We start from the raw sequence: 72,089 nt of genomic DNA, 5'->3' as shown, positions 1-72,089 counted from the left end.
CCTTCCAGATGCTGTACCAGAGGAAGGAGGCTGCACAAAAAAACTAGCAATATGGCCACCACACTCATAATTCTGTTTCTGCCAATGCAGCTTCAGTGTCCTTGAACTGAATCTGATTAGGAAGTATAGCTATATGTAATAAGAAAATAATAATGACTAGTTACAAAAGATCAAGTTTTGCAAGAAGCGTGATCAACACAGTGAAGGATATGACAGGGAAAGCATTTTATCTAGTTTGTAATGGCTGTGAACAGAGAAAGAAGATGTCAAAGGAAGGAAAAGAAAGAAGAGAAAATGAAAGGAAAAAGAAGGGAGGGAGGGTGGGAGGAAGGAAGGAAAAAAAAAGTAGAGAGGAGAAAGAAGAAAAATACAGGATGTAAGTGTCTTGTGCCCTCGAATACATGAGGATTTGTTTTAACACATCCAGGTTTCATGATGTTCCTCCTGAGCTATCATTTATAATAACATAATAAACCAGAAATCTTAACATCAGAGAAGGCATGCTCCCTAAAATACATGGTAAAGGGATTCATTTACTAACTTCTGTGAGAACTGCAGAATGGGAAGAAAGTACAAAAGAAAACATAATGGGTTGAATTTCTAGTCTCCCCCGCCCAAAATTCGAAATTATAGAAGTAGCTTAGGACTTGTATTGGGAAATCCTTGTTTTACTTGTCTTCCATTTCTTCCTTTTTTTTTTTTTTTTAAGAGAGGGAGAGAGTAGGGAGAGGAGCAGAGGGAGAAAGAAAATCTTAAGCAGGCTCCACATGCAGCGTGGAGCCCAACAAAGGGCTCAATGCGGGGCGCGATCTTATGACCCTGAGATCATGACCTGAGCTAAAATCAGGAGTTGGACGTTTAACCGACTGAGCCACCCAGATGCCCCTATTTGTCTTTAATTTCTATTACTTAATCTCTCTTTATCCCTTACAATAATATAATATATGGGCACATAACGTACTCCGTAAGTACTGGCACATAGTAGGTGCCTAAGAAATATCAGCCTCTCCCCCGCTTCCATGCTAGCTCTTTCTCCCAATCCCCTCACGCCCTCTCCTGCCTCTGGATTTAACTTGCAAACATTAATTGTCCAGAAGATGGAATTCAGTTCTGAAGGTGTTCATTCTATGGTTCTTCCTGCCCCTCTGACTCCACCAACATTGACATCAGACAAGAATGCTTGCAAATATTTTTCATAACTAAAATGTTCATTTTTCATTTCAATAGTGCGGCCATTCCACAAATTCTCCTTCAGTTTAATAAGCAAACGAGATTGTGAAGATGTTAGCTACCATTATTGCCCTGACAATATTGTTATTGTTGTCCTGATTATTGTTGTTATTGCTAAGATATTTATTAAATATTTTTTCAAACTATGTCACCCCTGAAAGAATGAACTCCCCAGGTTTACCTCCTTCCATTTGAAGTAATTCTTCCCTTTATTGTTTCTTGTATTTCCTACAGACCTTGTAAAATAATGTTTCTAAAACCAAATTGTTAGGTTAGTTGGCTACTTCAATATTTACATCATTTGAAACTTCAAAGGATGCTGTCTCATTCTTGTCCATCATCATCTTATCATTCTTCCACAGTTTTGGAGAACTTTAAATATTCATTATTAAATTATTTTTACTAATAAGTGTCATGAGGGTGGTGTTCATAACCTTCAAAGATTTTCATGCAGAATAAAATCATTTCTTAGACGCTAACAACAACAATGTGAGGTAGGTATTATGGTCATGAACATGAGAAGAGGAAAAACCACAAGGGGTAAATGACCTGTCCAAGGTCATATGCCAGAATGTGGAGAATTAACTGAGATGCAGATCTTCCCACTCTGCGCCTCGCCTTTTCTACTTCAGGTGTTATTTGCATTCTCATCTCTGTCCATCCTACTTTTAGAAGAAGGAGATTTGCCTTTGCCAGGCCTGAGAGTCATTTCAGTCTTCTTGGTCTGTCTTCAGATGGCACTCCTCTGCCCCCTGTCCACATACAACATCGACCGTTGTCACTATCTTATCAGGGCTTCCTCCCTAATGTAGGTATATAGTTTTTGTGGTACATCTATACGGCAGATATAGACATTTGAGAATTTTATCCAAAAGAGGAAAAGAGAAAGGAAACGTTAGAAGAGGGTACCAAAAGATGAGGAGAAAAATTGCTTACAATAGACTTTACTATTACATCAATGTGCCCTTTTCTTATCCCTCAGGCTACCACGACAGGAAAGAGCGTTCTCAGAGATCAGAGCTAAGTCCCTCAGCCATCACACATACTGAGACCACTCCCGCCAGCCAACCACAGAGGAGGACGGCAGGATTTTCATGGTGATTCCTTTCACATAAGGCACAGGAGGGCAACAGTAAATACAAAGATTAAGATCTATGTGCCAGACAATTTTTACATATTATTTTACTTAATCCTCATAGAAAGAAAGAAAGAGAGAAAGAAAGAAAGAAAGAAAGAAAGAAAGAAAGAAAGAAAGAAAGAAAGAAAGAAAGAAAGAAAGAAAGAAAAAAGAAAGAAAGAAAGAAAGGGGAAGGGAGGAAGGAAAGAAGGAAAAATGTTCTCAAAGTAACTTAAAGCTAGGTACTACTATCATTCAATTTTACAGATGCAAAAAACCAAGACTTTGCAAATTAAACAACTCAGTGAAGGCCACACACCAGAGATGCAGCAGAGTCAGGATTCAAACTCAGACTATCAACGTCCCCCTCTCCCATAAGGAAATGGGACCAAACTGAAACTTCCACTTGGCCATTTCCCTCTGAGGGTGTTGACAAAAGAAAGCATTATGATTGCTATTTGACACTGTCCCTTTCACAAAGCCGTTGTCCCCAGCATCCCCAGACAACCAACCTCATCTTATTCAACTCTCTGTTTAGGGGATTGTAGAAACAGAGGGAGCAACAGTCATACAAGTTCATCGGCCCGCTGACAGCGGTTCTGCTCCAATGAATCACCGGTGGGCAGACTGGAGGAACCGTCTAGGAAAGATTTTCCCCTCTTCTCCCCCCTCCCCCCCCAGTTCTAAGGGATGCACTATTGTGGGCTCTGGGCCCTAAAAGATTTCCAGTATATTACATGTGTCAGTAACATTTGCGGGCTCTTCCTCAGGGTCCAGGACCCCAAATGACTGAGCCAAAAACTGGAATTAATTGACGAGGTCGCTGTTGGTTTTCAGACCCTGTTCGAAGCAGGATCTCTAGGCGGTGTCTGAAAAACACACTGTCTTTGTTGTATCTTCTTTGTGTAGGAAGGGGATGCTTTTCCAGCCGTGTCAATTTCATGCCAGTTTGGTGGGTCTGCAACTTTTTAAAAATTCACTTAAAAAAAAAATTAAGAGCATGTCCAAGAATAACAAATGAGAAATTTATATCTTCAAAATATGTAGATTCGAGATTTGTTTTGGAAAAAAAAATGCACAAAGCTCTACTGAGCATCTGTAACAATGATATATCTACACATTCTATGGCCAGCTATCTTTAGTTTGTTTTTATATCCTGTGGAGTGTGACATCTGTGCAAAAATTATGAACTGACTCATATACATGAGGTGCTTATTCAGAGTTTGAAAAATGGGGCTATTCTTCCACAGTCCAATTATTCATGAAGAAATTAGAGAGAACTTTAAAATCTTGGAATCTTTCTCTTAATTTATTTGTGTGTTGCTCGAGTCAGCCTGATCAAGCAGAAACTATCCGTAACAAGGGTGAAGGTTTTTCTAAGTGGGTTAATTGTATTTATTTTCATGGCCACCGGTCCCTCGTTTGCTTTTTATAAATTACTCAGGGCAAGGGGCTAATCTCTGTGATCGTTCTCAATCTAGACGTAACAGCTCAACCTTTCACTTGAAGTGGATCTTTTCTATTACAACCCTTTTATGAACCACCTGTAAAAGGAAGGAAGGCTATATCCACGTGGAGATATAGATATATGCATATAAAAATTTATAACTATTCCCTAATCACTCAGACGTGTAGGCTAAGCATCACTTATGATTACTACACAGATACTATTATACAAAGAAGTGCATTTATATGGAAAACTAAAGAAAGCTTTTATTATAAGAATAAATGTTCACTGATGCTGAACTCTAGCTATCCCATTAATGCAACAATAAGGAGATTCATTCATCTTTGTCAGTCCATATTTAAGCCCCCTTAAGTGTGTCTTCAAGCAACAAAGAGAAATTAGATGATTCTCTCTCTCCCTTTGCTATCCTGGCAGGAAATTCTATCTCCACTCTCCCCCTTCTGGATTTTCCCTCTACTAAATAAATTTTCAATTAGCATTCCAGCTTTTGAATGGAAAGTTAATCCTTCATTTATGTGAAAATCCTTGCAAATAGCTGTTTGTTCCAACTTTTTGACATCAGTTGTGGTTGGGGTGGGGGGTAGGGTATACAGAGCACAAATCCAGAATAATTGATTTCCATCTTTTGGCCAATTCACCTTTGAAAGTCAAGTCCAGAGTGGGGGCGGGGAGAGATTAGGAAGTTGACAGAGAGGAAGGGAGAGAGAAAATTCATTTTCCTTGAGTACCTACTATGGTCAGGCATTGTACATGATACATTCACGTGTATTATCATAAGGGAAAATTTCCTCCCAGCCTCTTGGGTTTGGGAGGTTGCTTTGTAACATGAAAGCAACAGACAGCTGGAAATTTATAAGCTTGGAGTTGAATTTCCCTTCAGCTTCAGGATCCTCTATATATGAGACTAGACACGTGCATCTCAGAGACAGGGACTGCTCTTCCTAGACCGTGTAGCCCCACGGGCCAGAATCTGTGTTCTCTAGCATCCCAATGAGCAAAAAAACCAAATCTGTAACTTTACAAATGAGATACCTTCTTCTTTGCTCTGTTCAAGAGAGCATATATTTAACAGCACTACTGTCCACAAATTTTAACCCCACCACACATCACTTTACCACTTTAGTTTTGTTTTTATGTTCTCCATATCTGTAGATGGAGCCATGCACTGAGATGACCTAGGAACCCAGTCTAGAGAAGCATGGATGGCCCAAAAGAAAATCTAAAGAGAAGTAGTTGTGCTGGTGTGTCCAGGCAAAGGCATGGATTGATACATAATCAGTATTGGCTAGTTATCTACATTTTCCTGAAGGGGCCTATGGAGCAATTATATAAAAATGCTGAAAAGAAATAAGGCCATGTCAAGAGATATTTTTATAAATTCTAGTGGCTACTTTGATTTTTAAAAAGTGATTTAATCACGTATGCAAATTCAGTCTCTCCCACCAAAAAAAGAACAGTTTCTTGCTCCAAGAGGCACTAAGCTTATATCAACTATATCATGAGAGATCAGTAAAAATGGCTGTGAGATGAATATGAATATGACTTCTGCTTGCTGGAGAATCTCTCAACACAAGACTGCAAGAGTGGGGAACACTGGCTTGTGAAACAACACTCTACTATTTTTGCTTTTTTTTTTCCTTCTGTAAATACCTTATTATAAAAGATTTTTTTCAGGTCTCTAAAAATAAGAAAAAAAAATCAAACCACAGAGAAAAGGCCCTTTAATATTTTGCAAGGCTGACATCATCATTGTTAATAAGGCATTTATTGGGGACCCACTGAGCACAGTGACATTCCAGCTTCCCACTCACACTTCCCACCACGGTCCCCGCTGGACGCCAGCCTCTCTGTGCAGAGTTAAACGTCTCCGATGCAGCCCTCTTGGTTTATTGTTAATTAATTTGAAATCTAGATCCCATCCACATACGACCTAAAATACAAATTGTATGCACTTTGAACATAGTCTTTGAACATTCTTCACTAATTGTTTAAATGACGTGTGGATGTTGTCTCTAGCAGTTGGTTTCACTTTAACCTTTGGACAAATTGAAAACTTTTTTTTTTTTTTCCGTAAAACTCCATTCTTCTTTGTAGTCTTAATTTCGCACCACAGGGACTGTTTAATAAGCAGGTTGCAGGTAGAAAAGAAAGACCTGATGACCCAATATTCTCTGTTTTCCCCAATGATTAGATGCTGAAATTAGTCGAAGAAGAAGAAGGAGGAGGAGGAGGAGGAGGGGAAAAGGAAGAAAACAAAAAGAAAAAGAGAAAAAAAAGGAAGCTGGGTTATGATTGGTTACACATATATAGGAACAATTCCCTGAAGTCGTTAAGGGGGCAATAATGAGAGAAAGTTGTTGCTGAAATTGATTTTAGGCGAAGCCAGTTTCATTTCCCTAAAAAATCTTTTGTATATTTATTTAGTAATTGGTCATGAAATAATGCTTCAGACAGGCGTTTTAGAAAGCATACCTCCTGTTTAATAAATCTGAGACTTTGATAATTATTAATGCACAAACGCTGGCAGCGAGATGCTTTATTCCCCATGTCATAGTACAGCTATTAATGATACTCAAAGGAGTGAAAATTACCATTTCGGAAGTGTCCAAAGCAGTAAACTGGTAAACAAGCCTGCAGTTAGGGCTATGGATGATATGAATCAACAAGGGTGAAAAGATTTGGTTACTCTGTGTATTAGTGTTAATAGGAATAGATTATAGAGGAATATTTGCGATGTGACCTTCTGTGCACTAATTGAAATAGTATTCAGAGTCAGCATTGGCGTAATCAAGTTAAACACGGAATCATAAATCATCATGAAAAGTGCTGTCACAACTTCCCCGTTAATGCCCTGGACTGCTGGGCAGCCTCGTGAAAATATCTGCTACGCCGATCTTTAGGTTAATAGGAACAGAAATGGCATTTAAAGACTATTTGGATCAAATCTGCTCTGAGGTTGAAAGTGTTCCTCTGTTAATTTACTGGTAATTTGAAGTGATGTAGTTAGGGTTAGAAAGAGCACAGCTGAGCCCCTTATAGCAAAACAAAGGGCTGTGGGAGTTTCTTCTAATATTTATTTAATTGCTTTAGGGTACAATGCTAATCAGTTTTAATATACATGTGTAGTTTCCTTTGTTTCTCCGATATAAAGCATTTGGCAAGTTGATCAAATGCGTATCATTAGCCGTCCAGCTTCAGGTGGTGCATTTGACAATGACAACCTCGGTACCCTCGTATTTCTCAGACGGAAAGGTTTTATTGTGCGTACCTGGAAATATTTCTGACAACTGAAACTATGATGTGTCCTGAGAAAGAAGAAGAATTTACTAGCGATATGTTTCTTGTGAACATTTTTTATTGATTGAATAGAATCAAACTAACAGGCTTAAGAAAAACACCGAGGAATTTGTTAAGAAATGATATATACTGTTGCCAATAACACCCAGTGCCTCAGTGCAGAGGAAGGCTGTGCTAATTTAACCAGTTACTCATCAGATCATGTAGACAATAAGATGTATGATGCTAAGACGTAAAGGGCTTGTTTATGATAATTGGCTTCAAATGCCATAAATTAATACAAATTTCAGTAGGCAACTGATGATAGAATCTTTTCGAAAGCGCGATATTTTACTTCAAATCTGAAAACACCGCAAGTCTATCCAACTTTAAATAATGTATTTAAAACTTAGCAGGCAAGTTAGGTGGATAAATGTAGGTCTGCTAGGTAAATAATCCTAAGGGAATGGTTCTTCATTGTCATTCACATGAGTAGGGAGGGAACGGAAGAGAGGGTAACACATCTGTAAATACAGTAGGACATTTAAATTCCCAACAAAAACTTCAAACTTTTCTACCTTTAACAGTACTTGGAAGTTCCTTTTTCAGTCCATACTCTTAGAAGCCAATCCGTTGCTGGCAGTTACACGAGTACCATATATGTTCTCATACGGTTTGCAAGTATCAGAAGTGATTTCTACGGTGAAATGACTAAAACACTGGCCAACAAAATATTTTCCCCACTTTTAACAAACAGAGATCATATTTTCGGAAAATTACTTAACAGAATGTTGAAAGAAGTTTCAATCACCGTGTTTAAATAAGGGGTTAGTCATAGTACCCTAGGTTGATGAGCTCTTTGTATTAATTTCTCTAATAATAAAATGAGTCTGTTGTCGTGATTCAGGGAATTATCCACCCTTTGAAGATGAAGCTTACATCAAGTAAGCAGGGTGAGAAAAGGAAGGAGGAAATTTCACCGGGTGAGAAAAATTTTATCTCCTACCCTTTCTTCCTTTGTTACTAGAGATACGAACACGACATAGATACAGTAGCTGATGTTGGTAAACTCCCAAACCATTTTGGGACACATCCCTAGGAGCACAGAGCTAGATGTGTCCTTAAGGAGTTCGTAGGGGATGCGTGGCGGGAGCAGAACTAGAAGCCACTTCTCCAGACTCCTAAACCTGTGACCTGGCTTCTCTGCGATTGTGCCTCCCACATCTGTCTGGATCCGCAGCTCTGGCAGCGAATGGGAACCAGCGAGGTGGGATGCTAGAGACCGACCGCTGTATGCCGGCGCCCTACGAATCCATACCCGAGCATCAGACAGCACCAGGTACAACCACTTTCACTGTGGATGGCGGTCCCCTACGCAGAAAATCTGAAAGGGGGCGGCAACTAGCGAGGAGGTGTTTCTCATCTTTCTGAGGTATGAGACCAATTAATACATAAGGAAGTCAAATACATGTTTTTAAGACTTTTTTTTCTTACTGACTGCTTTCTGTTGTCTTTGGAAAATGGCACACTCTTCTCAATTTCTGTTTTTTTTTTTCTCGTTAATACTTAGAAGGACCCAGAATTGAGCCTGAGTAATTGAGTAATAAGTGCGACATAAATACGTGTGAAAACTTCAAAGTTACACAGGTTCATTATTTTATGTGTCTACTCAGTGGCCATAATTTTAGGTTTTTAAGATTTTTGTGCATAGATTTCTTGAACGGCAAGATTTTGAGAAGTAGGGGTGTGAATGGAATTCTCATCTAAGCGGAGATGTTCTACTTTGGCGTAACAATTCCACATCTGACACTAATTTTAAAAATCTTTTCTCCCAAATGCCTGCTCACCACCTTGGCTTTATAGGCTGACCCGCCGTCCGTGAGCATGGCTGCGTGTCTCCTCCACTTGAAGAGCCCCATGAGCATAATATAGCCAGTGGGAGTGCAGGACAGAAAAAATATACACTGCTTTGCACACAGCCTGAAAATCAAGGCATAAAAGAGGGAAAATAAATCAGTGCGCCCCATTCGGCCTTTGCATGCATAATTCATCAATAGAAATAAGTATCCAAAATGTTTTACCAGCGAGTGTAGGACAAGTTACTTTATTTTTCATTAATATCTAAATCATAGCTCTATCCCAGACAATTCCAATATAGATTATATGGACTATATAAGCTATATATATAAGATAAATATCAGCAAGTTGTTGATTTTAGGATATTTATTATCTTAGAAGTATAGTCCATCTAGTTTTGAGGTTGATCTATAAAACTGAAAATAATGCAAACCAGTTAGCAAAAAGATTAAACAAAATATTGGTGCCTAAGATTATGAATGGCAATTAACATTTACTGAGTTTCTGCAATATTTTGATCACTGTAGTAAGCACTATCTCATTTAATCTTCCCAGTCATCTGTGAGATTAGAGTTGTTTTCTCTATTTACAGGGGAAGGCACTGAGGTCCAGAGAGATGGAGTAACTAACCCATGAGCACACAGATATTAAATGGTAGGCTCAAGATTTCATCTCACATTTCTTGGATCTAAAATCAATTCCTGGGATGCCTGGGTGGCTCAGTTGGTTAAGCTGCTGTCATGATCCCAGGGTCCTGGGATCGAGTCCCATGTCAGGCTCCTTGCTCAGCGGGGAGCCTGCTTCTCTCTCTGCCTCTGCTTGCCGCTCTGCCTGCTTATGCTCTCTCTCTCTCTCCCTCTCTCTGACAAATAAATAAATAAATAAATAAATAAATAAAATCTTTAAAATCCATTCCTTTGACTACCCCCATGCTACTTCTCTAATCCAGTTAACAAATGGACATTTTTTAAAAAGCCATATACTTGAAAAGAGTTGCATGTATATGTATACCCATGCGAGTAGATCAGTGACTAAAAGGGTAGCAAAATGGTAAGGCCTAAATCTGAGGTCTATTAGCTACTTTCTCCTTTGTTCAGCAAGTTCGGCCAGCCTCTCAAAAACATTTACTACTTTAAAATTCTTTCCTCCAGCCAGAAGGGCTTTTGACATTTTGGGGCCCATGAGATGGTGGGTGGACGGAGTTCTGCCTTCTAGATAGTCTTTTATCTGCCTTAGATTTTCTATTGTAATCCCAGGCATCCAAAGGAATCAAAAGCACTCAGAGATTTGTAATAAATAAATACGGGAGGACAAACATAAGACAGAATGTTGGGAAGGTTTCTTTTCATAGTATGAAGTAGCACTTTCCATTGTTATGAGAGTCCTGAAAACACATTTCACCCTTTGGAAAGTCTCCAGCATAGGAGTGCCTCTCCAGAGTTTGGAGAGAGGGAAAAGAGAAGGGGGTACTTCACCTTCACTGTCTCAGGCTGCGAGCTCCGGGCGAGGTTACTGTTCTGCATATGACCCTCTCACAGGGCCCCCCCCCAGAGACACCAGCACTGCTGAGCCTTACCTGCACCCCCACCAAACCCAGGCTAAAAGAGAAAATTGCAAGTAAAAGGATCCTCAACCACTGAAAGTCAGGTACAATGTTACATGTGTTTTTTAGATCATAGTTTTAAAGATCTGAACATGTCCCACTACAGATAAGAAAGTTATTACGGAATTCACCCTAGGTCCACTTCGTCCCATGGTCTTTGAAAAAAACCTACAGCTAAACCCTAGCTGACATTTCATATAGTATCTGAAGGCCAGCTAAAAAGGTACTGGTATGAATAGCCTGTAAATTGCACGAAAAACCAAAAGACATATATGAGCCATTGCATATTTAACTCAGACGAATTTTATCACAGCTAATTTTTTTAATCCTCAAAAAGTGAACATGCGATTATTCAGCTTATGAAATAAATACATTTATATCAACATTGTCAAGTGCACTGTCTTTCTCCTGGTCTAGTTTTCCAAGATAATTTGTCTCTCTATTTACATTATGAGCTTGCAATGTCTGTACATAAAAAAGCCTCATTGCATTTTTTCACGTTAAATTTTGACATAATGATTATATTCATCTTTTGAGATGTTGTCCTACATGGAGTTCTTAAAGATTTTCAAATTAACTTGTTCAATTCTAAAAGTCCAAGCATGATTCTTTCAGTGGAGAGGCAAAGAAAAGATGCTTGAAAGATGAATTCATAAAATTCTATCCCATGCATGATCCTGCTCGGCAATGAACAGAGCGCTTATAAGAGAAGGATAAATCTAATTTAACATTATAACTCTTTTAATAATAAAAATATATAGATTCAAAACCTCTTCAGTGACCCTGTCTCACACAGTATAATTCCCTAAAACTTCTAAGTCACTCAATGATAAGAGGCTGATCTAAACGCTTCCACTGCATTAATCAAATACCAGGTCTAATTAAAAGAGCCATGCACAAAGCTTTTTCAAAATGTTGCTCAGGTATTGCAATAATTTCTGATCACCCAAGCCTGGAAGACAAATAATTAGAGCTGCCAAAGCATTCTGATGAGTGATGTCAGCATCTCCAAGTGACCTTCCCTCCACTAATTAATTTTCATCTTAAGAAAAGAGACCCTGTTGTTGCACATTATTAATTGAGTTCACTAAAAGATGCGCCTGATTAATTTTTGTTGATAATACTTGTCATTCTAGGCAGCGGCTGTAATCATTCTATTGGGTTTTATTTTTTTAAGTTGATCTAAGTCCTTTGCAATGTGACTGATATATCTGATACAAAATATCATGCATAAGGGCATATCCTATAATGGGTCTGGGCTATTTTTCATGGCAGTTGTTTGCCAAGGTAAAATGAAATGTCAGAGTGGAGTTTTCAGAGCCGTTGGAAACTGTAAAGGAATCATTCGCTTTGCCCTCAGAGCTTAGTGAGGCCACTAATTCTCAAGTTCCCCCAAAAGATAACTGCACCCATCTGGCAGCCTCCTCTTGGTTTTTATGGTGAAATACCCCTTCACTGAAGAAAACGCTGCCATCGCCGTTCAAGAATTCTTCATTGCACTTCTGTTATTATGAAAAGATTTCCTACCACTTCCTTTGTCCTCGAGTGGGAGAGATAGCCTGGTAAGCCCTTCCAGCCTTCTGACCCCGTGTGAGAGGCAGAAACTAAGCCCCGAACTTGGATGGCTGCCCTGTTCATTCATAAAATATTAGGATTAGAAAAAAATAGAGAGACAGCTATATTAAAGTATTTATTTCATTAACCTAAAATTAAACAGGAAATTCACTCACACACCTAATGAATGTAAGCTGTACTCTAATATGGGAACATTCGCATGTCATTGAATTTCAGGACCCTTATTAAAACCATAGTTTGTTTTCAGCAGAACTTTCTAAGTATAGAATTAATTTCTTGGAAAAATATTGTGTTTCAGCTTCTAAGTGAAAATACTTCGTTTGGCATTGGGAAAACGAACTCACAAGCCTTCTTAGATTTTAAAGGGATCCTACAAAGTGAATTTTGATGACTTAGTCTAAGTGAACAAAAAATGTCGTGGATATCTATGCTTAACAATTAAGAGAAAAATGCTTACTGAAATGTCTTTTTCACTTTGCTGAATCTTTAACTCTGTAAAGGATCTTGAGTGTTTTTTGTTGTGGTGGTTGTTGTTTGTTTATTTATTTATTTATTTATTTCAGGGTTTTTTAATTTAATTTTTTTTCAGTGTTCCAAAATACACTGTTTATGCACCATACCCACTGCTCCATGTAATACATGCCCTCCTTAATACCCACCACCAGGCTCACCCAACCTCCCATCCCCTCCAAAACCCTCAGTTTTGAAACAGGCAAGGTTAGGTTTTATTATCCATGCAGTATGCTATCACTTAGAAGTTTAAAGGAATTCGTAAACATAGTACAGAAAGAAAACACAACTATGTCTTTTAAATCTCTTTTGAGGTAGCCTTCTCTACTGTGTTATGATAGCTGCCCTGTTATATTTCCCATCAGGTAAATACAAGATGTCCGCAAGCCATCCCAAATCTAATACTGGATAAAGTAGCCGTATTGCTTAAGTCGAATTCACACCCCTCTGTGAGCAGTCTTTAGTGGAGGGAAATGGCGGCACTGGGTCTCTAATAGTAGAGTTCAGGCTCATTGTTACCCATCAATAAAACCTAAATGTCCACCAAGAACTAGGCACTTAGCATATCTTCAGTGAAACCTGGAAGACCTAAAGCTGAAAAGATTCTATGCTCTTTCATCCCTGAGGAAACACAAATTGAAAACCTTAAGATTTGGGGGTAGAGGAAATTCTTTTGTGAGCTAAAAGATGGAGTCACAATGCAAAAGAAAAAAAGTAAAGAAAAAGAAAAAAAGAATGTGTAGACAACCAAACCTGATGGTTCATTAAGATATTTTCTTGTCACAGTATTTTAAAACAGAAAACAACATTAGACCTTATTTGTCGCACCCAACATTTTACATATAAAGAAACTGATTCCCAGAACATTTTGATTAACTGAATAACAAAAGATACAATCCTTCAGATTAAGGAAAGCAGTAGAAAGAAAGATGATAAACACTAACTTGTATTTAGTTAAAATATCTTTATTTAAAGTCATGAGCAGTGCATTTTCTCATGAAATAAAACGCAGTTGTTCCAGAGATCTGCTGAAATATCTGTGTGGATCACAACATATGTGTTTATCAGTGTTTATCTCTTCTTTATGCTGTGGTGCTAATGGGTCATACGTGTGGATTCTGCTGTACCTTACCCAGGTTCTTGCCTAGGGGGTTAACAGATAGAACAAAGGGAAGGAGCTGAAAGGGAAGAAAAAGAAGAGAGGAAAGGAAAATTAAGGAGAGAGAGAAGGACTCTATTGTTTGGGCACATTTTAATTTTTTTCTTGTGATTCTTCCAGATTTTCACTCTTTAACCTGGAAAAGATTGCCTCCATCTGATAGTTTGTGGCTAAATTCAATGTCTTTCTGCTATGAAATTAAGTTCAAATATTAAACAAGTAGAAAAAATAAAATTGGGCCAGTTTTATGCTATACTATTCCTCATAAATTCACTTCGTGAAACTTCTACAAGGCAGAGTCTTACTGATGGCCAAGCACATCTCAAGAATTGATCATGTGTCTCTAAAATGATGTAAATGGCGCATGGTATGTGATTTTTATCAGTGGGGAAAAAAATAAGTCATTTGCTTTTTAATTTGAAGAAAGCATAATGATCTTGAGGGAGCAAACTTTTGGACTTTAAGGAAGGAAAGACAAATAGGTTCCAGGATACTTTCCTAAGGACAATGAAGAGGAAAATGTAGTATTCTTGCTCTGAATCTAGGTGAGTTTGGCCGAAGGAATACCAAACCTTAGGAGGGGTCCTTCTTTGGGGTGATGTGATTTAAATCAATATGGAAAGATCATCTCTCGCTAATATATCTGACATTAATTTTCTAATCAGATTTCACCTATAGTCTGTCAGCATTCCTTTCAGAAATCATTGATATTTAAAGATTATGAATACATCATAATCTTTTCACTTTCTCTTGTGACTTAATTCCAGTTTTAATAATATTACATTTTCATAATTACATTTAGCCAAACCAAAAATTGGAAAAAGAAGCTCTCCAAACTTGGATTCTGACTTTTAGCTATGTCATCATTCTTGATGTCAAGTGGAGTCTTTGATTTTGTACAAAGAACACTTTATAGGGTAGATGTCATTGACTAATGTTTAGTCCTAAGATGGATACCTATTCAGCTAGTTAACTTTAATTTTCACTACAGTTTTCATGGACTGAGTTGTCCTCAAGCCCATGAATATCTTCCCAGTGACTGAATAAATTTAATCTGTAGTCACAATATGTGTGAACATAGCATCTCCAGACACCTGGAAGCTTTCACATCTTTACTCAATGTGAAAGATTCGTGAGCAGTGGGGCTCAAAGGATTGTGTGCAAGATCTGAGATTAGATTAATTTTGAGAGTCAGGATGGCCAAAACACAACAACAATAAAAAATACCCTGTGAGATACAGAGTCAAACAACCTTTGCTTGGCATCTTCTTTCCCAGAGAAGTTACTTACACTCTCTGAGACTCAATTTCTGTAACATTACATATACATTTTACATCTCCCTCTCAAGATTGAGGAGAAATAGACAAGATAATGAATGCAAAAGCATCCAACCTAGTGCCCGACATGCTGTAGGAACTCAATTAAAGTAATTTTGCACCCAATCTAGGTTTATTAGTCACTCTACTTAATGAAATTTAAGGAAAGATTCTGCACCCTAACTTTCTTAACTTTGTTCTTCACAGTGCTTCCCCCTCTCAAGCAAAGCAAACACAAAGAAACTGAAGTCTCTGGAATCCTACCAGAGCCCAACAAAGTGAGCCTACTGATCAACCTAAGAAGTGCAGCCTCTAAGACTGATCAGTGTTACATGACGTTGGTAGAATCCCAGAGATGTCGGGCAAAGTTCCAAAACCCTTACTCGAGGTCAGATTTGTTAGAGTTTGAAATCACATATCAAGAAATATTTCATATTCGGCAAATATAAGAAAGTTTGCTTCGTTTTGGAGATGCAAAGAGGACAGGGAAAGAAAAGCCATGGGGAGTAAAAGTTAAAGTCACAATCTGACTGTCTCCTCAACCTGATTTGGAAAAAGAGTTTTAAAGCTTAAAAGGCTGGCAAGCAGCATGATGATCTATGATAGTTTAACTTCTTAAATGGAGTTTCACAGACCTCACTAAATTTTGACAAATCTCACATCATTTAATTTTTTAAGAAGTGTATTTGACCCAAGGTTTTTGAAATACCTTTATATTTGACCTAGAAGGCACCTTCAGCTTAGCCTCTTTTAAAGATACTTTTGACAGAAAGTTAGCTTTGGCTAGTAGCCACACGACCATAAGTTTTAACCTTGAGTGTGCTCCAATATCTGGTAGTATTTGAATAAGTGACTTTTAGGTGAAAGTAAGAGGTCAGGAAATAAAGTACCAGAGTTATCAGGATTGATTTTTATTATTTATTTTCCATTAATTGCCTGTGCACTACCCCTTCCCCTCCGATTTAATACTTTCTGAAAATTTCCTTCAGTTGTAGGTCATTAACAGTAATTTTAATGTAGGTCATGTCCTATTATAACAAATTCCAAAGACTTGTCTGGACAAAGTGATGGAGTGGAAAGTGCTTTGGGCTTGGAGTAGGAAAGCCTGCTTTCCAGTCCTGGTTATGCCACTAACTAGTTGAATCAACTATCTTTGCCTTAGATGCAATGATGACCATCAGCTCTCCGATCTCACAGGGTCTTTATAAGGGTTGAAATAAGTTCTTGCCTGTGAAACCATATAGAATGCTGTAAAATATTGCACACATAAATCATTACACTAATTAAATTATGTATTTGATTTATGTTCTTGAAAATTTGAAGATCAAATATTGTTTCCATAAATGACTCTTGGAAATAACTTCATCTTAAATATATAACTGAAATAAAAATATTCGTGTTCATGGAATTTAGGCTATAAAATTGAAGGCTGCAATTCCTAAAATAATTATAGTCTATAACATTAACCCTGTATAATAGTAGGAGCCTCCTAATAGGTCATGCTGCTTCTATCCTTGTCCACTTAGAGTCTATTTTCAACATCTGCTGGAATTATCCTTTCAAATCATGAGTCAGATTGTTTCATTCCTCTTTGCAAATCTGTCTGATGACTCCCTCGTCACTCAGATTAAAAGCTGAAGTGGTTACAAAGGCCAAAAGGACTTACTATGTTTGCCACTGTTAACTCTCTGACCTTCTTTGCTACTGAGTTTCCCCAGAACCACAGTCCCTCCTTGGGATTTTTGTGTTGTCTCTTCCCTCCACCTGGAACATTTTTTCCCCAAATGTGGTTGACTCACTGATGGCACTCAAGTCTGTTCAAATGTCATCTTCCCAATTAGACCTACCCTGACCACTCTATTTAAAACTGGACTCTTTCTCCACATACTCAAAACACTTTTTCTGTTCTAATTTTTCTTGTTTCTATGACACGAATCACCTTCCAACATACTATATAATTTGCATATTTATCATGTTTATTGTTTGCCTCCAGCCACCATAATGTAGCCTCCACTAGGGAAAGGATTTCATTTGTTTTGTTCAGTGATATAACCCATGTACTTCAAACAGTGTCTGGGCAGTAAGTGCTCAAAAAAAATACTCATTGAAAGAATGAATGATGTAATGATGATACCACATAAACCTTCGTTGTTAGGTATGCTTCCCTCTCTGGCCCATTTTTGTGGTAAGCATTTACAGAATATATGCAATCTGAAAAAGAGTGAGAAATGTGGCTATAAAAAGAGAAGGAAACTAGCCAGCTCTTCTAGACACAGAATCCATGACCTTGGAATCTCTTTAATACATTTTTGAACCAATGGTCTTAGCAGGATTTTCTTTGTCCTAAGTCTATAGAACATGACAACATTAATCTCTTAGTAAATTTGCATAAAATTTGCAAATATAATTTCATGATCTGTAAAACCAAAATCAAAGTATAATATAGCAATTTCATTGACTTAATCTTCCAGAATCCTATCAAGAAAGTAATCAGATTTTCTTATCATTATTTCTTCTTTTTTAAATACTTTGTGTTCATCATTCTGCTATTATTATCTAGAGGCTGATTAGTAATTTTCTCCTCTCAATATTTATTTCAATGTTCTAGTTGAAATTAAACTAATTAAATCTAGTACCTAGAATTACTTGACTCTTTCATCTTTTAAACCCATAAGACATTGCTTTTTGATTTATACTTAGAAATCAAAAGTTTCATACTGGTTGTTTAAAACCCAACCTGTATTGGCTCAGTAATTCTACTGCTTACGCATCTTATACAGATGGGCAAGTTAGTGTCTACAATTAGAGTTGAGTCATACCTCCCTTCATTAACACTGTGATTTCAGTGGTGGCAACCACAGGCTACAGTTTACTGTACCTAGTGTCAGTCTTCCTTTCCAATTCACAGCTCTATGCCAAAATTTTGGGTTCTGTCTTCAAATTTCGAATGTGAAGTCAAAGCATTCAGTCTGAGCTGATCATTATATATACTAGTTAGAACAGAGCCAAAGAATCAGAGACAATCTTACCAAGAAGGTCATGATCTACACCATTAGCACAACTGGACCTCTTAATCCCATACAAGAATATGAAATCCATTTGTGCAGTCATCGTGCCATGAATGTTAGAATTTATTAATTCAGTCACCCAGTGGCTTATTTTTAAATACTTTGACGTTTTTGAGGGCATGAGGAGGGTGGTTGGCTGAGCAACAGGAGCGCCACAGGGTTACTAAACACATTTTCTAAGGATTTTCATTTTTCTTACTTGTAATCTAAAACTTGAAATTTCTCCTCTTTCTCTTTCGTCTTCACTAAATGTGACTCCCTCAAATGTAATGCACTCTCTTTGTTTTTTAGGGGAATTGAAATATTTATCAAAATTGAAATGAAAGATAAACCTACATCTACCTCACTAGATGGCGACTATCTGTCATGTGTGAAGAAAACCGGAGTATCAAACCTCCTTAGCCTGTTTGTGTAAACAGAACCTTAAGGATTTCTTTTCTTAAACAGCACAGATTCCACAGTATTTCTTTTTTCTTTTGTTCTGTGTACAGCCCTGGCTGTCTTCTAAAGCTTCAAACAGGATTATACAGCATCATTCTGCAGATTTGTTTCCTAAAATTTCTCCATTCCCCTTCATTAGTCTTTAAAGTTCCATTATTTGCTTCCTTACCAGAATAGATTTCTCTAGAAACATTATATGGATATTATCCAGGTGTGCTAACTCCAGGGTTTTGGCTATTGTCCAGCTTGAACAATTAGTTAAAATTCTCTTTTAGTTTTAACCAGATGTTACAGTCCTCATTTCCTGACCTTAAAGGCGCTTTCGAATTATGTAGAACTTTTAAATACTTGTCCCCTTCTCTTTCGAAGCTATCTGCTCCTTAATGCTAACTTAATATGGTCTGATATTCAGTATGCACATATAATTAATGGCGTTTATACCACATTTGGAAGAAATCAGGCTTAAAAAATACTTTAAATATGAGAAGGCAAGCATTAATTAACAAGGACTTACACATTATATATGTATTTTTTACTTTAAATCTCCTTTTGCCATGGGTTTTAGTTGACATTTTAGTTACTAAAGAGATCAGTACATTTCTAATTTCTTAATATATATATATATTTAAGATTTTATTTATTTATTTGTCAGAGAGAGAGAGGGCACAGGCAGGCAGAGTGGCAGCAGAGGCGGAGGGAGAAGTAGACTCCCTGCGGAGCAAGACCAATGTGGGACTTGATCCCAGGACGCTGGGATTATGACCTGAGCCAAAGGCAGCCGCTTAACCGACTGAGCCACCCAGGCATCCCAAGAGATCGGTACATTTCTAAACTTCAGGTCATTTCATCTATTCCATGAGACCATAATCTTTGTGATGATAAAGCCTCCTAGTCATTTTGCAACTTATCCAGGGCCCAGGCAATGCTGGTTAAGCTGTACGTCCCCAATTTATATTTACCAACTTGTAGTACAATGCACAGTTATGTATTTTCCTATTTGAAAAATCTTGAAAAGCCACTGGCACAGTTGAATCATTTTTTAGCCCGAATAAACAATATTATTCATCCATGATCACAACCATTTAATCTATTTTCTTTTCTCTTAGTCTTTTATTTCCTATATTTAGTTAACTCCTTATAGACCTTAGAGGGGCCAAATTAAGGTAACCTGTCCTCTCTTGTCATTGAACCCTGAAATTACCAAAAGAGTAGCAGCCAGGGACAGAAACAGTTGATGGGGTGAGGAAGATCCTCCCAATTTTCAGGTCTGAACAACCAGGAACAGGATGCTGGGTTGGATGGAGGAAAGAGAGTGAAAGGAACATTTTAAAAGTCCAATCAACTGACCTGGAGAAAATCCTAAAGATGTGTGGTGTGTGCAACAGACATCTGAGAGGAAATACTGACCAGAAACTCTGCTTAACTGTCCCTGTTCCTTGCCTCTAGCAAATATTCAAACCAAATGCTTAGGTCTTTCAAATACAGCCCTTAGGATGGTGGTGTTCTGCGTTTAGATAAAAGTGAGTTCAATATTTCTTTATTATTTTAATGGTATAACAAGAATAGTGTATCACTTTGACATAAAGAGTTCAAAGTTACCATGCAAGCACTCTTTCATTAATCTTTTAAATATATTTGCTGGGTGAGCAGCCAACATCATCCCACCTAAACAGATAAGAAAATAGAGAGCTGGTGATAAGGTGACTGGTTTAAAGCCTCGCAAAAAATCAGGGAACGAGACAGAGCTCAAGATCCCACCGCAGCCCATGCTCCTGAGAAGAGCAGTAAGACGGTGCTCGGGAGTTGCAAATCACTCGATCAAAGGCCCCCGTTCTGGAACATTCCCCATTCTGGAATGTTCAAAACAGAACTCCATAAGTGAAATGTCTGCAAAGTTTGGGAGAAAATTCCACAAGAAATGTTTTTTGTCATATCACCAGTATTTTGAGTTGTGTCTCTCTCAGGGCGTCAGCTCTTAGTTCTCTGGAGAATAATTATCCATTTGTGGTTATGAAGGCCCCTTCCTTCTCCCTGCTTCCTGCCTTTGGGCCATTTCACTGCTCATTAATATTTGCATCAGAGGCTAGATCTGCTGCTTTTCTACGCTGGTGAGTCTAGTAAGCGATCTGGTGGGCAAAGAGACAGAAGCCATGGTATGCTGTGTAAAACTTAGTGATTATCTTAAGGTTTAATCCATCCATATTAGACTAGGTAGTTGAACTCAATAACAAATGATAACGTCGCTCATTTGTCAGGGGAAGGTCCACTCCTTTTTGTCTTTGACTCTGCGTATCCACTTGTCTCTCATTCTATACCTGATGCTTATTATCACAGATAATTGAAATTTGACAAAAGACACAATCATCGGTGTGATGGATTTTGGCAATGTTCACGTTTTTAAACTCTGCATTTCCCACCCCTAGTAAAGAAACCTCGATAAATACAGCTTCCCTGTGTTTAAGGAAGAAATGAAAGGTGTGCTTGTTCCGTGTTCTCTGTGGGTCAGTAGATAAAATCCAGCAATCAGCACCCCGCCACCCCCTCCCCCCAAGGATGCTCCCTGTTTAAACAGCCTGTGCTGTTGGTAGCAGATTAGTAAGAAGTCGTGATTGCCTCATGAATCAGGTGAAGCTGCTCACAGGTGCCACTTCGTTTGATCTTCCCGGCCACTCTGGGAGGTTATATATCTTTTGTGATTATCACTCACAAGGATATCCTTGAAGGAAAATGAGGCCGCCTCACCAGGACCCGACGAAATGAGACAAACAAAAAGGAACAGAGACAGTCGAAGAAGAGGACCACAGAGAGAATTCTTTGAGAGTCTCCGTGAAGAAAACGGAGTGCATTGGTGAACTCCCTTCACAGCCACTCAAAGCCCTATTCCTAGAGCTCTGCTGACCGCATCAAAACAATGCTGCTGCATAAGCAAGGGAATAAACAAAGCAAAGACCCATTAGCTCTGTTTCCATTAGACACACAGAGGGTAAAAAAAAAAAAAAAAAAAAAAATCAATAGCAGGCAAACAGAAGATAAAATTGATAGGAAAGAAATGTTAATTTTAGAGCTTTAAAATGAGGCATTGCAAACAATGGCGTGCAATAAAACCTGAAAAACTATTTTTAAAACTTTCAAAATCATTTACATGGGGAAAAAGAATTCTAGCAGGAACATATACAGCGTATTAAACTTTAGTGCATTTTTAATGACTTGTCTTAAACAAATTATGCATGAGATAGATTACACATCCCTCACCCACTTAACAAAAAGGCATACGCAGGAACAAAAAACAAAACCAGGTGGCTTTTAAAAAGAAATTAAGTGTATGCTTGGTGACTGATTGGGAGAAATGCCAAGTGATGTGAAGGACCTCATAGAATAACGTTCACTTGGAAGAAGTCAGATTGATGGGCTTTTCAGCCCAGACCGTAGGCAGGACAGTACAAACGACAGAGTCTCCAATTTTGGATTCCATCCTGTAAATGCCCTCAGCAGACTGGGTAGGGGAGCAGGAACTCCAGTACAGAAAGTCTTAGATTTCAGTCCCCGCACCTTGATTTGTTAACTGTGCACACTCGGACAGGTACTTTGCCTGCCCCCTTTTCTTCATTTACAGGATGGAGACCATAGTAGTAATGAGCACTGGTTCTCAAACTTGAGGGTGCATTTGGATCTCCTGCAAGAGTTTGTTGAGGGGCACCTGGGTGGCTCAGCGGGTTGAGCCTCTGCCTTCGGCTCGGATCATGATCTCGGGGTCCTGGGGTCGGTCCCCACATTGGGCTCTCTGCTTGGTGGGGAGCCTCCTTCCCGCCTCTCTCTGCCTGCCTCTGCTTACTTGTGATCTCTCTCTCTGTGTCAAATAAATAAATAAAATCTTAAAAAAAAAAAAAGAGTTTGTTGAAACACTAACAGCTAAGCCCCGCCCTTTGAGTTTCTGAGTCAGTGGATCTGGGGGAGAGAAGAAGAATTTGTATTTCTAACAACTAACCAGGGAATTCTGATGCAGCTGGCATGGGAGTCACACTTGAGAACTTCCAATCAAGCCTCGTGGTTCCGTGGTCCACATACCAGCAGGGTCGGCGTCATCCCAGAGCGTACTAGTCATGGACACCCACTGAGACTTTCCTGGCAGAGCTGGCCCATCCTGCTAACAGAACTGGCATTTCACAAGATCTCCAGGTGATTTGTATGTCCATTAAAGTTTGAGAAGCTCTGCTTTAAAGCATTTTCGAAGGTAATGGATCCAATGGAGGAGTGTGCAAATCTGTTATGGGGTGCTTTGAGAAGAGCTCCCCAATCTAAACAACAAAAATCCAGGTTCCTGGCATTGGCATTCCCCCCCCCCCAAGAAGTCCTGTTTCTGAAACTGACAACACACATCACTTGGAAGCATCTGTGCTCATCAGACAAGGGACTTACTCCCACTGCTCGAGGTGCCAGACTGCTGGGTGCCAGACCCATCGAGGAGCAGAGGTGAACAATGCTACAGTATCTTTTCACTATTAACACGAATTCTGCTTCCTTAGAGGATGATCTCTTTGGTCCTTCCTTGTTCTTTTTCCTATCAACCCAAGAAGACTTTCCTGATATTTCCCACAGGGGTGCTTGTTTCCTTTCTGTGAACTTGGTGGTGGTAATGAATTTTGGTCCAAAGCAAAGCAAGCTGCGAATGCCAAGTGCATTTCCATTAAGGGAGTTCCTTTAGGCTAAAGAGTCAGTGGGTTAAGTGTCAATGATCTAATATCAACTCAGCATCACAGCAACCCCTTCATTCAAAGAAGGCTTCCCATTACGTGGAATACAAATCGGAGTGCCAGCTTCACATTTGTGAGATTTATACGACCATTTAGAGAAATTCTTCTTGTAGCTCCTCTGATAACATCACTGGCAATGCAGAGCTGAATGGTTCAAATCAGATTTCATCTCTACCATGTAGTGGTTTAGTGTTGGAGGATGAACTTATAGACGATTAAATTTATAAAAACAAAGACAAATATACAACATAAAACAATTCAAGCTCCAAAAGCCTTATATTAGCTTTTGAAAAAGAATAGCTACCAAAAGAAAAAGGCAATGAAGATTACATCTTTTAAGATTCAATTTGTCTATTCTGCCATATAAGGCCTAACCTTGCTGGAGACTTAGAATTACGACTTTATTTTCGTCCACAACTACGCAAGGCAGCAGATATCATTTCAATGATAAGATTTACAGTGATGATAAGCAATAAGAAAACATTCTGACTTTCAGAACTACCCCTCACAAGTGATATTAATAATGGAACTATTAGGGCAATAATATATATGTTATGTTAACAATGGAAACATGAAAACTCATGGACTTTTTAAGTTTTCATATGTGAGTTCTTTCTTAAAGGTGAAGACATAGTAAAAAACAAAGAAGTAAACCATTAGAACCTAGGAAATGTTTTGGAAGGAATTCTTTTTTCAGCCTTACAGTCTGTCTTCCTTCTTATCAACTTTAAAACAAGAAAAGAGTATTTTTCTCACACCAATGAATCAGAACTCAAAGTACGGTCTCCCTTGCAAGAGAATACCTTCTTCCTCCAATAGTGCTGCCTTTACTAACAAAACATTACTGTCTTTTTTTTTTTCTTGACGCTAGTTTGTTGTGCATTTACATTTCTCTTAGCTTTATAGGATTTAAAGGATTCCTTTTACTTCATTGCAGGTGAGGGAAACCTTCCTGTTATCTCCTTTCACGCTTGCCTTTAAACAAGTCTCATTGCCTAATCCACCACCTACCTACCTGTGGAAAAAGGTGTGATCCTTCCAACGGGTGCTATGTGTAGAACTTAAGCAGCCCAGTCCCCTGATTGGTGCTCTATCTGTTAAGCCCCACATCATAGAATGATTTATCTAAAAGATACCATACAGATTTGAAATATTCTTATTAATGCATTAAACCAAGGCTTTAGGAAGGATGCATTGGTGTCTCTCCCCAAGGAAGTCTTCCAGAAAGAATGCAGGAATGTTAAATGTTGTTGAATTTGTGTTGCCCTAACAACCGAAATCTCCTAGGTCACTTTTTTTTTTTTTTTTTTTTTTTTTTAATATAGTAGCCCAAGTGCATTTTCTCGGGCATCTGGAGACAGGGAAGTTCAGAACTGAGTCTACACCACAACTAGATGGTAACAGCTGTGTGTGTGTGTTTACAGAGTGTAGAACTTATGAAAAAATTTATTTATTTATTTGACAGACAGAGATCACAAGTAGGCAGTGAGGCAGGCAGTGAGAGAGGGGGAAGCAGGCTCCCCGCTGAGCAGAAAGCCCGATGCGGGACTCGATCCCAGGACGAGAGCATGACTTGGTCCAAAAGCAGAGGCATAACCCACGGAGCCACCCAGGCACCCCCAGATGGTACCAGCTTGAGGGCACACTTATCATCATCAGCTGCCAGGCCGTGCCACAGCAGACACTCTCCTTGTCCGAGGGTGGGGAGGAGGAGCAGAACTCGCCGCAGTTGTAACCGCTGTGTATAACCTTCTCCCCAGTCTCGACACCCCTTTGGTCCACAAAGAACAGAGCTGCGTCTTGCTAGTAATGTACAAAACGGACACCAGATGAGACCCTTGTCCGAGCAAACAGAGGTCTTGAGCTCCAGTTCTGTTCACTTTCGCTTCTGTTAACGCGGGTCGGGCTGTTTAGCTTCTTGACGGCAAGTTCTTTGCCAAACCCATCGGTCCTCGCCCGGGAGCTTGGCACAAAGCAGCTGCTTGGTAGATTAAACCCGACGGACTTAGTAAAACTCATTTAGTGTTGAAAATATAAGTACATGAGCGCCCTGCTCTAAAGCTTACTCGTTGAAATCATCCTAGTCTAAGCCTTCCTTTCAAATTTTACAGCAAGTGTTTTTTGAGGAGGTAACAGTCGTGGAGGATACAAAATTCTAAAAAGTTACCAAAGGCCGCCCAGCGAGGAGTACGCCCCCGTCCCGGACAGACAGGCGCTGGGGCTCACGGCGGCGGGAGGGCGAAAGCTGGAAACCGACCTTTCTGTAAAAGCAAGCATTTGCTGGTGGTGGTTGTTTTTTCCGTACCACTGGGAAACCAATGCTTTTTCCTTTGGCACCTTAATCCCCAACTTGTTCTTGGCCTTTTCAGATGTGGAAAATAATTTCTCGCGCAAGAGAAATAAAACCCTGGATGCCAGCCACTGTCTGCGCACAGTGTTGGTAAGACTGGCGGGAGCCAGGGTGAAAGTCGCCCGCCTGTGACCCCGGGGCGCCCCTGGGCTTCCCGCTCATTGGCCCCGGGGGTCTCCTTGCCAGCAGCAGGGTCCACGGCGGCCCTTACCTGCACCATGGACGACTTGGCTGTGACCGAGGTCTGCATCGAAGGGGCCCCGCGTTCCCAAGGTTATTTCTCAAAGACATCCCGCCAGCCAAGCAGTAGGTTTAAGAGAGCGGTGAGTAGTTTGTGACTTTTCCTCATCCGGCTGGTAGAGATAAACCACTCCGAGGAAAAATAAAGATTGAGAATTAAGATCCGCAGAACATTTGTAGGACAGCCATTTCCCGACATGTCAACTCTCCCGCTCTGGTTTTTTGTTTGTTTGGCTTAGCTTTGCCTTGTTTTGCGAGGCGACATGGAATTTTCACTTATATCGATGAGCACAGTAACTTCACTACAGCGCAGAAGAAAAGGTATGTTCTTGTGTGCTGCAGAAACACGAACGAAAAATGCATCTCAGCCCTACAGGAAGACAGTAACCTTATTATCACCCTTTGCAATGTTACCTTACATTCTAGTGACTTTGGAGACATTCTCTAACATTTCTGATATGTTGAGCAAACTTTATAATGATTTTAAGGAAGGAAAACAGAAATGAAAAGAGTTAACATTAAGAAATGCATTGTGGAGACAATAACAAACATCCTAGGAAGAATTATGAAATGTTTCATATTGTGTCTGCCTCTTTGACACCATCCCTAATGCTGGCTTTGACCAGCGATAGCCATAGTGTAGGCATTCGATGAGCATTCAATTGCCTTTGGATATTTTTTAAGAACCCGAGATTTCTCAGGTAATACGTCATGTTAAATTTAAATGAGAGAATACTACAAAAAGATCATCTCGGGCATTGTGAATTTGCAAATCAATTCTACAACTCAGGGTGCTGTTTGTTCTCTGAGCAGTTGGTGCAAAGTGCTTCCTAATTTGAACAATCACCTACTAAAACTTGCAAGCACATGCTTAACACTGATTTTTCCAAAATGCGTGATAACGCATACTGTGTATTAGAAGGTAAGACAGAGCCCTTAATGTTCCCCTAAGGATGTCTCTTTTTCTTCTTTCTCTCCAACAGCAGTGATCTTTGCTTCAGGTTGCCTAGCCTAAAAACGCTTTATAAATTATTTCAACTTCGAGAAAGTGAATCAGATTTAATCCAAAAAGGGAAAAGAGAGATAGTAGCATTTACACATTTCTGGAAGCTGGCAGCAAGATAAATCCAATGTGACAAATCTCTGTGGGCTATTAAGTGGATTTTGTTATGGAAAACACACATAAGGCATGCCTAATGAGAATGTAGGCTGCTGGGTTTTGAGAAATGGGCTATTATTTATGAATTCCAGGTGGTATCCAAAAGAAATACATTTAAGGATTTAAACACTGATCTCTCCAGGACCTGGACTTGGCCCTAGGCATTACTCAAAACTGAAAATATGGCGTATATGTGATCCTATAGATAAACAAACATTTTATAGGACAATCCATAAGTCCTCAAAGTCTCTGGGTTTTTCATTTTACTAAACAAGATCCTAATTTGGGGTTGTCAAAGAGAAAATCTGTACCCATCACGGAAAGCACTCTCTCCTAGGGGTCAGAAATTTGGAATTCAAATCCTGCCCCAGACTCCAATTTCTTTATCTATAAAAGACTATGATAATACCTGCCTTTGCCGCCTTCATAATGTCTTTGTGAGGTTCAATGAGATAATGAACTGGGAAGAGATTGTGAAATGTGAGCACTTTAGACATGTAATGTGTTGTCATTATTAATACCTGGGAAATCACCGTCACCACTCAGGACTTCCTCTATGATGAAATCAACTCATGGCCAGAATCTGGATGTGCAAGCCCCTCCACCAGCAAGCCCCTCTCACCAAAGAGAATTGTCCCATACAATTTCTTTGCAACAAAGTCCACAAGAGCAGAGTTGGCAGGAGCTAATCACATTAATACAGAAGCTCTAGTCTCTTGCACCGGAGTGGGTGCAATATGGGCCCAGATCCTGCTTTGTTCATTTCCGCACCCCATGTGCCCAGCAGAGTTAACTCTCACCGAATACCGTGAATGGAGTGAAATGAATGAGATGCCTGCTATAGGCAGAGGCCTATGTTAGGGATTTTGACAGATATATGAGTCAGAGTTCAAACAAAGAAGCAGAACCACCAGGAAATACATACATACGAAGGGATTTATTACAGGGCTTCGGCTCTGCTCAGTTGTGGGGGCTGGTTAAACAGTACGTGAAGGCTGTGGCTTTTGTGTTGGGTGCTGTGAAGCCTGAAGTCGGCAGGGCAGGTGGTCACGGACATGAAGAGGGGAAACGAGAACAAGATAGAACCGCAGGGGTCATTAGAATCTGCCAAGGTGGGCCAGAACCTGCTTGGGCGCCTCACCGGTCTGAGACCCCGCCTCTGACGATGAGGGTGTCCTACAGGTGAAGCTTCTGTTCTTCATCAGGGAGCTAAACACACACCTGGCCTGTGAGAAGCTGAAGGAGGAGAGCCAGCAGGCCTGGAAGCTGCCCCACGCCAGCCAGGAGAGCCAACAGATCGGTGACAACATTCATGAGTTGCGGCCGCACCCCGTGCCCTGTGCAGATTGCCCAACTCCAAGAACTGTGGCTGCAGTTTCACTCACATCTTCCAAATGTCACTCCAGATGTCTCTCATGGTCCTTAAACTCTGTGGAGAAGAGAATTCTGGGGAACAAGGTTAGCTGCCTGGCACTTGTGTGCTCATCGGAATCTTACACTCTGGAGAATGATTAGTTTCCCTGTTTCATCGATGAACTCTTTATAATCCCTTATGTAAAGTCCTTGGGATTTCAAGTGCACCCCCTCCAGGCCTGTGGTCCAGGCCATTTTCCTACGCTGATACCCACAGAGCAGCCAGAGCATTAACACCTGTCCTCAGCTGGCTTGGAACATTCCTCAGGGCCACCCTGAGGAAAACTTAACAGCATCTAGAAAGAGCTTCTTTCAGTTTCCCCATCCTCAACAGCAGCATAGATAACAGAGCTGATGCTTCTTCACACCGTCCCTTCCGCGTCACTTTAAGAGGTCCAGGGGGGTAACGAAATGAGAACTGAGGAGATGGCACCCTTGGAGAGTAGGAGGTAGTGAGGGAAAGCCGATGGAGCCCTCTCAGCCTGCACCCTTGAAGTTCAGCTTAGATCTCTCACCTCAGATGTTCTCATGTGTGCTCAACAAAGACGTCATGGGGAGCCTCCATGCGCCTGGATGGCCCGGCTGTGACAGCGTTGCCTTGTGCCCTTCAGAAGACATTTGTTCCCTACCTATGGGCTCCTGAAAACTAGCTCATGTTCCTGAGCATCATAGTATCATACCAGGTGCATTTGATAACTCCTGGTTCCTTAAAAGTCCATCTGCTTAAACTTCTATTTCTGGTAGTTATGCCTCCTGGACATAGTCCTCCAGCATCTCCTCAGGCTAGAAGCTCCACTGGAAGACGTATCTCATTTCATCACAGAGGATTTTTACAATTTGATTCTGAGGATGGAGACAGAGAAGTCACCTGTGCCTTGGGAAGAGAAATCCATGATCCCACATTTGACGTTTCGAGGTTCAAGAAAATTTTTGTGTTTTAGAACATACTTCATAGATTATGTGTACAAATAATGTTACAAAGAGTGTTAATTTTGAAGGCTATCAAATATTTACCTATAAACGCTAAGAAAATCAACTAAAATATGTCTCTCTTTCTTATTAATTGTGTGCATAAGCTGAGTGAGAGGTAGAATCAGTTCTAGTTCACTGTAGAATTAGCACGCCTTCCTTGTATCCAAGACAGGCCTTGGGCAAATTGGGAAGTAGAGGAAGTTGAATATTTCAGAGGCTTTCAAACCTGCATCCCGCCAGAAGGTATTCTAGAACCCATAGGCCAGACACCTCCAAACACCAAATTAATCTCTCTTGTGCCCATTAATTTCTCTCTGTATGTAACACCAAAAAAAAAAAAAAAAAAAAGGTTTAATACATTTGTGTACCAGAATTAATGATGACCAGGGCTCATAGCATAATTCCATTTTATAGGAACCTTCAAAATCTTAGAAAGTGACTGATAGAGGGTTTTCAACATTTTCTGGAGGGCAAATGCGGAAGACTTTTTGTTAAAGAGGTCAAGGAAAGTCAGTCTCAGTCAAAAAAGGGAATTTGCATTTTTAATTAAAGGAAGATGGAAATTATACAGGAAAATATTGTGGTCGTAAAATAAATAAAATGTGGTTCATGGCAAAATGCACTTTCATGTCATTCTCCTTTAGGTAAAACGTTATTTCCATGTAGTAATATATTTTTAGGAGAGTAGAAATCACCTTTTCCATCTCTCTTCCTATTTCACATTAGAGTTTTTTCCAAGGTCGTTAAAATGAAAGAATGACAGTAGACTTTCTTATCAACAGCTTGTTCCAACAGATACAATACATGGGTTGGGGATCAAAAAGAGCATGAGAAGCATTTCTGCCAACATTGTAGAAAATATTGAACATCTGCTATATCTGGGATCCTGGGAGTTGTAATTATAATTTTTTGAAATCTGTACACAAGAGTTATAAATATTAGAACTGTAGCCTGTGAAAGCCATGAAATATTTAACTTGTTTGGCAGGCTTAAGCAAAACTCATAAACTTAATTTAAGCAAGCCAAACACTATAGTTTCACCAATTTTACATCTTTCATGTCATTAGTTAGATAAATTAAAGCAAACTATAAAACAGCCTAGAGATTGCCGACTGGAAGTCCTTGGGGTATACCAAAAAAAAAAAAAAAAAAAAAAAAAAAGTGCCTTTTGTGAACTAACTCATTTTATTGTTGGTTTACCTTTCCCAGTTATCCACACTTGTCAAAGACTCTGGTTTGCGGAAGGGGCGATTTGCGGTTCAGAAATGGCTTCAGGGTAAGTAAAGAGAAAAGCAGACGTCAGGCATCTTAAGCAGGTTCAGAGCAGCCGCAAAGAGAACCAGAGGCCACTGGTGATTTCTGCAAGCGTCGGTTCAATCCGTCAAAAACCCCATACACCACCCGGATGAAAGCCTTTCAAACCGGAAAACAAAGCCCTGGTAAGTAGCTCTGTTTGGTTGCACGGGGTGAGCTGAGATGTTGAGGCACAGAAAGGAACCGGGGTCTCCTCTTGTTAGCTCTGCAGCCGTTGCAGAAAGGCTATGTCCACCGTACTCGAGCCTTTTAGATTGAGCACAGGACAGCGATAACCCAGCCGACTTCGCTGCCCATTTTTAAGTTAAAAGTACTGTAGGGTAAGCGTCCACACTTGCTCATTTCCATCCCTTCCCCCCTCCTTCCCCTTATCTCAGGCCCAGAATGCTCCCCAACCAGAAACTAATGATAAGAATCTTCACATGATAGATTTTGAATGAAAGTAACCGACAGTGCTACCATTTATTTAATAACACTTTATTTATAGGATCTCTTTTTTGCCTCCGAACTTTGAAGCGATCCTGTGTATGACCCTGGGGAAGTGACTTGTACAAATTAAAAAAAAATAAACAGCCACGGGAAAGCTGTGAGATGTGCCCACGCAGGACCGGCCACGCAGCAGACAGTCCCAAGCCTAGCCCTGGGTGTCCTGAGGCTTGGTCTGCCACTCTGGGTCACAAGGGAAGCAGCTGATTCACAGAATATCTACTCCGTGGGAGTCTGAAGCAGGACTGAGCTGAGGGGCTCCACGTCCAGAGTCCTGCTGGTGGCGTTTCCAGGACTCACGGCTTCCCTCCTCCTGGCCCTTCTCTATGCCCTGGTGCTTTTTAGATTCAGTATCTCTATTAAAACTTCCTACTCCTCTCTCCCTGCCTTGTCTCCCTCTCTTAACCCCTACAAAGGACTGAAACTGGCTGTCAGCTCTGGGGCTTGCCACAGTCACAGCAGCCTTTGTTAACAAGTTAAGAATCTACAGGAATCCCCTCTTTGCTGTCTCTACACTCTGTACATGAGAGCAATCAAATGGATCAGCTGGAAACCCCTAGCTGCGAATGCATAAAAGAGCAAATGAATAGGAAAGTTCAAACGAGATATTTCACTGAAACATCCTGCTGATCCCGTTTTATTCTGCATTTAAGAAAATAATACCCATGCCCAAACAGCCTCTTTCTCCCTGAACTGGAGGGCTGATATCACACAGACTGTCTACACAGGGGAACCAATTCAGGGCAGAACTGAAAGTTCCAATTCAATCCAATCAGCCCATGTCACATGTCTGGGGCCGGTCCAGCGGGCTTCGAATGTGAAAGAGCCAATGTGCGTTGCCGGTGGCCCACACAGGCAGGGACCGATACCCCAGGTTCCCTGGAACGGGAAGCAAGGGGGTAAGGGTTTTGGAGTGTCTTCTGTGTGCCAGTACTGTGCAAGCCTTTTCATGCAGGTTTCTTAATTCATTTTTACAGTAAGCTTATGAGAGAGATGTTAGTCTTGGTCCCGCCCTTTCAAACAGACATTAAGCCATTTCCTTCAGATTAAAAAGCCAGTAAGTGGAAGATATAAATATTGAATGCAAATCTGAAGCAAATGGAAATTTTAGGGAGCTCTGCATTCAGCTCACCCTTGAGGACTGTGGATTTCTCGGCCTGTCTTGACTCAGGACACAGAGCCAAGATGGCAAGGAAGAAGGTAATTAGGCTCTCTTAGCTGGTCCCTCATTGTGGAGACAGAGGTGGAGAGGCTAAAAACAACCCAAGTGTTAGTTCTAGTGGGGTCCCCATGAATTGCTTCTCCAGTTCCTCCCTGCCAGTTCCTGCAACCCCAAGTCCTCTCTTGCAGTCCTTGGAGGCCACAGAGACCGTGGTCCTACTTTCTATGACCAAGTGGTGAGGAACATGACAGAGCAAGGCTGGAGAAACCAAGGACCTTGCCTTTCTCCTTGTCGTCCATTTGATCTTCATCATGGATAAATTTAAAAAAAAAAAAAAAAAAGAATCAGAATAAAGGCTCAAGGACTTTCCAGCCTGGTAATTAAAAAACATAAGCACCATGATATGACATAACATTTTCTTGTACAAAAAACAATGCATTGGAAATTGCAACAGATTTGCAGAGGCCTTCAACTCAGTTTCCACTTGTAGTTGAAAACTCCATGTCTGCTGCCCTGGTCCGAGCCTTCTTGCCCACAGGAGGGCATCATCCCTGAGGGTGCAGATGGGTTCAAGGTCCTGAGGGTCAGGCCCATAGGTGAATGTCGGGAGAAAGCAGAGCAGGAGTTCTTGGTGAGACCTGCCACGCGGGGGCCATCAGGTTCCTGGGTGCTGACACCTTGCTCGTCGCTTCTCTGGCTGCACCAAAGCAGGGCGGGCTCAGGGAACATTTCCAGGGCAGTTGTGTGAAAAGGAAAGCAGCTTCTCCTCCAAGACTGAACAGTGACAGAAGCGACTCCACTAGGATCCCCGATCGAGCCGCCCCATCCAGTGGGAACCGCATTTTCTTCGAAGATTGCTGGGCTTGTTTACATGTGTTTTATTCTGAGCTACAGTAATCTGTTCACAAGAGACAGAAATCCTGGTAAATCAATCCTTAAAGCCTGTTGACATTTGTCCACTTGGCAGATCATAAAAGCCCCTTGAAAATCACAGGAGAAAACGTGTAAACCGCTTACCAAATTATATGATGTAAACGCCAAGAGAAGGCGTTCTGCAGGATAAGATCACTGAATCGTGACTGCCTTCCGAATGTAACTTTATTTTGGTCTTGGGTTATATGTGAGGTGTTGCCAAGATCAACTGAAAGAGAGACAAAGATATATAAATTCAGCTCAAAAGCTGGCTTTTAAGTTCTCAGTCTTCAAAAAGACTGGAGATTCTTTACGAGATGTAGTTTCGCATAAACAATCTTTGCTAACAAGAGTTTTCCCCAAGTATCAGTTAAATTTTAACTAGTTCCCTGTAAATGTTATGTGAGTGCCAGAAATAACCTAGGAGTTTTGCAAGAAAAACTAGAACTAGAGAAAGCTCCATGGCATAAATACACAGAGAAATGGCTGGTGGCAAGCAGATTGCAAGGGGCTGAGAGTTCAAGGTTACCACCACCACTTGCCCAAAAATGTCTCCAGAGAGACCTCTCAGAGGACTCCAAGAGGACTGTAGTAGAATAACTATGCACGAAGCAATGATAAGTGCTCGCTGTCCTTAAAACAGCAGTGCAGGTAAGTATCTACCGCAGGCTATTACGCCTGAATTGAGGCTTATCCCAGGCTCTCGGAGAAATCAGGCTCCAAGTCTGAAACCCCCTTTATACAGCAGGGTAATCTCTATAAATTCCATCTCAAATCTTTGCCTCAGTTGCCTAACAATTAATTGCTTGTATTTGAATATTCTGTAGAGACGACGTTAGTTTCCTTACCCCTCTTCATTGTTGTTTGCACATTGTACTAGACATTCATCTAGAAGCGAGAGATGAGAGTTCCTTGTGAATGCTGCTGGGTGTCCTTAGGTAAGGAATTCCCTTCCTGTTCATGCCAGCCTTGCATCAACAGTAAAACTGATGGTAAAGAGTAGCTCCTCCCACAAAGGAAGCCCTTCGTGTGTGGAGAGCTCTATGGACAGGAGAGGCGTGACTTCCTCCTGCGAGAAGAGGCTGAGCAGGGCTTCTAGTATTTTCCAGGGATCCCACCTCTTTCTCCAGGTGAGAGATATAATACATTTCTGGCATCCAGGAGGGGTTTGCTAAGGGTTTAAAGAATGGGTGACTTGGTTCTTACACAATGCATGTGCAGGCGCATATCACACCACAGCAGAATCTCACACGAAGAGGGTGCCTTCCCCAGGAACCGATTCAACATCCTCTTGAATGCACAAATTGCATCTCCAATGCGTTCGCTCAAGGCACATGCAGCCTGTATGGGTGGAGACAGGGAACCTTCTAGCCCCTAGGCCCGTTCACTTTGGGACAGCTCTTAACTCTGCAAAACTGATTTTTCTGGCGAGCCCTTGTCGTTGGTTTTATTTCCCAATAAGGATATTTTCATTTCCTGATATCCTAAAGAAGAAAAGTATATCCCCCTTCCTGAAATACAAAGCATAAGTCAAGATAGAGCCAGCAAGAGCGTGTGACTTTGGAAGACTTATCACCTGTATTCCTTTTCAGGTTAGGAAAAGAGACAGTATCTAGAATGCCAGCAGCTGCGGCCCCCCGGGCACTGCAATTTGGGGACTCTGTGGCATGCCTTGGTAGAAGCACAATCCTGTGTGTCACTTTGCAGGTTTCTCACATATCAATCGTACTACCTCTAACGGATGCAAGAGTTTTTTAAATTTAATCTAGATGATGCATTCCACTTACCCTCTATTCATTCCGCATACATTTGGTGGGTGACAACTGTATGTCAGTTTCTAACACGTTTGTATGTTCTTTGCTAAGTTCAGGGGCACCTGTGGTGATTAGGACACATCACCTCTCTTCCAGGAGCTGATTGTCTAGAGCAAAATCTCAGTGAGTAAACAGGCAGGTATAGTCCATCCTGATTAGGACAAGAGCTCAGAAAAAGGACCTCAGCCCTGTAAAGGGTCCTAGAGGATCTGATGTCTGAGAGAACCAAGAAATAGGCAAGTAAGCAGGCGACAATAGAATGCCTCCCATGCAAAGGAAATAGCTTTAATAGAAGACCAAAGTGGGAAGAGCTTGCTATATCCCTGGAGCTACATAGAACACAAGGTGGGTAAGAACAATTTTTTTTTTTTAATATTCTCTGCATACAAGACATGTGTGTGATGTCGTGGTCTATACATACGACTTCACACCTAAACTGCATTCTTAGGTTTAAGTTATACTTGAATATTAAAGATGAAAATAAGATGTGCTCACTTACTTGGTGAGGTAAGCACTGAAATACAAATAAGATAAAATATCACAACTTTATGGGACTCACAGTCTGGCAGAGGCACTATTTTTTTAAACGTACATGTTGTCCAAAGCAACATGATCAAATAGTAACGCTGGTTATTTATTTAAGTGAAAAGTCTTAAAATTATTTTGAGTAATTGGGTTGAGTAAAATCTTGCAAGGCAGAAACTCAAAATAGAAATCTCCTGCTTCTACTTGTAATATTCTTTCTCTGCTTAATCAAGAAGAGTAATAGTAATCAAAAATAGTAATTCTTATCCTTGAATGTTAATTGAAAACCAAAATGTATTTCGGTCAGTGATTAGCTCAATGACTGTTCCCTCTTTTGACCTTTAAGAGTCTCTACAGAGCTAAAAAGATAGAGAGCTGCACTGAATTGGAGGGAAGACTGGTGTGGGTGGAAGAAGCACATGGCAAGGAATGGGCTACAGGAATTCCCTGTGAGAAAATTCTGAAAAGGAAGGAAACCATCTCTGGCAATTAAATCCTTACTGAGAAGGAGAAACTAGTGGACAATAATCAGGAGGCAAATTTGACTAAAGAGAAATGTTCTGAATTCTACTTAAAACCTCTCCTAGCCCCCATTCAAAGAATGTTTTCTTGAAATCTTACTTTTTTTTTTTTTTTAAAGATTCATTTATTTATTTGAGAGAGAGAGAGCATGTGCACATGCGCATGGCAGGGGTAGAGGGAGCGGGAGAGACTCTCAAGCAGACTCTGTGCCGAGTGCAGAACCAATGCAGGGCTTGATCCCACCACCCTGAGATCAGGACCTGAGCTGAAATCAAGAGCTGGAAGGTTAACTGACTAAGCCACACAGGTGCTCTTAAATCTTCTTATTTTAAACCAAAGTTTCTCAACTTTGTCACGATTTACATTTAGGGCTGTGTAAGTGTCACGGAGGCTGGTCCATGCATTGCAGAACATTTAACAACACCCTTGACGTCTATCCACCGCATGCCAGGAGAAGCGCCCCCCCCCAAAAAAAATCACTTCAGTTGTGACTAGAAAAAGAGTCTCCAAATGTTGCCTAATGTCCCATGGAGAACACAAGCGACTTGCTTCAAGAACCACTGACTTAACAGGTACGAGGAAACAGAACATACTCAAAAGGATTTAATGAGATAATGGAAGGGATGCTTGTGGCACATATTATTGTAATCCCCCTTTGCAGATCATAAATGTTCCCCCAGATTCCTAACCTGAATAATCTTCAGGGTCTCTTTGACACACATGCACACACACACACACACACACACACACACACAAGGAGTGGGTTTTTCCTAACTGTCTTTATATTGTGTTAATCCTAAGAAATAAGTTGTGCATTCTGTAATATAAAAATTAAATGGATTTCCAAATCAGCTTCCTGGGGTTTCAGAATAATTTCATGTTACCATATCAGTGTAGGCAAAAAAAAAAAAAAAAGTATCTCATCAAAACTATTCCAGAAGCACCTCATTTTGATAGGAAAGTACTTTGTGATGATTACCTAATAGGCAGCATTTGTTGAAATGCTTTTAATAGACCTTTTTTATCACATGCAAAAGAATTTCAATGCTAGTTCAGTCTCCTGTTTCATTCTGTCATGAATCAATTTGTAGAGACATTTAGAAGTCAATAATCCACTGCAGCTTTGATGACAGGTGATTAATTTCTACATTTTAGAGACATAATAAGATTTAGCAATAAAAAGGCCTTGAAGTAACCTACCAAACAGCTTTAATCTCAGCCTTGGGACTGTTGCTAAATATGAATGCTTGTACACAAATGTGAATGATTTAAGTTAGTAGGTTTTATTGCAAACTCCTTGTGTTTTCATATTAATCTTGCTTTACAATCAGGCTATCTATACAATCAATTTATGTTGGGTATTTTTTCCAACACAATGCTTGGAGGGAGGAGGGGGTGAACAAATTATTTACACACAAAGGGTTTGTTCTACAAAAGAAGTCATTTTACTTGCTTATTGCTGAGGGGATGACTGATTTTATTGGCATGGCAAGGAAAGAGAAAAAAGAAGTGAAGGTGGCCTTCAGACAGAGGCTCGGTTCAGGAAATGGATGGCAAGGAGAGTTGAACAATCGTTCACCCTTCCTTCCAAAAAATCAGCAGCTGCCTGCCTCAGAGTGCCTTTCTTTCCAGCTTTTTTTATTCTTCAGAGTAACAGAGGCCTCGGAGTAGTTTCTAACCTGTCTCAAAATATTTCTATGAATTCAAGGGCTGATTAAAAAAAAAAAAAATTGAAGTTAATTGAACCTAGAAGGAAGAATTCAGCTTCTACCAGTGAGGGATGGTTATGACCCCACCGTGGACGTTTGTTTGAAAATAAATATATAAATGAAGATAGATGCATTTGACGTTCCACATAATTCATCATTTCTGACCAACAGATGAGACCTTCCTCGAAAACACTAAGTATTCCGAAGGCAGATGTTCCAGTTTTGGTCACATTGTGCCGTGCTTGTTAGATCCCGGTGGTTGGAAGTTTCTCTTTGTTCTGACATGTTTGTGATGTAAGTGCAGGATCACTGCTGAAAGTCTTTATGGAAGAATTGTGTTGTGGTTTTTGTTTTTTCACTTTTGGAGGGAAATAACTAAAGAAGAGGTGGCTGCTTGACATATACCAAAAAAAAAAAAAAAAAAAAAAAGAGGGCGGGGGGACCACTGCATGCTTCTGGGAAAGTTCCAAGAACAAGACATGGAGACAAAAATCAAAGACTTCTCAGGAGACCACCCAACGAACCAAAACTCAAACTCATCTCCCATTACCATGCCCTTCCCCTTCCTCCAACCACCATGATCTAGACTTTACTTTCCTCATTATTCTTCTTGTTTTAAAGATTAGACATGTGTTATTATCTTTAATTCTTTTATTCTTTGGATTTAAAAAAAAAAATCCAGACTTTGGCATGTCTCCCTTTAAAGTGTTTCTTAGAGCAGCTCCTTCTTTTTCCTGCTTTAGGGCATAAAGTCTTTCTGACTAGGTCACCTCAGCCCCTCAAGGGGGCTCCACTGGCCCCAGCCTCACCCTGACCCTCCCCCAACACTGCAGTACATCTGCAGTGCTCCTGCCAGACTACTGTCCCACAGGAACTTCCCACCAGACTCCTTCCCTGCCTGTTTGCCTTTTTAGTTCATTCGCATTCAAGGAGCACGTCAACATTCATACACGTTGAGCTCCATGGTAGGGACTGGGAAGTTAAAGATGAAGAACCATGGTGTCTTCATTTAAATAGCTCAAATCTATCCAGAGAGACAGACACAAAAATAACTAGCAGAGTGGTAAGTGCTAAAATAAATCTGCACATACATAGTCACAAAGTGTAGTAGGTATTCGGTTGAAGTTGTTATTAACACCTCCTAAGGAGAAGACTGAAAGCTGAACCCTGCAAACTCTTACCAGGGAGGGAAAGGCTATCCAGACAGAGCAAATAATAAAGTAAACACACAGAGTCACTCTTTCCTTCGGATAGATAGGTAGATGATAGATAGATAGATAGGGAGATGGACAGGGAGGATCTTCTGACTTCCTGACTCTCTTCCTCTCTATCCCAACTTCTCATCTCTTGCAAATTCCTTGAAAGACTAGTCTGTGTTTTCTGCTCTCCCTCTTCCTTCTCAGCTTACTGCTCTACTGACACACTTGCACCTGCTTAAAAGGTAAGTGACACCCCCCCCCCAGATGTCAAATCAAAGAATCCTTTTCCAGCCTTACCTCACTGACCCACTCTTGGATTTAAAAGTTTGGTGTTTGTCCTCGTTTTAAAAAAGCTCTTTATTTCCTTCACTTTGATACACACCGAATCTACTTGTACAACTTCTATCTCTCAGGCTTTTGGGGGAACTCTGGTTCTTTACCTACCTTTAAAGGTTGAGTTCCTGAAAGTTCTCTCTTCACTGTGCACACCTTCCTTGGGGGCGAGTCATCATTCTCATGCTGTCACCACCCCATCACCATTTCCCATCAGTCTCCAGTCCAGACCTCCCTCCTAAAGTCAGAACCATTATATCTGACTCCCTGTGGAACAGTTTACAACAGTACATCTAACTACTTATAGAGCATCTATCAATAGGCTGCAACATATTTTTAAAAGGAAGACACCAAAGGTGAAGAAAGAGCGTGCCTCATCTAGATTAATCCAATCTATTGGTTAGAGAGATGGTCTATAAAACAACATACACCAAGGAATTATACAAGACATTCTGACTAGAATGGAGGTAGTACGCTACTACGAACGTCTAGTAAGTGTGTGTGTGTTTCAAACATAAATAATAATTTTATTGATTAGAGTACACAATCAAAAGGGTTTGGACACCAGTGAAGTAAAGCATAGTTCCCATAAAAATAAGGCTGTGGATTCAGACCTGTCAGGGAAAATTGTTTTTACTCTCTAAGTTAGATTTTTCTCATGTGTAAGTCTCTGTTACTAGGGTATTTTCCTTTGCTCAAGAATCCAAAAACAAAACAAAACAACAACAACAACCAAAAAAAAAAAAAAAAAAAAGAAAACAAACAAACAAAAAACCTCTCCAAAAATCCAAATTTAAAAATCAAAATATAACTGTTTTGCTATCCTTGTAGAACTTTGTCTTTCATTTCAGGATACTCTTTGAGTTCCAGAGACTAAGTCATAGAAACATTACCAAAATTAGTGATTCTATGACTATTTGTTGCCACCACAAAATACTTGAGGTGGGGCAGCTGGGCGGGTCAGTCAGTTAAATGTCTGCTTTTGGCTCAGGTCATGATTTCGGGGTCCTGGGATCAAACCCCACCTCATGCTCCCTGCTCAGCTGGGAATCTGCTTCTCCCTCTCCTTCTCTCCTTCCCCACTGCCTGTGCATGCACACACACACTCTCTCTCTCTTTCATATAAATGAAAAAAAAAAAAAAAACTAGGAGTACTATCCACTTTCTCTCCTTCATCTTCCAGCATCTCTTCTTTTTAAAAGATTTATTTATTTGTTTGTTTATTTTGGGGGGAGAGAGAGAGAAAGAGAAAGAGAGAGCATATGCACACTTGAGGGGATGGGGTGAGGAAAAGACAGAGAGAGAGAGGGAATCTCAAGTTGACTCCCCACTGAGCGTGAAGCCTGACATGGGGCATGATCCCACAGATCAGATCATGGTCTGAGCAGAAAGCAAGAATTGGCCACTTAACTGACTAAGGCACCTGGGTGCCCCAATCATTCAGCATTTTTCGTTGGCCAAATAGAGAGCTTTAGACACATACCTAAACACATGCACACACATATCAATTAATCTCCCCTTTGTTTAAAGAGAAATACCTAGCATATATTAATGTTTTCTGTGAAAGGTTCTAAGTGTCTGTATGCTTTAACTTATTTAAACCTCAGAGAAACCTGACAAGATAGATACTATTGTACCAATTTTACAGGAAATGGAAAAACAGAAAATAAGTAATTTGTTTAAGGTTTGTCTGGATCCAGATCCTGCCACAGATGCCTCAGCTCTTACGTAATTAAGAGGCAAGAAGAAGAGAGAAGTTACAATGATGAGACTCTATGAGGACTGAATCCATTCCTCCTCAGGGGTCCAACTTAATATCCATTCCCCATTGCCCTCCACCCCTGCCCCAAGTTCCAGGGAAGAAAATTTCTTCAATGTCCTCCCACACTCAATGCTCATTCTTACCTCCAATGCTCACTGGTTCATTGGATCAGTCACCTAGTCACTGGTCGATCTAATCCTGTCTCCACCCTAACCCCCACAAAATGCCTTTAATCTTCCCTTCCCTGTCCAAATTTTTTCCTTCTCTCAAGCCCAGCTCATATCCTTGACTCTGAAACTTCTCTGAACTTCTTTTACAGTTATAATTAATATTACCATTCAGCAGTTACTTGTTCTTACATTTTTTTCATGTATTCCATTTTTCCGCATTAGCGTACAAGAACCTTGAAGACAGAGAGGCATTTCATGTGTCTGTTCTTGGTAATACTGTGTTATCATTAAGTATTTGAATGGTTAGCTGGACAAAAGGCGATCAGGAATAATAAAATAAAGAAACAGTAATAAATAAAGGATCTTGTACAAGAAACTCTTGAACTTAACGTAGATTAAAGCATTTCTTTTTTTTTTAGTTGATATATAATCAACATATAACATTATGTATGGATTAAAACATTTTTTAAAACTAATCTCATATAAAGAGCAACAGGACTGTTCTAATAGTTTCAAAAGCTTCATAAAATTATTTTGTTATTTTTCCAGACTGAAATTAGTCTGATAGGAGATGAAGGAAAGAAGCTAACACTGATCGATTACTTACTATGTGCGAGGTCACCACTGTGTATTTTGAAGTTGTGGTATCTCCATTAAGCCTTATAACAGTCCTGCAAAGTATTATCAACCTATTTTTGGGGGGTAATGAAATGGAGATTCAGAGAGGGCAGGGAACATTCCCAAGATTAGACAGCCATCACATTGAAGAGCTGTACTTAGAACTCAGGTCTAGAATAATTTCTAGCCTATCTCCTTTGACTGATTGTTCTTGACACAGCGTAAAGTGTTTGTGGCTCCCTTCACTGTTTTGTATGGCAAGGCCAGCCCGGGGCTTTCCTGAAGATGTGTAAATGAAATAAGAAAGGACACTCAACTCTTGCTCTCTCCTTTGCAGACCAACCACGGCCGATCGGTATCAACATCCCTTCCGATCTCTACAAATACTAGGAATCCCCACACTTTCTGTGCACCAGTCACTATATATGCCAAAGTCTCACTCTGAACGTGAAGTGCCCTTAAAAAGATATACAATCTAGAGATTACCTTCTTTTTTTTTTTAAGAGTTTATTTATTTATCTGACAGGCAGAGATCACAAGTAGGCAGAGAGGTAGGCAGAGAGAGAGGAAGGGAAGCAGGTTCCCGGCTGAGCAGAGAGCCCAACGTGGGGCTCAATCCCAGGACCCTGGGATCATGACCTGAGCCAAAGGCAGAGGCTCCAACCCACTGAGCCACCCAGGTGCCCCTAGAGATTACCTTCTTAATGACACATTCTCCAGTATACAAAAGTGAGCAAATAGACTTTTTCCAAAATCACTTTAACATGAAGGAGGATGCTGGAAACCACATGGGGGCAGCTTCCCTTCTGTGCACTTTCAACCTGAGCCCCACACCTGACTTGGCATCAGAAGAGTCATGTGATACATTGCAAAGAGCACAGGCTGTAGCTGGACAGAGATAAATTCAACTTCCATTCTGCCCCTTCTGTGAGCCACTGTTGCCTCAGCTGTGGAATGAAGATAATAACTAGAAGGTTGCCATAAAGACTAATCAAAATAATTTATATAAAGCACCTGGCAAATAGTAGGTATTCAATAAATATTATTTTTCCATCTCCACTGACAGAGACACTCTCGATAGAGGATATTTATTCTCAATGTGCATATAATAAGAACGCACAAAGAATACAGACAAATTAGAATTCAGACCAAATCTGACTAAAATATAAATAATGACTATTGCTATAATAGATGAAGGGATCCCAAAACACACACAAATAGGATAAAAGTATCCTTTTAGCAATTAGCAAGAACCACAAAGGTAGAAAATTCTCAGTTTGATAGATACCAGAGCAAAATGGTCACTCCAACTTCTTGCTTTCATGTCCAATTATTTACTTTCATAGATTCACCGTGTAGATGCATGGTTTACAGACACAACATAGGTAAGAGACAAAGAAAAGTATTAAAAACAGTAACTAGTCCCGTTATCCACTCTTTTGCAATTTTTCCTAATTTTTTGTGATCTTTGGCACCAAAAGCATCTATCAAAGATGGAAGCCCTGCCGAGACAAAAGGACAATTGTTTGCTGTGTTAACCTCAGAGAGCGATTGCAGCACGGTAACATCTGTAATAAAAAGACGGCTGCCTGTTTTTTCACCAATGTCAAATCATCATAAAATACTGAGGAGAAGGGAAGAATCAAATCTTGCGGTCCTGGAAATCTGATATGAGGTCTATAACCAACCCTGTGCCCGACAGGTAGCTTTTACAAGAGGACAAACACACTGTAAGGGAATGAATCAAAGCAAAGGATTAGATAATTGAGGAGGTGACAACACATCAGATAGCGGGTGGCAGAGTGAGGTATGGAACAGGAGTTGCCTGCCCAGTAGCACACAGGAAGAGTTACGACATTTATGCATTTTCATTTCTACAGGTGGGAACCTCAAATCATTCCATGGGCTAGCCTCTGAGTATCTCTAATCCAAGCCTGCCAAGGCTCCGGTGATATACTCCTGTATCGTCAGAGATGGACCCAACATATTTTCAACAATATATCTTGGGTCCTAACAAGACACATCTTAAGTCTAAATAACCTGTAAATTCAGACCTTATATTCTATGTTTAAGAAATATGCCCTTACAGGTTCTATTGTACGTGGCCGTAGATCCAGGAAATATTATTTATTTAACCCCTTACTCTGTGCCAGTCTTGCCCAAGACCATTCTCCTGGAGTTTTCCATTTGATTCCCACAGCCATACTGTGTTGCACATGCTGCTGTCTCCTGTTCATAGGCGACAAGATAAGAATCAGGGAAGTTAAGTGACTTCCCAAAACGGCATGTATCAGAAGAATGTTTTTCTCCCCTAATCCGGTAGGTCCGATGGCAGCTGCAGCGCGGAAGGATAACAGGGCTGCAACGGGCTTGCCTTCTGCCCTAGCTCGGGGCCCAGGGCCCTGGGTGCTTTCTGTCTCCTCCCAGGACTCTGATTTAGGATCTCAGATCCAGAAGATCTCAGTCAAGCCTGTTAGCTTTAGACCACGTTTTTTTCCACCTTACTTCAGACAGTGGATTTGTCTTTTGTTAAAACAATAGAAACTGTGGTTCTTTTCCTACTCGTATTCATTTGCAACATTTTACAATTCTCAAGATTTTATTTTCTTGGTCTGTAGTGAATGAAGTAATAGCATATGGCTAAAAGGCCTAAGGATAAGCCAGCACCCCCAAGAAAGGACAATTAGCCCTCAAAATTGCTTCTGACCCCTCCTAACAGATCTCCATTCCAATTTTAAATCATTCCCTTGACCTTAAAGAAGATGCTCTGTGGGAGTGAGACACCTAAAACCACTGTTCTTCATAACTCAGGCAAGTTATGAATTTAAAGTTTCCCACAAAATAGCCATAAGTCAGATCCAGAGACAGTTTAAGAAAGCTACAGGGAACGTGTTGCTCCCTCATCTCAAAGACTTTAGATGTTGATCTAAAAAGATGAGATCTCATCTCAAAGAATTTAGATGTTGAAAATCTAGGGTCTTGAACTTCTAGGAATTTCTAAAATTAGCCAGCTATCTCAAAAAATCTGCATTACAACCTTAAAAGACATCAAGGAAGGGTCAGGCATGGAGGACCCTCCCTCTGTGTGATCTTGATACAGACTTAATCTTGAAGACAAAATGGTCCAAACTTTTGATGGGATTCAGTGTAGGAAGTCCTATTGAAGGGGAAGCAAATGCTGAAGTGAGTGAGATAAAGTCAGCGTCTAACTTAGCTTCAACTGCCAATGACTCAGACTAAGACTGGGTACTCATTGCTTTGTGGGTGTTGTGGTGTGTCACCTGAAAAACAGAGGACCCTGGACTAAGGTATTTACAAACCTCACTTTACGATTTGATTTCAGAATAAACATAAGTACATTTACGCCCCTTGGCTTCACAATGGCATTATCTAATACTAAGTTCTCAACTCATTCCATTCTGAAAGCCAGTTAGAAACTGCTTGGAGTTAGGATAATTCCACCAAGGTCTTTAGGATAATGTGGATCATACTTCTGTTAGGAAAACATTCCTTGCAGGAGAATAAATTACAAAATTTTATTTAACAACCAGAGCATGACTGGAATTGCAAGGTTCCTTTGGGAGGAAGAAAGGGCACTATAATAATAATTTGGTATCGATAATACTTTTCTACCATGTACTAGATGTCAGGGGATGATAATATTGTATAGACATGCAGTGTGCTAAGAAATTGGCAGACTTTAAAGCCAATCAATGAGTGACTCATTCTGTACTGTTTTCCCAGGAACTGGAAAATACTTACCATAGTAAGATCTTGGCACATATTTCATAAATGAATAAGTAAATGAACAAATGAATGAATCTCTTTCAACCTCTTAATTTGATAGAGAAGGCATTTGTCCCGGACTACTATCAAACAAAAACTGAAACTCAGAATCTCTAGATTTTTCTCCTACGTCACATTCTGACTTTCTCTATTTTTAGCCTGTTTTGTTTTTAATATTTAGAAAATTTAAGTCTGTATGGAGCAAGGTAAGTCAACGGAGGTACTGACTTACCTTGAAATGCCACAGTATGGCAACTTTCCAAGTGTGCCTGATTATAGAAATCACCTGGTGTATTTATTTAAAATGAAAGTTCCCAGGGCTCCTCCTGCATATTCTGTTTCTGTATCTAGCACTAGGTAAATACAGGAAAAATCGACTGAGCCAGTTCAGTGGAGAGAGAAGACATCTCCCCTTGCTATCCAGAAGCACACCCTGTTTAAACCAAAGGGGAGAAGGGAAGGAAAGTCACTGAAGAACGCCGTTGGCATGCAGGAATGCCTGATGTTTTGTTTATTGCTGGTGAAGCAGAGCACAATGATGAGAGCAATGCGGGAGGTGATTTGGAGGGCAAGAAAACACCTGGGGGAGACAGAACTCACCTTTGATTCATTAATTAAATTTGTGGAAAAGCAGCTGCCCAAGAGGTCTTGCAACTGCATATGCCTCATTCCATCTTTTTATGAGAAAGAAACAAATGACCTGAAGGCAGACTGAAGGTAGGGTGTTCTTTTTCCAGAAACTATGTTTAAGCGCCCCTGCTAGGCTCAGTACTTAGCCATGTCTGTGTTCCATGTGCCCACTCACATGGACATTTTCACCATAGCAACCATCGATTGGAAAAGCTTAAAATATATTTGCTTGCTGAATAAATGGAGGAGAGTTTCCTATTATATGAAAGTTTATCTGGACAGTCCTTTTTCTGGAATCCACATCACTTTCTTTCAGGAGTGGTTGAACTATAAACTACATTCTTATGGTTATTAAAAGAGAAGATGACAGAAGAGTCAATGACAAAATTATAAATTGTAAATAAAGATTTCACAGCAAATGCCATAATATATATATATATAATGAGAAAAAGTAGACTTAGACATTATGATTGCAGTCTAGTTGCTGTATCAGTGAAGAAGGAATCATGTGTAGGTGAAACCATGTCTTTTTTGCAGTTTTCACAAAGTACCCTAACATAATCTGGACAGATTTCATGAACACTGTACATACTGGCTGGAATGCAAGTTTCACAGCCAAGTCAATGTCTGCTTCACCTACTGTATCCCCCGAGCCTAGCACAGAGCCCGGCAATAAAAAAGAGCAGCCAATAAATACTGGATGGATGGATGGATGCACAGAGCCAGCCAATAAATACTGGATGGATGAATGGATGGTCGGTCTCAGATATTTGAGGGGTAGACAGAGACATACTTGCAAAATATTCTGACCTCTTTTCATCTTCTATAGTCAGCCTGTTGTAAGTCTTTGAAACCATGGTGAGTTATGGAAAAAGGAACCTACAAGACAGAAATTGGCAATCCTCTTCATAAAATAGGCAAGAATTAATGTTGGTGGAAGACCAGTATATTAATTCCTAAGGGCTGCCTAGCAAAGTGTCACAAAATGAGTGTTTAAAACAACATAGATTTATTGTTGCAAAGTTCTGGAAACTGTAAGTCTGAGATCAAGCTATCAGTTCCTTCTGAGGACAGTGAAGAAGATTCTGTTCCATGTGCCTCTCTCCTCTTCTGGTGGTTTGTTGGCAATCATCAGCATTCCTTAGCTTGTAGATGTGTTACCCTAATCTCTACCTTAATGTATATATGGCATTCTCCCTGTGTGTGTGTGTGTGTGTGTGTGTGTGTGTGTGTGTGTCTGCATCTCTGTATCTGTGTGTTTCCACGTTTTTGCTTTTTATAAGGGCTCTAATCATATTGGGTTAGAGCCTACTTGAAGGACCTCATTTTAGCTTTATACCTGTAAAGACCCTATCTGAGATGGGGGAGGCAGTTAGGACTTCAACATGAATTTGGTGGGATGGGGTTGGGGGGTGGGGTGAGGGAAATGGACATAATTCAACCTGTAACAACTAGTTAGAAAAATAAGTGCCACCACCTAGAACACATATTATCTGCAACAAAATAAAACTAAATTAGTATTTAACCTTCTCTGGGAAGGAAGGAAGATATCCCAGTAACAAAGATGGTAAGCAAAAAATTACTACAAATTATCCCTCCTTACTTAACGTTTTCTGAAACATCATCAATAATCTTTTAATTTAATAGCTCTCTACTGGTTTAGTGAGTATATTCACTCACTGTTTAAATACCCAGTTCTAGTGTAAAAATGTTTCCAAGATCCTCAATAGATTTACTCCCAACATCAGTTCGTATCATTTTCTTTTATGTTTAATGGTTAAATTCCTCCAATGCAGTGTTTTTAAAGAAGTTAGCCTCAATGGCTGAAAAATAAATATCATGTATAATATTGCATATATTTTGAAAAGATGTCAATCTAAAAAAAAAAACCTTAAAGTTCTGACCTTTGAAAAGATAATGTCCTCATTATCTAACTAACCCAAATAGCTCATTTCTTTACAATGATGAATCATTGAGAGTATAATATTTGTAGAAATGATTTAGGGGTGCATGGGTGGCTCAGTCAGTTGGGCATCTGGTTTTTGATTTCAGCTCACATTCACAGGGTCATGGCATTGAGGCCTGTGTTGGGCTCCGGGCTGGGCATAGAGCCTGCATGAGACTCTCTCTCTCTCCTTCTATCCCTCCGCCCCACACTCACTCATGCTCTATCTGTCTCTCTCTAAAAATAATAAATAATAATTATAATTTTTAAAGAAATTATTTAGCTGGATATATACAAATGATAAAGCACAGCTCATTTTGTGTGAGAACAAGTACCTTTCTGGTAAAGGAAAAGGATATTAAAGGAATATCCAACAAAAATTTTAGAAGCTTTTAGATATGTTGTATAAGTTACATCCATTGGGAGTCTGATAAACATCAAGAGGAAAAGATCAAATTCACTGTTATAGTAACAATCATAGAATTTGGCATTTTTGCTCTCTGAAAGAGGCATCAAATATATCCTCTGAGTACACTAGACTCAAAGAAAAAGAAAATGAAGAGAGCTAAATGTTAAGTCCTGCATTCAGAAAGTTCAGGGAAAATATAGTTATGATCAAATAGACATGGATTCTGACTGGGAAAATAAAGGAAGAGTGAAGAAACTCCAAAAAATAAAATTTATTTCACTGCCCAACAGTAAGGATTGATCCTGAAGAAGGAGGAAAAATGTTTTAATCAACAAGCCTTTGATATGCAATCAAGGACCCATGTGTATTTGAACTAACAATAGTGTTCTACCAATGATCAGATAAGGGAACGTACTAACAACAGTATATGTCCTAAATATCAGCAGTATTCAACTGGAAATATAACTCATAATTGTATCAGGATACATGAAATATCAAGGAATTAATTAAGCACAAAGTATATAGATCTATATGTAGGAAAATAAAAAATGTGTTTGAGCAAAGAAAACAAAGAAGGGGTGCCAGTTATGAAGATGATTTAATACTGCATAAATGTCTATTCTTTCTTCATCTATAAAGTCAAGATTTTTCCATTGAAAACTCCAATAGAGTTTTTTGCCTAAGTGAATCTAAAGTTCATCTGGAAGAATAATGTGTCCATTTAACCAAGAACATTTTTAGAAAGAAAACTGCATGGGAATTTGCCCTGGCAGATATTAAATGTATTTTTGTAAAGCTACTGTAAAGCCAAGATAATTACACGAATTCAATGGACCACAATCACACACTATGACACAAGTTGCTAGATGGCTGGCAACAAAAAGCTTCCATAAACTTCGACTGCAGTTTCAAAAGAGTAAGGGGAATGTTGACAAAAGTCGAGTTTAGCTCAAGAAAGAGATGCTATAAACTGGACTGCTTCAGGGGTAGAAATTTGTCCTGGGGGTGGATTTCTGATGTTCCTTCCTGCTTGAAGATTCTACGAAAATGCAGTAGAATGGATGCAGATGACTGGGACTCCAAGTCTTTTTAGGTTGTTTTTATCAGAGCCCTTGTGTTTCATCAGAGAGCTTTAGGAGTAGCTGTGGTGGGTAACTGGAAGGAAAAATGGGTGCATTCAAGTTTGCAGATCCGAACGATCACTTGGAATGATCAGTAGGAAAGAAGGCCAACCTGATCATTATTATAATAGTCCAAGCAAGAGGGTTGATGAAGCAGAGTAGCAATGGAGGTGGGCAGGGAATTATTTCAGAATTATTTCACAAGTACAATTATCTTGGTGATCAGTGGCATATCAGATTACATATGAATGAGAGTCCAAGATCATTCACAGGTATTTAGTCTTAAGCAACTAGGTAATAAGGAGTAAAGGAGGGTGGGTTTCGAGAGGAAGACCATTCAGTTGGTAGGGCTTTATTTTTAGGAAAGAATCAGCATTTTTATATATTTTGTATATTTGAAACATTTATTTTACACATTGGGGTCCATCATAATTATATTTATAAAATGATTCTGTTGCTTTAAGAACAGCTTGGAAACTTCTGGATTTGAATGAGAATATTTACATAGTTATGCCAATTCTCATTTTTAAAAGGGAAGACTGAGCTTATAAAGGTATGTGATTTTTTTCATCCTCATACCGAATCAGTGTCAAATATGATCACTTTCACTCTAAGTCTTGTGATCCCAGCATGTGCTGAGGTAACCAGAACACATGTGGTACAGAACATCATGCACATTGAACTGCTGACCTCGTAAGAACCTTAAAATTGTCCTACTTCAGCCCTTTGACTGAACAAGAATCTGAGTCCTGGACATTTCTGTCCCAGCAGGCACAGTGACTGGAGTAACAGAACTGAGATTAGAATCCAACAGAGTAAATTCTAATGGAGGATATGGCCCACTGCCTCATTCTGCCTCACCATTGCATGCAGTCAAATACAGGCAGTAGAATTGTTAGCATTTGTTGACACTCTGAAAATAAATTGCATTTACTATTAACAAAATAGACTAAATGTATTATCCTATTCACAACTTCATGAGTTAAGAAGAAGATTCCTGGAGCTCCGGGGTGGCTCAGTTGGTTAAGCCTTGATTTCAGCTCAGGTCATGATCTCACAGTTGGGAAATGGAGCCTTCACTCCCAGTGCAGAGTGGAGCCTGCTTAAGATTCTCTCTCTCCCTCTCCCCCAGCTTCTCCCCACCAGCTCATTCTTGTCTCTCCTTCTCAAAAAAAAAAAAAAAAAAAAAAAGGTAAAATTCCCACTGTACAGATGAGGAAACTAAAGCTTATGGAAAAAAGTAATTTGCTCAAAGCTGCATAGTTAGTAAGTATTAAACTTGAACTCAGATCTCAGAACTACAAGCTCTTTTTCCCAAACGCCCCCATTTATAAGAAACATGAAATTACTCTTGGAGGAACTAATGCAAATTTCATATAGGTCTGTGTAAGAGATGATGAAAAATAAACAAATATAGAAGGTTTGTATATCCTATTAAACTCAGGATCTTAAAAACTGCTGACCTAATATATTTACCTTGACATCATAGATTACTTTTAATACTACCCTTGCCCTGATATATTTGACCTCTATTCATAGAAAATGAAAGGCAGCTGTAAGGATTGATTTTTAGATCTCTTTATTCAAAGTAAAAGATGAGCCAAAATCAAATTTCAGTATGTCTAATATTTATGCTTGCAAAGACAGTCTAGCAAGTGTCAAGATTGGGTGTATATTAGCATTATGGAAGATCAGCAGGTATAGGGTGAAAAAGCCATCATCAATAAGAAAGTCCCATAAAACAATAAACACAGCTTCAGGGTATTGTTTTAAAAATATACACAGCCCCTCATCTAGACCCATTTCGTTATTTTTTAACAGTATTCATTAGGTCCATCTCTCTAAAATGTACAAAACTAAGAATTTCTAAATAAAATTATAAATAATAATAAAATTTTTGAAGTAAAATAATTATAAAATAAAAAGAGACACACAAAGAAACAGACTCTTAAATATAGAAAATAAACTCGTGATTGCCTGAAGGGAGGCAAGTGGGGAGATGAGCGAATAAATAAATAAATAATACTTGGGGGTAGGGGGAAAGAAGAAGAAACTTAATAATTTTCGATGCCAGATTCCAGAGAACTTTCTTCTTATTCACAAATTGAAGTTACTGGCCAATGCAGTAGAATGGATGAAAACCCATAGTCCTGGATTCCTATTCCAGGAAACATGGCAGAGTGATAAGAACAAAGGCTTCACTATCATCAAGGGTTCTAATCCTGATTCTACCACTCGCTAAGTAGGTGACAGTGACCCCGTCACCCAACTTCATGACAGTTCTCTCATCTGTTAAATGAGGGTAATAGTAAGTGCACATACCTCATAGAGTTATCATCAAGATTAAGTTAATATTATAAAGCACATAAAACCATGTCTGGCACAAAGGAAATATTGGATAACTTTTTGTCAGTGAAACAAACTGTGTGAATTTGGACATGATACTTCACTTGTCTGGGCCTTTACTACCTTCCCTATAACAGGAAGCGGTTGCACAACCTCTAAACTCCACTTTAAAGTTTGATGACTCAAATGCTTAAAACTACAGAATACCTACCTTTAAATCTGTTGGCAAGGTTTGATTCCTGCATAGGTGGATTTTGAGTCCTTCTTTTCCGAGACAGTTTGAACAGGAAACTGCATAATACAAGAAGAGAGGCAGAAAAGGGGGAAAACGAACAAAAAAACAAACAAAAAATAAGAACAGGTTCCTTGGGAATTAGATCCCAGGAAACTGCTAGTGGAATTGTAGTACTTCAGAGTTTGAACTTGGGAAATAGTTGGACCTCGGTCAGATCCCAGCTTCTCCCTTACCATTATGCTCCTGATGACGTCATTTGCATCTCTGAGCCTCACAATCCCCATCTCTATATGGTTTAATAGCAGTCTCCCCTTTACAAGTAGTCGACAATGAGACTGCGCATGTAAAACACAGGTCTGGCATGAAGCAAAAATGTACTAAGCAGAGTTCTCGGGGCGATGGGGTTAATGATGAGCACGATGTCCTTGAGGAATTTCAGCGATGATGATGATATAACTCCTATCAACTCACAAAATTATTAAAAACTACAAATATTATATTAAGTGCATGGTGTGACCTACGACCCAGCAATCGCACTACTGTGTATTTATCCTAAAGATACAAATGTAGTGATCCGAAAGGGCACGTGCACCGGAATATTTCTAGCAACAATGTCCACAATAGCCGAACTATGGAAAGAACCTAGATGTCCATTAACAGATGAATGGATTAAGAAGAGGTGGTTTATATACACAATGGAATACTATGCAGCCATCAAAAAATCCAATCTTGCCATTTGCAACAACGTGGATGGAACTAGAGGGTATTATGCTAAATGAAATAAGTCAATCAGAGAAAGACAATTATCGTATGATCTCCCTGATATGAGGAGTTTGAGAGGCAGGACAGGGGGTCATGGGAGGAAGGAATGGGAGAAATGAAACAAGATGGGACTGGGGAGGGAGAAAAACCACAAAAGACTCTTGCTCTCAGGAAACAAACTGAAGGTTGCTGGGAGCTGTTGGGGGAAGGATGGGGTGGCTGGGTTATGGATTAATGATTCATGGACCTGTACCCCTGAAGAAAATAATACATTATATGTTAATTAAAAAATAATAAAATAAAATATGATAAAAGCTCACTCTTTTCCTGGGTGTAGGCATTAAAAACAAAAATGCATGGTGTGAGACTTAGCTCTACTTCATTCCTTCTTTCAGTGGTCAGGTGTACCATATTTAATTTATGAAAAAATATGAAAGTAAAAAACTTATCCATCAAATTTATCTCTTTCATTTAAAAATGTTTTATTAAAATATCCACACCTTTTAAGTTTTCACATGGAATTTTTTTTAAATAACTAATAAAACATTAGATAATTTAGTTCTGAGTTTGAGAGAAGCAGCACATTATTAATAACTCAGGGGTGGACAGCCATGGAGTGGCTCCACAATGGGAACCTGGTGCAAGTCACCCTGTCCTTCAGATGTGAAGATGTTTCCATGGTGTCATTATCCGTGTGATTGGTAAGCCTTAGTAAACAGAATTCCTAACAATTTTGGAGGCTGAATAGATTTCAGTAGATCAAATTGAATTTTAAATTCTTCGCATAAAATTCCTTTGGAGGAAAAAAAGATGCTAAGCATGAATTTTACATTTTCCTTTTTAAACGTTATGAAATTTCTAATATTTTCTATTTGTAGTTTACTGCACTGTTGTTTCAGTAAAATGGTAAGTGTTATTGCAAAATTACCTAATGCACAAAAGAAGATAAAAATCATCCAAAAACCTGCCACTCAGAAATAATCTTTGTTAATACCTTGGAAAATATCATGTTAGACCTCTCTCCAAACCTATATACACACATGAATTATGTACATATGGTGTTACATTAATTACATCATGCCAAATGGCATTCCTTAATGTGTTTTACCCTCAACAATATGCTGTGGTCATCCTTTTTATCTCTGTAAATGTGGATCTATATCATCATTTTCATTGCCATATTGTATTCACTAATACATATTAGCAAATTTTACCTTGTCTGTCAATGTGAACACTTGCAACATTGTCATATCATTATTTTGTGGAACGTGGGTATCTTCTCCCACTGGCAATATTTCTAGACAATGAAAAAAACATTTTTTAAGAAATAAAAAAATTTCTAAAAAATAAGATGCCCATTTGTCAGCAATTGAAACATTTAACATATTGTATTTTAATATATATTTTCAATGTCTTTATTTTCCAAAAACACAGATAAGGAAATATGTAGGTCTTATAAGAAAACAATAAAATTCCACTGAAACAAAGACAACATTTGAATCAATAGAAAGATAAACCTCACCTTATCAATGTCTTTATTTTCCAAAAACACAGATAAGGAAATATGTAGGTCTTATAAGAAAACAATAAAATTCCACTGAAACAAAGACAACATTTGAATCAATAGAAAGATAAACCTCACCTTAGATATAAAGATTTAATGTTGTAATAAAGGCAGTTCTACCTAAATGAATTTGTATGTTTAGTGGAATCCCATTTAAGATCCTAGAGGATTTTTTTAAGGTTTCTAAATGCTTTCTAATTAATAAGTGTGCAAGACTATTAAGAATAATCAGGAGAATTCTAGAAAGATATAGGAGGACACTGGGAGGAAGAGAAGAACAAGGAGGAGGAGAATGATGGTGCATTTCAAGATATTGAAATGTATTATATAACTATTGAAATTAAAACAACATGGTACTAACAGAGAAGTACGTGATGAGATCAATGAAACAGAATGCATATTCCGGGAAGTACATAAGTGATTTCTCATCTGATAAGGTATCATTTTAAATCAAATCTGAACTATTCAATAAATAACACTAGGACAAATTGTCATTGTTTGTAAAATATATATATATAATATATATAATATATAATATATAAATATATGCTCGATAATGACCTCAGTCCTTGCACTATAACAAATTCCAGATGAATCAAATATTTGAATTTCTAGACAAAGCCTAATAAACTTTTAGAAAAAACCATGATGAGCTGTAATCCAATTTTAAAATAGAAGTCTTTTAAACATGTCACAACAAATGGAAATCATAAGGGCAATGAAAGTATCTGTTTGACCATGTAAAATTTATATTCTCTGTAGGATTTTTTTAACATGCCTGATGTTGAAAGTCAAACCACAAACTGGTACCATTTTTATAGCTTTTTTTTTTTCATTTGAAAGAAGGCTTTTAACTTAATACCATTGCCTAAAAATGTTGTTTAATAGTGTCTCAGCTATCTCAATAAGGACGGATCCTTGACCCCACAATAACTGTATAACTAATACTTTTTAAAAATCTGCTCTGTTTTCTTAGTTCTTGCAAATAAGCATCCACCTGTGGCCTACAGATAATGAATTCTGTTTTAACAAGTATATAGCAATGTAAACCTACTCAATCACAAGATGTCCAGGTATAGTCTTACTTCATCATGCCGGTAAATTGCACATTTATTCTTGACATCTTAAGAAGGTATTTCTTCAGTGACTGAAGAAGTACTGGGAAAAGATTTCTTTTCTCCTACCTGAGATAAGCTTCCTTAAATAAGTACAAGAGTCCCCGTGGCAGTTATCACTAACTGATATATAATTTCAACGCAAAACACTTTGTGAATTACCTCTATTATAATGTAGGATGCACAACAGAGTTATCATATTTTAGCCTAAAATAATTTCTTTGTATATTTTCCCCCTATTGATGCCAGAAAGACAGTAGGGTAAGAACGTAGACAGATGAATATTCTCTATATTTTGAGGACTAAATGAATTATCATTTAAAACAGTCTTAGCACCCTATTTAAGCATCCAATAAATGTGAGTTGTTATCATTATGATAATATCACTATTATGTTTCTTATTTCATCCAAATAAGGCAGGCAGACCTTAGAGGCAAAAGACCATTATCTATGTGTTCCCTTAAAAATGCAGTATATATGTATCTACCTGCTCTCAGAACCCAAGTGAGGAAACACATAATGGTTTCGAGCTATAGGCTTCAGGCGATGATTAATGGCGTCCCACTAGAAATACCATGGCACTCTCCTGGGGAATCAGGAGTGGAAGCAGGACGCGAGTGGGTCACTGGTCTTCTTACTAAAGTGTATTAGAATGGTTTTTCTCACACAAGGTACATTACTAGGCATGAAAGAGGGAGAACACAAAAGAGAGAAGAGACACTCGAGTTGCAAAGACATCATGGCAGCATCACCGAGACCACCCAGGAGCAGAGAGATCCAGCAAATAAGACCTTTACAACAACTTGTAAAAAGTGCAATTTTAAAGGGAACTTCCAGCAAATGGAGCAGGGATTGGTGAGCTGGGATGGATGGTATAAGGCAAGAACCATGTTGGGCTGTGAAGAAACTCCAGGCTAGACCAGAGCAGAGGCTCTTCCCCTCGCCTTGCCAGCTACGGGTCAAAGGTCCTTCCTATCTGTTCTTTGTAGTAGACGGACTAGAAATTGATATCAGAACCCACTGTATTTCCTATAGTGTCTATTGTACATTCAGTAAAAACACATGTGTAATGTTTCAGAATGTGGTTTTGGCCAGTCTCAACAAATCCTATGATCTTTATCAAAATTTCCTGAATTAAAAGATAAATAAAGATCAAGATTCTGTTAACCTAGGGCACCTGGGTGGCTCAGTGGGTTAAGCCTCTGGTTCGGCTCATGATCCCGGGGTCCTGGGATCGAGTCCCGCATGGGGCTCTCTGCTCAGCAGGGAGCCTGCTTCCCCCTCTCTCTGCCTGCTTCTCTGCCTACTTGTGATCTCTCTCTCTCTGTCAAATAAATAAATAAAATCTTTAAAAAAAAATAATCTGTTAACCTAAATGGAAAAAAGCAAGAATAAGGACATATTTCCAAATAGTATGTTAACAAACCTACTGCAACCTGTGTGCCCTACACATCGGATAAGGATGTGTTTAAAGCATAAGACACCTAAAAATTCCTGATGCTTTGGGTCATACATTTGCTTCCAACTTGTCTTCTATACCATAGAAAAAGGACGTTTCCAGCCACAGTATTTCATCAGTACCTAATTAAGAGCATCAACACGACAAGCAATGCATGTTCTGGCCCCAGTGTTTGTACCTGGATATGGGTAAACAGTTTCTAGTGAGTCTTGGCTCTCTGACAGCTCTCAGCTGTCATTGGCACTACAGAACCCAGGGAAGGTGCTGACACTCCTTGGCAAGTGTACACTAGTAAACATTCAAAACAGTTGGAGAAATCCAATCGCACCAACTAAACTACCAAAGAAAAAACATGGAGTCTGGTATGGCAACATACTTGCATGAATATGCTTCATGTTGAGCCGGAGTTATTATTCCAGTCATTCGAAAGAGTACATCAACTCCTTCCACACTTACCTGGGGTACCAGCTATTCCAAGGGTTATCTTCAGGAATATCGTTCACCCAGGGGGAGTTGGTACAACTGCCAAGAGCCAAGGATGCAACTGATGCAAGTAAAATCCTTGATAAACTGCAATTACCAAATTGACTTGCCTCTGGGGAGCAGCCTGCCTTATGCCAAGCCACTAAGGGAGTTATATCACTGTGTATCCAGAAATATCTGGAATTATTCATCTTTTCTATCAGTAGGCAACTCTCTTGAAAAGGACAACTGGATGAGTGAACTTCTTGTACTTTGTTACTCACTAATCAATTATATGACCTTAGACTCACCACTGAACCCTTCTGGTCCCGCTTTTTGTCACCTATAAAATGAGGGGATTAGCCCTAGTGCTTTCTATGAGCTCTTCAGTTCTAAAATGGTATGATTTGGTGCTGCGTATTTATATAACATATTCCTTTCACAGATTTCAAAATCTCTCAAGAGGCTCTCATTAGTATGCTCAATATTGCTGTGAGGCAGGCAGGTGGCAAGGTTTATTATCCCCATTTTTTTTAAAAAAGGAGACAATGAGACACTTTGCTGACACAGCACTCTTGACCAAGTAAAGACGAGAAGTTAGGTGTCCTGGTACTAATCAAGAACTCTGTTAAAACACTTTGCTATTAAACTAAACGGAAGGTCTCTGATGAATAAAATATCCTGTGCTCATGGGGGGGAAATGTTTGATCATCTTGCAGAGATGTAATTGTTTAAAACAATGATTTCCAAATTGTGGCCCATATCATATTCCAGGTGATTTCTCTCAGTTCTTAACATTTCCCCATGCATAGTTTCTCTTTTCTGATACGGATATTAAAATATGTATCTGTTAAAGTAAGAGAGTATTAAAGAATGTACATAGAAGAAGTAAGAGGATAGCGTGAGGTAGAAATAAGTAAATTTGCAACAGAAAATTTTCAGAGAATAAACTGTATAATCTATATGAACATATAGAAATTATAGCTAAAGTTTGATTAGAAATGAGATTATCATCCAAGGAATAATTGAAATAACTTTCAATAATGGTATGTACTAATCAAGAAGTATAAAGGGCCGAAGGTTTTACCCCATTTGCGAGCTAACAAGTTAGCCCGCCATCCGGGCTGGCAGAAGACACAATACTCGTAGCTCAGAGAGAAAGGATGTTATTACTATCAGTAATAGCAGCAGCCAGATGATAACCATTATTTTTGCTTTGGTTTTCCCGGCCCTAGTTCCCACAGGGTGATGCACAGAGGACCAGGTGATATGTGCATGTGCCGTCGGTGGCAGAGGAGAGAAAAACCCTGAGCTTAGAAATCCCAAATGGCTTTGGGTAATGGACAGCAAGGACACCTGCTCTTTCCTCCTGAGGGAAAAAACTAGCTCTAGCTTCTAGGGCTGTTCACTGCATACACACACCTGGAAAGTCAGCTGGAGCAAAAACACTCAGTACCCCTCCTGCAAAAAGTACAGAGAGACAGAGAGACCCAGAGAGATCTCCCAACAACTGCATGTTCTAATTTCAGCTCTCTGTGTATCTGGTGTTCTGAGAATTCTTAAGCACTCACAGCAAATAATGTAATGATATTGAGGAAGACTAGGGTGTTTTCCCCCAGCCTGAACTCCTACTGGAGGTTCTTAGTTTTGTCTCCATCCTTGTAGTGCAACAAGTACAAGCAGAAAAATAATATATTTGGTTCATACTTCCCTGCCTTACCTTCACTCCTTTCCACTTCTAAAAGTGGGTTCATGCCCTCCCACAAGTGAGAAAATGTGGAAATGTATAAAATCCCACATGAACGTAAAGGTGGGATTCCAAAGTCCTGTCTTATTTCCAAAATTGGTCTTATATGCAAAATCCATAATTCCCCTTTCTTATCTCACAGTCACTTGACACTCCCTTTGCTTCTCTTGAGCTCTGAGCCTCAAGTCCTAGTTAAAAGTCTGCTATGGCCACGTGTTTAGAAAACAGAGAAATTCGCAAGGAGCCCAGCACCCAAGAAGCCACACATGCGAGAGTGAGCAAGTATGTGCTGATCAGATGGGAGCCATCCAATCCTGGAAGTGTGGCTCCCTAGCTCCCTAAGGCCTCCCTAGGAAGACCTAGAGGTCCTCTCAAGGACCTCTCCTTGGTTATTAGAGCTCTCTGTGTCTCAGTTTTCCATCTTTAAGATGAGGGTGATAATACCCACCTCTGAAGATTTCAAGCCCGGCCCAGAGGTGTTTGATCAGGGTTTGCTGATGAACCAAATTCCCTAGCTGATGTGGGGACCATCTCACTGAATTGCCAATGTTAACTGCATTATTGCTAAAATACTCACATTGAGGGAAATATGTAGATAACGAATAACACATTTTTTTCAGAGTCTCTGTATCATTTCTAGTTTGTTTTTATAGCCGGTTAGCAGGAGGGTAAAGAGATGTTAATCTATTTACACATTTAAAAAGAAAACTATTTCAGAATAATTAGATGTGTTAGATAGATCTCATTGATTAGTAAATGAGCATTTTCTGCTGTGCTCAAGATTGAACATCAAACTGCTGATTTTGTTTCTTAAAAAATTAGAGAATTATGATTGGTGACCTATGACCTTCCCCTCTGTACACAGAAAGTTTGGTTTTGTGTAAATAAATGTAAGTTGCTATTTTAAGTGGAAAGGTGAAGGTCTTAAAAATGGCACAATAAAGGATTTTCATTCCATACAAACCAATATAGAACAAGAAGAGGTAAATAAATGGCAATGACATTTTTAACATGACATTTTAGAATATTTAAGGGGACCACAAGAACAATACGTGCATCTTGTGTGCAACTGTCTTTGAAGTTCTAATCTCAGTTCATGCCACTAAATCATCAAGGAAGGTTATTTTTAACTTGTTATATAAAGGCTTTAGAAAAAAAAATCAAGGAGATCTCTTTGAGTATGAAACGTCAAACAGAAAGAGGTTTTTGTACATTCTTAGTGTACTAAGGTGATATATGTATGGATCAGAGAGAATTAATTTATCCCAAAATTTTCCAAAATAGCGTGAAAAGATTTACAGAACGGGAATGATGTATTTTCCTAAACATCGCCTTTGAGATACTTTGTAAGTGGGATATTTGTGTGTGGCTAAACCACAGTACAGATTTAACCAATGAACAAACTATCATCCCTGGAAACTAGATGTGAATCTGATTACAAGATCCCTCTGGGAAGAAGACCAGCATCTCAGTAGTTGCAGAAAAGAGCTATAACCCCGAGGAAGGAGACTTCCATCCCAGTGAAACCCCAATCCACTCACTCCCTGTGAAAAACAGTCTTGCCCCCCACACACACTCTCTTCTCCTTACTTTGCTCTTTTTCTTCCTGTCCCCTCTCTCAGGCACACAGGCAGGTCCCCACGATCTGAGCTTTCTTAATCAGTTCCATCTCTTTATCAAAAATTAAAATTTCATGGTATCTTTCCCCCCACCTAAAATACATGACAATATGTATACTAAGTAATGTTTTCTCACACCTACTGACTCTTGTCAAGTCATTGGGTAACATCTTGATGGTAGGCACTCCCTTAGTTTGGGTCAGCCTGAGAACCCTGCCTTCATTCTCTTCCTTCCAAGTGAGTGAACTTACTCTTTCAGTACACTGTCCGCCTTCCTTTAATCATGTCCTGAAATTTTTATTCTAAAAATGGGAAACATAAATGGTGCCATCTCTGCAGTTGGGGAGAAAACGGAAAGGTCCAAATTTCTCTCGCACTTTAATGTGGGTGAGCCATGATCTACTTTGTTAAAATTCTTGGATTGCTAATAAAAGTCATAATATACCAAATGGTGGTAATTTGGATGAAACAAGCATATCAATCATTGAAGAATGGGCTCATGGCTCTTTATCTGGGCAGAATCATTAAGTAGAATTTATGATATATAATGTATACTATTAAGCAGCTTCCATTAAACTTGCCTGCCAAACTCATTCTATATACAGGGACGTTTCTGAGAGCAAGATGTGTGCAAGAGCGCCACCTATAGGAAAACTTCCACATTTATTTTGGAACGCTAAAAAGCCAGAAAATTACTAGGTTTTGCAAGAGAGAACTTAGAAAATATGGAGGAAATGAGATGTTTTCATTTATAAGTCCAAACCACCTCAAAACTTAAATTGTGCAGAACTTATTCTAGTAAAAATACAGGTATTATAAGACATCACTTTTTCTTTCAAGAGAAAGCTCTGATTTTGCAGATATTTTAAAACACACAAATAGCTTTTCTTGTAATTTAAATAATAATTCAAACAAAACCATTACACTTTTTGCTCTTCTTTAAACGTTCTTCTATTTTGCTTTTCTGTTAACTGTACTTTAGGCTATCTGCCTTTTCGAAGCCTGAAAACAGTAGACGTTCAAAGTACAAATAAAGAAACTTCTTTTCTGATGTTTCATTTTTCAGAAAACATGTTGTCCAAATACCTTCCTTCAGCATAAATGGGAGATAAATGAAGAACTCGAAGGAAACTGGGGCTGGTATCGCTGCCGTGAAACGTCCTTTAGGAGTTGATAACCACAGAAATTTAGTCTTAAATACTTGTTCCTTTGACCTAGAAGCTAATTATGAGGGAGTTGAGCCAAAAAGTGAGACGAATAAAAAGAAATTTCATTGGTATTACAGAGATAGTTGCCAGAAACAGCTTACAAATCATGAATCTATGCAGAGATGAAAAGTTGAGTCTAAATTATTATTCGACTGGGTCCTTAAATCAATGAAGAGCAAAAAATGATTACAGTGGACCTTTAATTTTCAACTATAAAAAGTCAACATGGTGGCTTGTTCAACAGTGTTTTACTGCAGGCCGTTAAGAGCCTTTTGCTTTTTCATTTCCAAAAAGAGTAGGGTTTTGGTTTAAAATGTGTGTGTGTGTGTGTGTGTGTGTGTGTGTGTGTGTGTGTTACAGTCAGTCCCTGCTGCGGATCACAGAGGAAGCCGCTTGGCTGTCTGACCAAGTGTGGTTTAACAGCAAACAAACCAGGAGACGACGATGCCCTGAGGGACCCCCTCATTAACTCACACTTGGGCCCTCTCGCTTTTCTCGGGCCCATCGTTCATTTCGGTGAGGCCGGATTTTGAGCAGATTCAGCGCACTCGTCAAGCAAGGTGCCAAAGAGAGAGCCCTACAAACGGATGCCCTCTGCTTGCAGAGCCCGAGCGGCGGGGACAGCAGCCGCTCGCCCATGGTGCACCGCGCAGGTGCTTCATCTCGGCCCTGGGAGGCCCACTTCTCAGGATGAGAGGATAATTCACTCGCTATAGCCCATTCAATCTTCAGCCTCTCAGCTGACGCTGCCAACAGAAGTGCCAATTAATGCCAATTACAATGGTGACTTTTCTGATATGGGCACCTACTCCTATAGGCCATCAAACAGCCATCATATATTAATGACTGTCAGTCATTACCAATATGGGCGAAGTTTGAACTGGTGACCTAGAGGAGAACTGCTCTTTATCGTACTTCCAACTCCCTGAACCGTCCAATTCCCCTCCCCCTTTCTTGGCCAATGTTCTTAATTATGGTTTTGTACCTGAATAATGAATGTGCTGCATTTTGACAGTGACGATTGCTGAAGCCGTGACAGCAGAAGTGCAGCTCCTGCCTGCTATTTAGCGGTCCCTGTCACAGCCCTCAGGCCGCCGGGGTCCAGCGCAAACCTTCGGGGGGCACTACTATTGCCTTTGTCATGCAACCCAGTGTGGGTTTTTTATTTGTCTTTACGACTCCTCAGAAGTAAGGAGAGCATTCTTATGCAGATAAATGTGTCAGGGACCTCTATGCAGATGCTGCCATGAGGCCTTTCTTATCTGCTCATTATTTCATCTAGCCTTATGAGACACACACTCCCCATACAATTAATATGCTGCAGATTCATCTGGAAAGGCACTTCTTCTCGGTCTGGGAAAGGGAAAGCGAGTTCAACACAACAAACATTCTAAGTGAGAGAAAAGTGTCAAGTTCCTTTTGTGAAACACACATCATCGCAACACTTCTTTTCTTGAATATCATCTTAAGACACAATTTGGGGTTAAATCCCAGCTGGGGGTGCAAAGTCCCCTAATGGCCAGTCACTGTCTGCCATCTGCCCTGTGGAGTTATGTTTTCAGAGACCCTGAGACTCACACCACTTAACTCTCAGAATGCACGTCAGCCTGCAGAAGTCGGGAATATTTCCTTCAAGCTTGAATTATTCCTGGATTTTGGAAAAAAAGAAAAGAAAAAAAAACTTCAGGAACAAATTGTGACTAAACCCTTCGCTCTACCTTCCCAGGAGCTCGAATACAGACGCGGTATTTGCCTCACATTCCTCACCCATCAAAAGGACAAAAGAATAATTGAATGGTAGACAGCATCCTACTTCCAACTCCTGACTCTGAAAGTGACACCAAAAGACAATCCGCGAAAAATATTCTGGAATTTCACTTCACTCCTCTACATGCGTGATATGCTTCTCCCAAAATGGTGATGCCTTTCAGAAGGCTTCATCCCAACACATTAATTTAGAGAACAAGATTCCATAATCTGTCCTAGTCACCTCCTGAGGTGGTGGCAAAATTAAGGTTAAATCTCAAACCCAGGGGGTTTTTTTCCACTCTTTTTTGAGGCCATTTATGCTTATAATCCCAGCAACCTCCATACACAATTCCACGCAATGGCACCCTGGACAGGAAATATGATTAACACCATTTTGCAGATAAGGAAAGGGAAGCTCTGGTAGGATAAAGCACACTGCTTAAGACAGCACGGCGTCTCAGTGGCAGCACCAGGACTGGACCCCAAATATCGCTAGCTCCAAAGAACATAATCAGTCATCTCTATCACATGACCTTAGTCCTATGGAGATTTATTCAAGAAATAGGTCAGGGTTCCTAAGGCCAATTCAATTTGCTGTGCAAGATCCTCAGGCAGTCTATGAATCTTTGAGATTTCAAGTCACTTTAAGTTACCATAGAGTAAACCTCGACAGGCAGCTTCCTCTTCTCAGTAAAGGTGGCAGAAAACACCACAGTTTCATTCTTGCTCAGTGATGTCGATGCCATGAAACGAGACTGCGAGATAAGACGCAGGACGTGGTTTTTCTTGAACACTCCAAGAATGAGAAACCCAAAGGGCATCGTCTAATGAGACTTTAAATAAAAATATAACGATTTTATTACTCTTACTAGTGACCGTTCACTGAAGCCCGCTGCAAGCTTTCTCTCTATTACATGCTATGTAATCCTCACCATGGGTGTTATTATGCCATTTAGTGCATGAATAAAGTGAAGCTTGACAAAGTTTAGCAAGTTGCCCAAATGCACCAGGCTCGAACTTCCATCTGCACCCAGGACTCTCAAACTCCAAAGCCAGAAGTTCTTTCTCACGGCTGTTCTTCAGTAAGATCCTTGGCCTCATGGTTTTCAGCATTGATTTCCTGGGAGGGTATTTCTAAATAGACAAGTCTAAATAGACTAAAACTATCCTTTCCTCCAGGGCATAACGGATGGAAGAATGTATGGAAAAATATTTTTGAAAGTATCAAAAATACCTTTTATCGTGATAGGGTATTTTAGATGGCAAAGATTTCCAACTTTGAGTGAAGATTGGAAAAAATTAGATCGGTGTACACAGTAGATTGTAGAAATCTAGAAAATAAATAAATAAAAGCAATCTTCTATCTTTTCCCTGCTTTGCAAATAGTAACTACGATAGTTTGCAGGCGATATAGCAGAAAAACTCTGTCAAAGGCACAGTAGTCACCGGCTTTTGAAAAATATATATTGAGCTCGCTCTCCTACCTTGGTAGACAGGGTCAGACACAGAATTTTCTTTACATGAAACATATTAAAACTCAAGAATTCCTCCAAGTATTATATAAATATATAAATGAAATGTTAGAAATAATCCCGGAGATGCATTTCTCCTCAGGAATAATATTCTAACCCCCGATGTCACAGATCTTGAGAGGGGCAGAGCACTATGGCAATATGAGACCATTCTGGACCAAACACAAGGAAATGAGCCTGGATGATAAGCAATTTCAAGGTCACAATGAGAAAACATCTAGGATCCAGGGATAATAAATATTACAGGGGTTGAAATGCAAAGTCATGAAAGATTAAAGGAAATAATAAAATGTTTGTGACTTCAGGAAATCTGACTTTGAGGAAATGTGTCTTACCCTGAGGAATTCACTAATAGAAAATCCACAATTGGAAAGTAGGCACAATTTGTTGGGACAGCTGAAACAAAATAGCTTCTGATTCTGGGGAAGACTTACATGGGGACACAACGGCACGAATTTCTGACAAGTGTTCCGCAGAAACAACGGAGTCTCTCTTTGAAAGGGACAAATGTTTCAATGTTCTGCTGTTGAATTCAGACAGAAAAAATAAATGTAGGAAACAAGGAGAAACATGAGGACGGGAATTTTTTTTTTTCTTTTTAAAGAACATAATGAAAAGATGGAAACAGCAAGAAAGAGGAAAAGAGGAAATAAGGTACTGAACCAACTGGCTTAAATTCAGGACAAGATTAAAAGGTGCAGATAACATTGTGTGTGAATGGCCCTATGTTCTCTACGCAGGAACTACAATTTTTCATCTTTTAATGCCTTGAAGCTTTTCCCAGACTTCCACATCTGAGCTGACAGCATTTTTCTTTCTTACCTTCTTTTTTTTTTTTCCTAGGTTTAACTATAATTTCTTTTCTCTGACTACATTTTGGAACGCCACTATTTCAACTTTCAAACAGTTTGTAGGCAAGATGTTGTTTTATGTAAAGAAGAGAAAAGATTGACAAATCGAAACCAAACAGGGAAGAATTATAAATATTTTGCTTCACTATTGCGGCTCTCTCCATATGCCTCAAATAAAACATTTCCAATCGAGCCCTACTTCTACAGAAAACCTACCCACAAAATAGGTCTTTATTAGTATGTAACATGTGTAAATTATAATCAGCGCTTTTTTAAAGAAACAATTGAAATATGATGTTAATGGAAAGGAATTAAAACCTTTTTCTTTTCTTTCTTTTTTTTTTTTTTTTTTAAATGAAATCCAAAACTGCACAAGCTATTGACAGACTGATGGCTGGGTTGGTTGCCAGAAGCTGGTTAGGGAAGTCAGTATGAAGGTCACTAATTTCATTCTGTTTTATTTCAACAAGACCTTGAAACAAAGAACACAGCCTTTAATAGATGGTGAGGAGGGATGGGTGATAAAACTAGTGCTTTACTATCAGTTCTGTGTAATTTTTAAAAATAAAGAGATAGTATTTACCAGCATCTATGTTCTAAATTTTAACCTAAAATGATTGAGAACAGGGGTAAGGAGATAATATTTGTAGCAGTGTCTGAATTTAATTTTTCAAATGTCCCCTGCATTTCCCTTTTTATATCCCCAAATTATTATAATTTGAAGCAAATCAGCTAATACTTTAAGTGAATTGCTGGGTTGTGTGGAGCATATTCTTTGGGCTATTTCTGGACTTCTCCCATTTATTTTAATAGTCTCAATACAGACCTTGGATACTGACTTCAGTGAACTTCATTTTTCTCATTAATGAACAATGGAATCACACACTAATAATGGAAGCAAGAGAAACCCATGTTCCTACAATGGTCACTTGTAAATTATTCTAATAAACTTAACTTGCTTAGAGAAGAGAAAGTGTATCATACTTAATGTAAAAACAAAAATATATATATATTTGTTTTGCTTTTGTCTACTATTAAAGTAAATAGCTCCAAGTAATTTTTTGTGTCTACAAACCCAACAAGTAAATCAGAAATGAGTCATCAGTATTAAACAGGGCCCCCAAAGCCCTGTGAGTTTCAAGTTCACATTGGTTTTCTTTTTTGTGCGTTTGTTTGTTTTACATCAATGTGGATGGCGCTGGAAGGACTAATGCTAAGTGAAATAAGTCACATTGGTTTTCTGTTACTTGAGTTGGCAGCAGATCTGGGCTGTGTCAGGACCCCACCTCACCCGTGGCATGAGAGCTAAGCCCAGCTTTCAGACACAGTATGACCAAGTCAAGCTCTAGGATGGTGGCCCACCACATTTATCTGCCCCAGGACAGAAAAGAGCATAGACATTTCCTTTGGTGGGGGCGGGGGAGGGGAGGGCAGCAGAAACTCTTCTCCATTAAACAAATCCTTCCAAAACTGCCAGTCAGAAGAAACATTACCCAGTGCTATGGACTGAATGTTCATGTCCCCTCAAAATTCCTATGTTGAAACCCTAAACTCCAGTATGATGGTATTTGGAGCTGGGGACTTTAGGAGGTAAATGGGTCATGAGAGTGGACCCCTCATGATGGGATTAGTGCCCTTATAAGAAGAAAGAGAAAGAGAGCTTACTTTATCTCTCTCTCTCTCTCTCTCACCCTCTCTCTGTGCTATAAGAGGACACAATGAGAAGGTGGCTGTCTCCCAGTCAGAAGAGAGCCCTCACCAGAAGTGAATTGCCCAGGCACCCTTATCTCGAAATTCTAGTCTTCAGATCTGAGAAGTGGATGTTTGTTGTGTAAGCCACTGAGTCTATGGGATTTGGGTTGTAGCTGCTGGAGCTAAGACACTTGGTTTGACACACCTGTGCTGGGCGCCTTTCTCACACATCCACAGTATCCTCCTCTCCCAGTGCTTTTGCAAATACTAGCTGAAACCCCCCTCCCTGCAGTTCTCAAGGCTGAGAACAAGGGCAGCCCCTCTCCTCACTAGGCTCAAATTTGGGCTTGCTTCAAGTTGTCTCAACTCCATACTGTGGCACCTCACAGCAATTCCTCTGAAACAGCACTACCTTCCCTCCTTGCAGCTAGCAGACCTGAAAGGTTCCTGACGTAACACTGGCCACATTACAAAGAAGTGCATACATCTCTACAGTGTTTGCTTTTTGTTTGCTGATTCCAGTGAAATTGTACACTTCCTCAGCTCCCTCTTTGTCCTGTCTTATTCTGATCCACTTCAAGAAGCCAGAATCCTTAGTAGCTCTGTTTTCTTTCTTTCTTTTTTTTTTTTTTTGAAGATTTTATTTATACTTGACAAAGATCACAAGTAGGCAGAGAGGGAAGCAGGCTCGCCGCTGAGCAGAGGGCCCGATGCGAGTGCTCGATCCCAGGACCCTGAGATCATGACCTAAGCCTAAGGCAGAGGCTCAACCCACTGAGCCACCCAGGTGCCCCAGTAGCTCTGCTTTCTTTATGTCCAGCCAAAGGGGGGTTCAATGCCTCAAAGACAATGGCAGGTGAACTGCTCAGCAGGGCCTGCACACACAAATTCACCATCCTACTTCCTCTGCCTCTTCAATTCTTCAGATAATGACTTTGCCAACCTACCTCCGATAAGGACAAGTCTTTCCTCATGTTATCTATGGAGTACCAGGCCCCTACGGCTTTCTGTAACAGACCCCTAAACTTTCCTTGCTCCTAAAATATACTTTTGTATGATCTCCAGGGTCCCTGGAGATCTCCAACTCCCCTGATCATCTGAGACAAGAAGACAGACACACACTGTAGACTCCATAGACTTCATAGCTCTGGAGTACACCAGGCAATTTCTCTTCTTGTTTCTTTCCAATACCAACTGATACATATCACATGAATTTAATTATCAGAGAACACTTTTTTACATAGGAATTTTAATGAATTAATTATCCAAAATGTCCTTACTCCCCCACCCTTACAGTGAGGGGGGGGACCTTTAAGATTTTAAAGAATCCCAGTTCTAAATAGTTAATAATCTATTTGACAACTTATGTGTGTGTGCACATGCGCATACACACACACACACACACACACACACTCACACACAGAGAACAGTGACAATGCCAATGACTGGAATCTATCATCAGTGTTGATAATCTCTTGAACTTTTTATTTGTTGCATATCAACTTCACAAAAGTCTATTATGGTGGAACTGCCTCTTCACGAATTTCACATATGAGGCATTAGCTTACATATCTTGCTTTTCAGAATTTCTGATTAAATGTTTTAATTTAAATGGAAAATAATATTTAATGTAATATCTAGCCTAAAGTGTCCCTGAAGCTTCAATTGCAAACAATCATAATAAAGAATGTTCTTGTTTAATCTACAAAATAAGTACATTTGATTTTAATTACTTGGATAATGACTAAGCAAGTACATCAGGCACATCCCTTCCAAGAGATAATGAAAGACACAGAGGAGCAAACAATATTCCTGCGAACAGACCATCACATTCTGACTCCGAGGATGACTCCACTAATGAAAATCTGTCTTTGCAAATGACTCATCTTCTGAAGACTGCTCTGAAGATGTTGGAAATCAGAATGATGCATGTGAAAATGAAATTAATCAATATGAAGATGGGGAACAGCAGTCTATCACAGAAGTGCTGTTTGATAATAATGAAATTGAGGAAACAGTCAGTGGTAAAGAAACAAATGAAAGCACAGGAAATGTCAATGATAATAATGAATAAGTAACTAATTCTTGAAATCTAAGAGGAAGAGTTAGCAAACAAAGACAAATTATCATCCAGAAAATGACAGAGACATGAAACTACAATTACTTTTAAGTTAACTCCAATTTTCTAAAAATATGAAAACACTAAGATGGCCATAAATTTAACCAAAAGAAGGATCTGAAATTTTCAGAACTTCGTGTCAATAGTAAAGCTGTAAGTTTACTGCCCAGTTTGGCTAGAGCAATGAAGTATAAGAGCCTAGCAGGGGAATATAAGACCAGAAAGTTCTATCAGACTTCCAAGAGGCAGTGGGAAATGTCAGTACAAATCTTCCTCAGTTGACCTTGCCTGTTTGTTAATCCCATTGTTCCAAGCCCTCAGACCAATCCTAGTCCATTTTTTCTGTCACAACATGACAGCTCTCAGTCTTTCGGTCGCCAGTTGCTCTAGGTTCAGTCTTTAGAGTGCAGATTTTTTGTCTCAATTTTGTGCTGTTTATCAACTCCATTTTCCTCATAAATGCTATTCCTTAAAATACCAAAGGGGAATTCACACCGTCATGGAATGACTCTTGGAACAATCACAGTTCTCCTGTGCATCTAAAGGGCAAATATCTTCTGCTCTGTTTTGAATGCCATCCATAAGATTCTTCTACTGTGCAAATAACCTGTTCTCTATACCCTAACTATTCTCTTTTCTCACTCCCAAACTCTCCACTCCAAAAGAGCCAAAACTGAGTTTAGCTATTACTAGTAATAGCTAAATGGTAAGCCATTATAATAATAAGCTACTATTTAACTCAGTCAAGTTCTCTAAATATTAGGTACACTTGCAATCAGTTCATATTTGTTCATTTTTCCTAATTTCACATCAACCTTGCATTTCTCCTTATCTATTTATTCTGTTTTTGTTTGTTTACTTGTTTTTACAAACTCAACACATTATATTTAGATGTTAACTTCTTCTTGCTGTAACTTACCAGCAATGCTTCCCTCAGGCTGGACCTTTGCCTCAATCCCAGCATTTGATAAGCATCAAGGGTTTGAAAATTAAGGAAATGACTTTAAATGCCAATCCTAAAATCTATATACAAATAACATGTACAGCTTGGGAAAAAAGTTTTGCTCTCTCTCTGTATAATTCAACAAACCAGCAAAACAAAAAGGATACTGAGCTATCACAGGGACAAAATACTGCCTCATCTAAATCAAGATGCTTTCCTGGCATGGAGAGGACACTTGATAGATGTTGTGAATAAGTAAATGAATCAATCAGTATGTTATTTGTCCATGCTTACTGTGTCACAGAAAAGATAAGAGATAGAAAATTTTAAAGATAAAATAGTAAACACTATCAAATGCTGTGAAAAAAACAGAAATAATGAAAACTAAGAAAAAGTCATTGGCTATGGAGGTCATTAGTGCTCTTTGTCAAAGTAAAGATAGATTAGGCTTTTGATTTTGCTCCCCTAAATCTCAGACAGAATTAAAGATTAATTAATTTGTTGACCTGTAAAATATTAGAAAAAATATCAAATCTAATCTTTTGTGTTATACAAAAGAAAACAGCAGCCGAGCAAAGAACATACCCATGGAAAATTCTAAATTTTTAGATCATAATAGATCCAATATAAGCACGAAGTAGATGAGATTATTCATGGATGAGTGGTCCCTGGTAAACAGAATCCTGTGCATCTAGAGAGCTGACATCACAATGAAATAAAATTAACCAAGAATAATTCCAGTAAAACATGATAGATTTAAAACA

The 72,089-nt window shown here is 39.4% G+C and overlaps 3 long non-coding RNA genes across 3 annotated transcripts; all 3 read right to left on the bottom strand.

The window, feature by feature from the left end:
• Nucleotides 1–28,038: 28,038 nt before the first annotated feature.
• Nucleotides 28,039–31,048, bottom strand: LOC116574500. The gene is made up of 2 exons (XR_004279346.1): nt 30,706–31,048; nt 28,039–29,407 (listed from the first exon to the last, which is right to left on the bottom strand). It is a non-coding gene; the product is annotated as an uncharacterized LOC116574500 (long non-coding RNA).
• A 296-nt stretch (nt 31,049–31,344) lies between these two features.
• Nucleotides 31,345–41,688, bottom strand: LOC116574498. Its single transcript, XR_004279344.1, has 4 exons — nt 41,603–41,688; nt 34,586–34,720; nt 33,485–33,608; nt 31,345–33,365 (listed from the first exon to the last, which is right to left on the bottom strand). It is a non-coding gene; the product is annotated as an uncharacterized LOC116574498 (long non-coding RNA).
• Nucleotides 41,689–52,497: 10,809 nt separating this feature from the next.
• Nucleotides 52,498–63,042, bottom strand: LOC116574499. Its single transcript, XR_004279345.1, has 3 exons — nt 62,914–63,042; nt 54,480–54,562; nt 52,498–52,559 (listed from the first exon to the last, which is right to left on the bottom strand). It is a non-coding gene; the product is annotated as an uncharacterized LOC116574499 (long non-coding RNA).
• Between the last annotated feature and the right edge of the window lie 9,047 nt (nt 63,043–72,089).

The sequence above is a fragment of the Mustela erminea genome, chromosome 15, assembly GCF_009829155.1.
Source record: "Mustela erminea isolate mMusErm1 chromosome 15, mMusErm1.Pri, whole genome shotgun sequence".
Lineage (NCBI taxonomy): Eukaryota > Metazoa > Chordata > Mammalia > Carnivora > Mustelidae > Mustela > Mustela erminea.
Note: the sequence above shows the minus strand (reverse complement) of the source record. Positions and strands in the feature narration are given on the sequence as shown.